The sequence below is a fragment of the Photinus pyralis genome, unplaced genomic scaffold (genome assembly GCF_008802855.1).
Source record: "Photinus pyralis isolate 1611_PpyrPB1 unplaced genomic scaffold, Ppyr1.3 Ppyr1.4_LG5, whole genome shotgun sequence".
Classification (NCBI taxonomy): domain Eukaryota; kingdom Metazoa; phylum Arthropoda; class Insecta; order Coleoptera; family Lampyridae; genus Photinus; species Photinus pyralis.
In genome coordinates this window covers 39680805-39752893 of record NW_022170596.1, presented here as the reverse complement: position 1 = coordinate 39752893, position 72089 = coordinate 39680805, and the positions used below count along the sequence as shown (strand labels likewise).

General features: G+C 35.1%; 1 protein-coding gene and 1 long non-coding RNA gene across 2 annotated transcripts; one reads left to right on the top strand and one right to left on the bottom strand.

Annotated features, from left to right (window-relative positions):
- The first annotated feature begins 31506 nt into the window (after positions 1 to 31506).
- On the top strand, positions 31507 to 33247 carry LOC116171609 (POU domain protein CF1A). The gene has a single exon (XM_031488553.1). It carries the CDS (start codon positions 31552 to 31554, stop codon positions 32875 to 32877), a length of 1326 nt encoding a protein of 441 aa, XP_031344413.1. The 5' UTR covers positions 31507 to 31551; the 3' UTR covers positions 32878 to 33247.
- A 5619-nt stretch (positions 33248 to 38866) lies between these two features.
- LOC116171610 lies at positions 38867 to 56858 on the bottom strand. The gene is made up of 3 exons (XR_004145477.1): positions 56697 to 56858; positions 53952 to 54007; positions 38867 to 39157 (listed from the first exon to the last, which is right to left on the bottom strand). It is a non-coding gene; the product is annotated as an uncharacterized LOC116171610 (long non-coding RNA).
- Between the last annotated feature and the right edge of the window lie 15231 nt (positions 56859 to 72089).

Here is a 72089-nt window from a genome sequence, read left to right as displayed (position 1 = left end):
GTTTCACATTCTATGATACGTACTTGAGACGGTTTATAATTTTGGAGTGGTACCTACGCGTTTCGAGACTTTTTTTATTATTAAGTGTATGAGCACTATTGACTTGGATATTATTCAGCTCAGGATTCAGCTTTACAAAGAAGTTAACTAATTATTATTTTCGCTGTCAAATAAATAGCAGTATTGTTACAGTTATAGCAAACTACTATTGATCTACAATTTGATCAAAAGTTTTTTATAATTTCGGCAACAACTGAAACAAGAACATTATAGAAAATCGCATTTAAACTTGACTAAAAACTTTCAATTACTGAACAAGTTATTTTTCTATTTTTTTTTACATTTTTAGTACTACAAAAACAGATAAAAAATGGACTCATTAAACAAAACATCACGGACAAATCGGGAAAACACACAACATATTGTAACAAATTAATTTAACAGTGTAAAATGAATTGAGTTTAACAGTGCAATACATTTTCTATTTTATTTAAATTATTTGAAGTCAACAAATCCTTGAAGAGACTCAAAATTTCCGAACGATAAGAGGACACTTCCTTGATAGCTTTGAACGTGTCAAGATGACGTTAAGAAGTAATTACGTTCTAGAAATTACTATTAATTTAAACGCAAATATAATTGCCATTGAAAGAAGCACGTATAATTGCTTACCGAAATTTCGTTGAAATTTGAATCCGACGAGGATTATTGAAAAAGGGATTTGTTACCAAATCGTAAGTTTTTTGTTGAGCGTTCGTTTTGTTCATGCATACAATTTTAGCCTTTTATTTTTTACTCGATTTATTTTCTGGTAAAATTGGTGTTGGATTCAGAATTACGAATTGACGTTGCGGGGAGTTCGATAAAAACAGCACGTTTGATGTTCTACGTTTTTTTCGTTTGGTGTTAGCGAGCGCCAGATTCATTTGGATTTGGAAAAACCTTCCGAAAATTTCAACTTCTGTGGGTGTTCTACCAACTCACCTATCAATACTAGTGTGCGAAGAAAACCTACCTTTAATGAAAAACCAATCAAATCAGTCCCCTTGGTATGTAGTTTTGGAATTGGTTTCATTTCAGACAAGTTTGTAATTTCTTTTCAAACCATGGACAAGAACAACTAGTTGTATAGAAGTTGGCAGCTATATTGATTTTTTCTAATGTTCTAGAAGTAATTATTAATTGAGGTTAAATTAGGCTACTTGTCCATTGGTACCAATTGTATTCAAACCAAGTACTTATTTTTATATACGACGCTATCTGTACGAATATGGCCATATTGATTTTATAGCGGTTGTTCTAATTTTTAATCTTTTAATCACATTCCAATTTAATTATTTATTTACATGTAGGTACACTAGGTACGTGCCAAGGAAAACCATTTTCAATTCTGAATAAAAACTGATTTTACTAAGGAAGTTAATTCTTTGTCGGAATGTTATTGTTTATTACAGATAAATTATCCTTGCCTACGACCATTGCGCACCGACCTGAGTAGCTGGATATCAGAATTTGATCGTAAACGTTGTTTTCACGTTATAATGTTCCTTGCTAATCATTTATTATTACAAATCAAAATACAAACTACTCCTGTGTACTTTTTTTAATCCTGTAGTACAAATGTTCAAAGGCATGGCTGGCCGGTTATTTTGACATAATTAGTGCACAATTAATGTTAGTACGAAATCTAGAAACGTCGGGTGGGGATAACTTCATGTTAATGTCATTAGACAATAGACATTCAACATTAGACAATAGACATTGGACAATAGACAATGGACCTGACATTGGACAATAGACATTAGGACATCGGACACCGGACACTGGACAATACACACTAGACACTATACTTTCGTCAATCGACACTCGCTCGATACTTGACACTCTAAATAATTTTGAATATTTAGGAAGTATTTTGTATTTGTGGGGATACGTTATTCAATTCTGGAAACAAATTTGTTTTGGAGATTAATTGATTAAACCAGAATTTCTTTTGGTAATTTGATTTCATTGTTTTCTTTTTTTTTTTTAATTAAATCGTGTATTGTCAGATCAACATACAAGTGTGATACATGACATTTATGACAGTAAAGACAGAAAATGACGAGAATAATGACAAGACTTATTCTAATGTCTCTGACGGATCATGCGAATTTATAAAAATTGAATGTATAACATTTAAAGGATTGGCTTAATCACTATCGTCTTCGGAAGCTATAAGATCTTGCGGAATTTTTCGTTTTAATCTAATGAATAAATTTTTTTTGGGCAAAGATTGAAAAACACTGCACCGTCGCACGCACTTGCATTTTTAACGAACTTCTTTGCACATTTTAACGTGAAGTCTTGAATAGACGAAACGCCTAATTTGTACTGGAGCTAATTGTTGCGAATGTACCAAGGGGCGTTTACAGCAGTTCTAAGGATTTTGTTTTGAAATCGCTGCAATTTCTGAATCTTGGTTTTGGAGGTGTTGAGCCAAATGGGACTAGCGTAGAGTATTAATGGTCGTAATAAGGTCTTGTATAGCAACGTAGTGCATTCGGGTTTGAGTGAGGATTTTCGATTTATTAACGGATAAAGCTGTCTTTCGATTGTTGCCTTGGGAGAGTTTTTGGTTTATATGGTAACTCCAGGTGAGACGTGTATCTAAATGAACTCCAAGATATTTGACGGCACTATGTCTTTTGGGTTCCATGGTATGATAACTCCGCTTATTTCGATTCGATGTTGGGTGGGACAATAATTCATCTCAGAACGAATATCTTACCTTGACATTTTGCTGGGTTGATTCTGATGATCCAGTTGTATCACTTAATAATTTTGTTTACGGCATCCTGTAATTCGTGAACTGCTTCTTCCAATATTGGTCTCTGTGTAATGATGGCAGTATCGTCGGCAAATATGGCTAGGGATGCTGTTACTGTTGGTATGTCTGCTGTAAAGATATTAAAGAGAAGTGGCCCCAAGATGCTTCCTTGTGGAACGCCAGCGTGAATTGCTTTGATTTGTGATGTGTAAGAATTTACTTTAACTGCAAATGTTCGATGTTCAAGAAAGGAGAAGATTATTGTGTGCAGGTAGCTAGGAATGCTCAGATCCAAGATCTTTTTCTTCAGACCTTCGATCCAAACCTTATCAAAGGCCTGTGCTACGTCGAGAAGGACCATTGTGGTGTAACACTTATTTTCAAATCCAGTTGAGATTGAGATAATTCCGCTGACGCGTTGGAGCTGGTGAAATGTTGAGTGCCCTCTCCTAAAACCAAATTGAGAAGGTGGCAGGGTATGTAGTGTTTCAATGTCTTTCAATAATCGAGTGTAAATAATTTTTTCAAGGACCTTGGAGAGAGTGTTTAGTAGGCTTACAGGTCTGTAGTGTTTGTTTTTGCCCGGCTTGGCGAACATGAGGATATGTTCGTGCTTCCATTTACTGGGGAAGTGGCCTTTTCGCAGACATCCATTGAAAAGGGAGGCTAGATATGCTAGGCATTTCTTCGTTAAGTGCTGAAGTACAATGTTGGGTATAAGGTCATATCCAGGTGCTTTTCGTTTGGGTAAAGCTGCTATCAGTTGGGCTATTTCTTTGGGTTGTTATTACTACCCTCGTATTTTCTCAGTTTCGTACGATAAGAGTTAAGTTAGAAATTGAGTGGCCCTCAATCCTATTGATAAGTTGTGACGAAGTACAGAGGATTGAATACCCAGAACGAATTACCGCTGTGGAAGATCTCAAGCATTTATTTTATTTTATAACCCTGATAGCACGTTATAATAGGTCCGAAAATGGAAATACCGCGAACATGCCTCAAGGGTACACGGGTTTTACTTACTCTTTAGAATGCTGTTGATAAGAGTTTTCTAAACATTCTGCAGGGGGTTGACTTCCGACCACCGAATCCAATCTGCAGCTCTACGTTTCGCCCTGTATTGTAAGATGGGAGGGGTATACAACTTTCTCGATTCATTCATTTTTTTAAATATTCAATACTATGCTTGTATTGATAATTTTTCCTAACCAGAAGTATAGGTTTTTGTCCGTTTTATTATAAAAAAAAACTAAATGAAACTTTATATTCTTCAATTAAAGATATAGGTACGTTAAGTAGAAAAATTTAAAGCACTTGGGGCACAACTAATCTGCGTTGTACAATCATCAATATCTGATCATAAACGTGACATTTATTAAGAGTTCCCACTACGAGTTGGGTCCGGTCTTTTTCTAGGAAAATATTGCGAAGGCGGGTCTTTTAGTCCTATTTGATATATTTTAACAACAATATTGTATGCAAACCGATAACTCGTGTGTCAAGTCAGCGGTCTGGTCATGTAGTGACACTTTACCGAAAGTGCGTTCATTCAAAACCTAGTAGAGTATCCCTTGCAGGGTGCAACAGTTAAGTATATATGTCAGCAGGAATTGGGTAGTGCGAAAGCTTTTTTAAATACTACGTTTCTTTTGTTTACACTGCTGTCAAAATTTTGCGTAAGGTGGTTTGCATAACTGTCAGGCATTTCGATTCTAACTTGTATATTTAAGAATTAAGCATTGGAGTTAAAATTTACGTACTGTATAATATTCTCAAGATGATCTATCCTGAAACAGAGATGCGTTTTTTAATACATATGAATTTTTATTCAAGAAAATAAGAATTAGCCCCTTCCGTATTTACATCATATTTAGGAACACCTTGTTTAAACAATATAACTGTAACGAACGATTCTACATCTTTATTTGTTAAATCCAAGGTTAAATCAGATCAATGTTGGGCTATCCCATCATGACTAGAAAATTCCTTCTACTGGATGGAGGTAACATTTTTTGGAAGAGAATACTCCGTGAACAGGGGGGGGGGATTTTGGAGGGTAAATATACTAGCAATTTCCTGGAAGAAGGCATTCTGAGAGAAAATTTACCTGCTGGCGAGGAGAATTTATGGGGTCGAAAGATCCGAGGCCATTTTCACACCTTCAAGTAGGTATATCTAATTTGAAATGAAGTCTCGACTTATAAATGTTGAATTAATAGAAAGGGAAAAAAACTTACGCTTAATCTAATTCAATTCGAATTCAATTACATATTTACACCTTCGTATAACTGTGTCATATTGCAACAATATAAGGTAGTCGGCCATTAGCATCACTTACGTATCGTAATCGCATGTAGTTTAACAAGATCTTTAAGCTTAAAATGAGGGTTTTCTGGTCCTAAAATGTTCTACATCGCCACATTCGACATGATGCGGTTATCCGCAAGAAGTTCCGTGCGCTCGGTAGCCGCATCTTCACCGAGACCCCCATCTGCATCGCAAATCAACTGCTACATTAAACATCAGTTCACGCCACGGACCAGCTCCGTGTTACGCGGATATTTATTTACATATCCCGATATCATTAGTTCTTGTCGAAATTACCATGCGTTTCTGTCACCGAGATGGAGTGATTTTTGTGGATGTCTCCGCGTTTTAAATGTACTCTGTCTGGGACGCTGGAATTTTCTGAATAATTATTAGATTGCGGATTTATGAAGCTATTCGCATTACTAACTCTTGCAATTACGAAGCACAAACACGAATTTGTCCACTGTTTGGGGGCGATTTAACTTTTCTTTATTCAATAAGATTACGAAATGAGTGAATGAAAGTAAAAGCTTATAATTATTGTGTATTGTTTATCATTATCAAAGATATTGAAAGAAGGATAAGTATGAAAAGAATTTATCATGTTCAAAAACAAAAAAACTCTTGTTGTTGAATTATAGCCCAGTCAAATGGTGATTTTTCCAAAACAAAATTGCGGAAGTTTTTTTCTCAACGGTTTTATATGTTTTCGAGGGTGCTGAATCTAAATTTTTGGTTTGCTGCCTTATAGGAGATCGGCTTCATAGCCAAAACCGCAAAAAATCGGAATTTTTCAGCACTTTTTTTAGTTGTTTGCTTATATCTTAAAAACTACACGTTTTTTGAAGATGCGCGTTCTACACAAAATTAAAGCAAACAAAATTTCCTACAAAATGCACTAGTGCATTTTGATTTTGTGTTAAGCGGTCTTCGCGTTAGAGCTCAGTGAAACACAATATATTTTTTTTCACAAAAACGTCTAAAACGCCCACTTTCATCTCTTGCAACATAAAAAATATCTGGCATATTTAATCTTCTCACAAAGTTTTGTATGAAAAACATTAATATATTTACAAATGATTAGGTAGTTACATTAAACTCAAAATAAAGCTATCGAAATGATTGAAATATGTGCCCAGGATCATCATTCCTTTGAGTGACCTGACGTCATAGCCGTAGTTAATTTGTACGTTTCCGTTTTGTTTTACGTCGTCCACTAGAAGGCCCAGGTAAAGGGTCTTGGGCAATCAAAAGTCCAGACAAAGAGTCAGAAGCTGTGGAAGGTCCAGGCTGAATAGTAAATTGTGACTGTTCTTCCACTGAAAAAAACATTACATTGAAAAGTGTGACGCTAGAAAAACTAAGTAAAAATGCATAATAATGATGCAAAATCTTATATAAATTGATACCTTCTATCTCTCCAGCCGCTTTAGGCGGTAAGACTGGAATTGGCTCATCCAGATTCTGCATCGTATCTATCGTCCATGTTGGAGCACGACCCTTCACACTGCTGGCACAGTTTTTTGCAAAACAGTCCTGCCCGCTTACACTCACACCTCGACTCACATCGACCTAGGCAACCTCTCTTGCATTTGCAAGATATGAGCTGGAGAATCCTCTCCGGAGCCTGAGATCTAGATGTGGTAATGGGAATAAACCATTTCTTGTCAACTTCCAACCCCGCTTTTCTGGATCCAAGTAGTTTCCTATCCACTGCTGCACCTGATGAAAAACCCTAAAGGCGTCTTGTTGGGCATACCGCATACCGCAAAACAAAAGCAAGCGGTCGCCATAGGAATGAAGTGTTGGGAGTGATAGACGCGCCTTAGGTCCTCTTCTACGTTGAATTAAGTTTTTTGTTGATTACTTGTTTATTCCTCGATTTGAAAGAGGTGGTACTGGGCGCTTTTGTAAAAATTAAAAAAATCGTGTTTTTTTTAGCGAACTCCAACGCGGGTACCGCTTATCGCAAAATAAAAGCTAAATAATGTATTTTGTAGGAAATTTTATTTGCTTTAATTTTGTATAGGGCGCCCATCTTCAAAAAAACGTATGTTTTTGAGATATGAGCAAAAAACTGAAAAAAGTACTGAAAAATTCCAATTTTTTGCGTATTTCGGTATGAAGCCGACTTCCTACAAGGCAGCAAACAATAAATTCGGATGCAGCACATTCGATAACATATAAAACCGTTGATAAAAACACTTCCGCAATTTTGTTCCGAAAACGGCAGTTTTAAACACGCATTTACTGGACTAAATAGGATTATTTATCAATCTGGTGTTATTTCATGTATTGCTTAGATTTTCAGTTATCATTATGAATTACTTGTACTTGACCCTATACGTGCGAATTTTTGTCCGGAACATATTTTAAGATATAAATCATTAGATTCCTAACCGATTATTCTTGATTGGGGGTTCGTTAAAACTGGGGAATTTCAATTGTATAGTGACGATACAAGATTTGTGAGTAACGTATGTAATAAGTAGGTAAATATTTGGGGGAGTAATTAATTAATTAATCTGAATTACATTTGATGGTTTCTGAAATTAAATTGGTAATCTGAATTCCATGTGCTGGTTGAAATACACCTTAAAAATACCTATGTAGATGATCTTATGGTCGATCTTCCTATCCTAAAAACCGGCTGATACGGTAAAATGTGATCATTTTTTTTCAAGATAGTTCCTCTTTCAGCCATTTGTACACCATTCTTCATGAGCCTTGATATCCACTCAAGTAGCACAACTTGAAAATCAAGTCAAGTCAATATTGTCTTTTAGAAACAATTGATTGTCAAGTCAAGTAATATGGTAAGTCATCAAACTGCTTGATTTGATTACTAATTTCTTTAGAAAACAAGCTAAACGTATGACCTATAGTTCCATCGCACACACAATCTATAGTCCCACAATTCACCACGTTGGTCGTGCTTTAGAACGGTTACTGCTCAGATATTAAAAGTTACTTAGCAAAGATAAAACTTCCTCCAGATATTTTAAAATGTAAGCTTTACCACCTATATAAACAAGATCACCTAAAAACACGCAATGACGCAACGTGGTGTACCAGAACCAACTCTAAATTTGACTTATAAATTTGGACATTATTTTAATTCAACATCCTTAGTCCTTCGAAATAAACTGCTGCAGAAGTGGAGCTTTGATTCGCTGTATGCATTTCTTCAGCGTGTTAATAATCGTATGACGTATCATTGATTGTGGAGCTTTCGCAAGCGACGCTAAAGAAACGACACTAAACAAACATTGAGGTTATATAGAAAAATAAGGTACGTCGAGTAAAAATAGGACCATAAACAATTGAATATTGTGTCTAAACATGGGGACAAACACGAAAAACACTTCACACCTTCCGATTAGCATGTATTTAAATATGAAGTGGATATGAAGCGCCTAGGGTGTCAGGGTTTTATGGTAATTTAGTCTGCTCGCTCTGTACAATGGGACAATAGCGATTATTTGTGTCTTACCTCGTGTGTTGTGATAGCTGGCCACTAAATCGTACGCTTATGCTAATTAATTACCCCGCAACTGCAAATATTTCACTATCTGCTTATCGCCTTGCTTTTCAAGTAACGCGTGGGAAAATTACCGTATTACCTTTTTATTCGGCAAAAATCCCTTAGAAAATTATATGTCGATATACGAGCTATCTAGTGAGAGATTATTTTATGATAGTGGGGTTTTCTTCTTAAATTGCCCGTTGATTATAATCAATTACATTTTAATGAATTTGTTGCATGACGTTTTAAATTACATCTAGTTGAGGCGGCCTCTTATTTAGGGGTCCGGTGAGATTTAGTAAGCGTTTTACCTAAAAAACCTGTTTCAGTGTAACTTACAATAGTTCATCACTTTAGCAGCTTTAACCCCAACTTAGAAGATCCCTTTTTACGTTGAAACAAATTTTCGCAATTTTTAAGTTCTGCACTAATATTTATTAGCAATGCAACATCCAAGAAATCGGAAAATCACCTTCCTCGGAAAAATTAAAAAATGTCTAGGTACTTATTTCAAAAATGCGTTCGTTAAATTAAAGACGAAACATTTCCATATGGATTTGCGTTACGTATGGGATATATTTCACATTCGCGGCACTGAAGGCCCCTGGAATGTATTTGGTAAATTTGTGTTACAAATCAATTACCAAAGATGGACGGAAACTGTGGATTTGGCACTAATGAATCTCTTCAAATTTCTTCTAGGATAGTACCAATGACCAAATGAAAATGGCTGCGTCTCAGAAAATACTCGTAGTAAAGATATAGCTTTGACGGAAATTTATAGCCGCTAGATGGTGCTCTAAGATTGCATAATAGGATTTCTTCAAAAATTAAAATGTATCGGTATGTAGCTATGTATTTGGTATAGAATGAAAAGGCAAAAAATTCCTACTCTTAAAAACTCGGAGCTGTTAACGACCACTAAGGACTTTAAAGACCCTAAAAAAACAAGTTATCTACACCATCTTTCTTTTCAAATTCCCTGAAGGTTTATAAAACATTTTAAAGCTCTGAAGCTAAATTAACATTTTAATACGTTCGAATGAGTCGCTCTTTAACCGTAAGGGTAGATAAAGGATCACTTTAACCGCAAGGGTAGATAAAGGGGAACATGATTATGCATTTTTATTTCAAATGGGACGCGAAGTACGATATACAATGACGTTCAGAACATATATGGCAATGCTGTTTCTATGGAACCTAGACGGCATAATCTAAGCTTATTATTTTTGACGTCTAAATTAAAATTCAGGATTGTCAGAAGGTTTAGAATGATTTGTATGGCTTCTGCAATAAAATAAAGACGATACAGAAAAACGAACCATCTCGTGAAAGTTAATTCACCACATGGCTGCACTTCTCAATGGTAAAAATATCTCTTTACCGTTTTATACAGGGTGTAAACTGTTTACGCACCATAGGGAGTTCAATGCCAATTCTTTATATTGAAATATTTTCTCCCCCAATTAATTTAGAGTAAAGTTGTAAATACGTTTCTTGTAGCTTGAAAAATTCTGCGTCTGCTCATGTCCTCATTTATTACTTGCAAGTCAGGAAACCAGAAAAAATAAATAAATGTAGTATTTGCGTAAAAATTGAATTTTTGTTTCAATAATTTCATGGCACCACTGATTTTTTTCTAAAATCACTCGTGTCGTGACATTCTACACCCTGTATAACTATTTACTTTATCAAACAACATTATTCCACTTATTTGAACTTTATTTCCATGTAATGCTTTAATTGTAGTTTTATAAGTTTTGAGAATAAAAGCTAGTTTCGCCCCTAAAATAAGTGCCCATTGCCCATTGGAATAAATAGTTATTTATTATACAAGGAAAAAAAGTATTAGATTTTAGTTCGAGGTTGTGTTGTCTCCCTCGGCTTCGCTTCAGGAGCTAAAATATAACGTTTTTTATGGTGAATTAGGAAAGAGCATGTAATTCTAAAGTATGATACTGTGTTTTGAAATATTTTAAAGTTTTAAAACTGTAATAATTAATAATTATAATTATCGCTTAGGTCATATGTCAAATACAAAAGACCATTAGAGAAAAATATGTCCCATTTAAGATAAAAATTGTTGCGTTCGAGGATTTTTTTCAAAAGCGTTTACCAAAATACTTATTGTAATAGTTCCAGACTTTACACTCGCACTGTATATTATGCAAGTATTGATATTGACATAATATTGTAAGGATCCGATATTTTTTTTGCTATCAACCGTTCATCTAATTGTTACTGTTTTACAAATTTTGTACAATCAAAGAAGATTAGTCATCAAGTCATCCAAACATTCCGCAATGCTTACACGCGCTATTTTGTAAAAATTTTCGGTGCTCCCCTTCGGCTCATATACCTAGTATAAAGATGATTATTTTGTTTTACATTTCTATTCTAAATTTAGGGTAACCTGAAATTTTAAAGATTTGGTATGTGGTTCCATGAAAGTAAAGCCTTAACGTTCGAAATTTAATATTATACAGGATGTCTATAAATGTGATGTACGCGGCATTGATAAAAGTAATATTCGCGGAATAGGTAAATCCTACCTGCAGTATACGCAACCAACATTTGAATTTATTGTGCAACTTGGGAATACGAACCAACATATCAAGGTACCGCCTCCCTGAATAAACCAAAAAGTTGCGAAAAAGCGGGGGAAAATTATTTTCTTATTTTATAATTTATAACCAGCGATGCACAGGGGAAAAGTGCTCAGGAGTAGAAAATGGAACATGAACCTGGAAAAAACATCACCCTGTTACCCTGTAGATTCTTACTGTCACTGCCATTACCAATGATATAAGTAGCTTATATTCCAAATTTGAACTAAATATCGCAAAAACTGCTGGAGAATAAAGAAAAAACTCGTAAAACACCCTGTAGATTGGTAATTCCGAATCGTTATTATTTAACAACCAATCAAAACTGTTTTTCATATTTTGGCGGTGAAATGTACAATTACTATCTAGTATCTACTATAGAAGTGGAATATACAAAACACTTAAACACCCCTAAATTTCGTATGTAAAAGCCGAAGGTTCCTTATTGAATGAGGTTAGCCTTCGATCTTTCAATTGAACCGTTGCAAGAGACTTCGAAAAGTTTTTGTTTATATTTAAACTGCTCTAATTATAGTTACAAAATGTTATCAGCCAAGGATTTTGGAAAATAAGGAATATAGCTCACTATTCCTATACATTCAAAAGTACGGCGACATAAAAGGTCATTTAATTAATCACATTGATAGTAGGTTTCATTAATTGTCTTTAAAATACTCATTTACCTATTGTTTAAATACCTCTTTTATATGACAAATCTCAGTCATCGCATTAAAATGTAATTTAGCTAAATAGTTGCTATTTTCTTACCTTGTCGTGAATGAAACAATCTTATTTAAGATAAACTTTAAATTAGTAAATCAAATTAGGCAGCTATTAAGCTAATTTGCTTTTTTATTAATAGTGAAGGCATTTTAATGTGTTTCTAACGTGATCATTTGAAAATTGAATCCTAAAGAAAAAGTTCTCGCGAATTAATAAAGGAAAACTGTACGAGAACTAGGGATAGGTATTGAACGTAAGCGAATAGGTGGTGAATGTATCAAACAGATGGCGGTAAGTGTATTTCGATGTTTGACCAATTTCAATTTTAAATAATTATGCAAATTTCCAACGAATAGAATTGTACATTGTTTTAACTATAATGTGAGAGAAGTTCTTGAATACATTTAAAAGTAAATCGCATTATTATAATGAATAGTAAGTACGTAATTTAGAAAAGTTAAGTACAATATAAAAAAAATCCCAAATAAGTATAATCGTATATTGTCCAAAATCACACCATTTTATTTAAAACTGCCATTTTTATTGACGATACAGACAATAAGCAACAGGAAGTCGAAAAATTTGCATTTAAGGTGAGTTATTTTTAGTAAATCTGTCCCTGAACAGAAAAAAAAGAAAACATTTTATTATTTAGGAGTGAATACCAAATTTGGCGATTTACCTTTGCAGACCTTCCCGATCTAAGTGATTATTCTTTGTTTGCGCACGTTTGGTATGCCCGCAATAGAACAAATTGTGAAACTGTGTTCCTTGTTCGCCGAGGTCTAAGCTACATCAGATAACCCTGAAAATCCGCCTCTAATATAAGTCAGATGGAAGATAAAATCAAACTTTGATCGATTTACTAAATTTCGTAAATAGTAGTTCAGTGCATGAAAGAGAAAGCGCTTTTGGTTTTACGGTACATATCGATATAAGATAAATTAGACGATTAATTTCAATGACCTTTTATTCGCATGTCGGTTTTTAAGAACAAAAAAAAATTATTGACTGCGAGAGGGAGTTATTTTAAAGCGACCTAAAGAAACTAAACTGACAGATATCAGGTAAATGTCATATTTTAAAGATGTTTATTTTCAAAATTTCTCAGATCACGGATTATCCTCGTACAATAAAGTAGTAGTAAATTTTGTGAAATCCATAAATTCCCAAAGACGGCTCCTTTGTATTGACCGAACACTTGCCAGTTAACTTTTAGGTCACTGACTTTTGTTATAGGTATAATGTGAGTAGGTAAATAGAACTTTTAAGGTTCTGTTAGATACTTTCGTCTTTCTTCTAGTTCATTGGTAATCTTATTACACCACATCAGTATCAAACGGACGCGACCATGTGCAGTGCGAGTGGTATTTCCTTGACACTTAAACTAAGTTTTATGAGCTTAAGATTTAATATTCGAAAATCTCTTTAGAATGGACGGTTTTAAGTTTACCTCAAGCAGGTAAAGCTCTACCCCAAATCCCTTCCCGCAAACGTATAATAAGATTAAGTTTTACTTTTTAATGATTCATTGTAAGCATTTTCCTACCTGTTTGAAAATTTCGAATTAGCGCTTTGAAGTTTATTTGAATGACCCTAGATGCACACTGACTAAGGGAGCACTTTCTCCTACGAAATGTATGCGGAAAAGGTTGCGGCACTTAACGTAGGTAGGTATAATTGATCATTACCTATAAGTACCTACTCATACTCGTAGTTGCTATAAACCTGCGAAATTAAGTGATCCATCTCAACTGCACCTATATCTTAGCATATTGCGCCAAGAAAAAGTTCCATTCTTTGACATTTATTGGTGACAATTCATCGGAATTTGGTGTATAATGGGCGATGGTGGTTGTAGGTAAGAGGAAGAGGATGCATTTACAACCCCTCCTTCCCATGGCATTGGGAATAGGTACTATGGTTCATGCTATAAAAGATCCATTGTAAGTTATCATTTTCTATGACTCTGAAACTGTACCAAATCTAATTTTTAGTCACTTAGGTTTTGTCATTTGAGGAGAAGACGCTTTGACATTGAGTTAACTATCCGCATGTTACACGAAATAGAATTAATCTTCCTTATTGTATTTCGTTAAGTAGGTACCTACAACCATACATAGGTACATAGGTACGTACAAATTTTTCATTTTCATTTCATTTTCCAGGGAATTTGTCCGATAGGTATTTTTCACGATCCTATTGAAACCAACAGTTTCCAAATTTGGTTTTTTTTGTGCCGTACATCGTTGTATTCGTAATAAAAAATGCTATACTTAATACAGTATGTACTTTCTTTAAGGGCCAGATACAAAAATAAAGTTGATATCTGAAATGAAACGTTGTATTCTGGCATATCTTCGAATGTAATCAAAATTTTCCTTACAGCACGAACTCTTTAATTGCGCAATTTTTCCCTAATTTGGCCATCTTCTATGGTTTCCGAGTCAAGATAGCGGAGAAAGAAATTAATCTCGCCGAAATTTTTTTCGAGACAAAAGTAACCAATCCGCGCTGCCATCTTGAAGGAAAGGTACAAAAAATCGTTTTCTTCAAAATAACTCCACACCGGTTAATGATCGATACAATTTTGCACGCCACAGTTGTTCAGCAACGATACAAAAAATCAAGAGAAAAAAATATTTTACTCAAAAATTGTAGTCTCTCACTTTCCTCTTAATGACATAATAATTTTCGGAACGAAAAATATACGCAGGTACCATAATATGCTACAACTATAATAATGGAACATTAAAACGACCACTAATAATTACCTATTGTTCTGCAACTGTATAGAGTTAGCCTGCTAAGTGCATATAGCTAGTGGAACATGTCCAGGAACATGTCTTTCCACTACCAAAACTAAGGGATGTAGATATATATTTTGAATTATTAGGGTAAAGATTAATACATACCTAATCAGTTCCTTATTACTGAATACTGATATCATTACATTTAATTACTTTTTGTTTGATCACCATTTAAAGTGTTGGTCTACTAACTACATAATTTATGAAAATTGTATAATTCTATCATTTATTTACTTTTTAAAAATTTCATAAATTTCCAAAAAGTTACAAAATGAAAAATTTCAAGCTAAGCACAGGCATATGAAAAAGTGATGTCCAGAACAGTATTTTTTCGAATAATTGGGGTATATTGGAGAGTAATAATAGTTTATTTTCCTCCGTGGATTAGAGAGTAAAATTGACTCATTCTCTGTTCTGGAGATCGTAGAAGGCAATGGACAAGTGACGTAATCTTAAATTAAACGAAAACCATAACAAATAGGTCCTAATGGAATGTAATAATTGATGATGTAAAATTTTTTTTACATATTGATGAAATTATCGGACTTTTTTTAACGAAAAATCGTATGGAAAGTGGTTCTTTTTTTCACGATTTTTACTATGCGTTTCCATGGAGTTTAGTCCTGTCTATGAACAATAGCATCCATTTTGGGTGACAGTAAATTGCGAATGTCAATGAAATTATTCAATTGTGGGTTATTATGGATCACTATGCAAAAAAATTTCGTGTACAACACGAGTTGAAAGTGTCTTTTTTCCATGAATTTGCTTGATTAACTCGGGCTTCGCCCTCATTAATCAAACTGCGAATTCATGAAAAAAAGTATCACTTTCAAAACTAGTTGTACAAATAACTATTTCCACATTTGAAAGTTCAAAAAAATAAAGCAGGTTTTATTTGAAAAAATCAACTTTTTAAGGTTCGGAGGTATTAAACCATTCATTTTAAAACACCCTGTAAAAGGGCGATCAAAATTTAAATCATTCATTCATTCATTCATATCTTAAGTATTGTTGAATTTGGAAGCCTTTTTTTAAATTCAAGTCAACGAAGCCATAGGTACAGGGTATACGTACAGAAAAGCAGTCAAACGTCAAAAATTTTGAAAAATCTTGAATAACTTGAAAACCTTTGATACTAGGTATAGGGAAATGTGGTATCAAACGACGTAAATTTTTATGTAGATTTCGAAAATGCAATAAAATATAGGATATTCCATTTAAAATAAGAAAGTTGCTATCCATTTCCGGCACAACCGGAACGGTAATCTTTTCCTTCGATAGAGCATAAAAACCTGTTGGTATGCAAATTTGCAGATTTAAATTATTAATAGGAGTCTGAATACTTTTAGGTATCTTTGGCGTGAAACGGCCTGAGCCTGTATAAGTATATAGCAAGTTTCATGAACCTAAGACCGAGAGTTGTTATGCGCACAGACGAACACACCACATGATTTCAAGAGAGTTCTAAAAAAATACTCACATCTTCTTAATGGAGTCCATGATGCTGAAAACAAGCTCAACTTATAAAACCTTTTTTCCGCGTGAGTAGTAAAAAAGAAACGTGTAAATTGAAAGTTAAACATATTAATAGCCAATCTTGATTACCTAATATAATTGGTAGTACTGGTCCCTCAAAAAATGATATGTAACATTAATGGTTTACAAACAAATCACACATGTTGAGTCCTTCCCTAACAAGTATGTGCGTTTTGCGGTTTTCCTCACAAAAACTCATAAGATGAATTAGTCATTGTCCATCTTGGAAATGTAACTCTTCTGTTTCTGCTTGTCTACCGAAATTTATACAAAAAAAATGTTCGACATTTATTTTTGGGAGGGATTACTACAACTTTTCCAAAAATCAGGAAACGACAGACAGAATAAGGCGATCGTGTGTTTGACAAGCATCATCGAACCACCTTACTGTTGTCATTGTGTTTCGCTTTTCAAGTTTATACCTACACTCATATCGCTCAAAATGATGGTCGAGTCCACTGTTAACACTATTTGAGGATCTTGACTTTAATTTTGAGATGAAAATAGCACGTATTTCGAAAAAAAAAGTATTTGACCAGGTCGTAATCGCAAGCAAATTCAATATACCTACCCTTTCGTCTTCTGCGATGGTTTTCAAACAAACCTTCAGTTGATATTATCAAGCTGGAATGCAATAGGCGTCCAGAAGATATACCGGGCGATTCTTTAGAAGAGATGATCGTTTGAACTACGCGCTTAATATTCTAGTATCTTTTTGCAGTGTTAAATTGGCGGCATAAATTTCGTTTTTGACACAGCTCACATTCGGAAACGATTTTTAATCCGACTCATATTCAAAAGCACGGATCCTTGAACTCGTAGAAATCTATTGGCGAAGGTTTCTCGAGTTAGACGGGGAACAGGCGGACAGCCGGACGGACGAAACCCCCCAGTAATTATGCTAGTATCTGTCTGGAATAGCTTTGAATTTTTCTAAAGAAATTCCCCTTACGTTATGGTTTTGTCGTCCATCTGTTCCTCGTATAATTCGAAAACGAAGAGACTCCGATGTCAAACATTCACCAATGGATCTCTACGAGTCGAAGGATCAGTGCTATTGAATATGAGCCAAATCAAAGGTCGCGTTTTCGAATGCGAGTTGAGTGTTAAAAAATTTCCACTGAAAATCATATGCGATTCTTCGTATCTTGTTATATTCAATTCGAGGTGAATAATTCAACCAATTCTCACGAAAACATTGTTCAAAAGTAGAATTTTTCGCGCTTCAATTACTTACTTCCAAAGAAAAATCCTATAAGTTCTGCCTAAAATAAAGGATTTTGTTTTATTGATTTTATGTAGAATTTCTTGCAAAGGTAATGAAATGACTTAGTAACGGTTTAATTAGTTGTGCCTTACTACGCTTCAGTGTAATATTCGAATAAGTAAGTATACTAAAAAAAACTATTAGATGTGATGTATTTTATGGGTTTTTATTTGAATGAAAAAGTTGATTGATTTATCTTATGGGTAACAATCAACTGTGGGTACTTCTGAAACTTTCTCCATTTTAGATAATTGCATAATTACATATAATTCTAAATAATCATTATGGTTTATAGAATTTTGCCTAGACAATAGGTGTAGGTAATTAGCATTAATGCTTAACGGGATTATCAGAATTAAATTTCTTGTCGAATTGGTTATCTTATAATTGCGTTTAAATAGAGATAAGAAAACAAAACTTGGAGGAATGGATAAATCTTTAGCCATGGATTACAAAAGAAAAGGTTTATAAGGCCCTGTTCCTCATATAAAAACCAATGGGGATGTGTAATTTTGTTACGAATCTTCAATCCACCGAAATAAATTTAGTGTGGCTGTTTCCGCAAATCCTGCTCGTGTTGCGCCCCCACAACTGAATGTGGCGTTTGCAATTATAATGGACGAAGGGAAATTTTTAGGAAAAATGAATGTTCACGAGAAGAAAATGATTGTTCTCCCAAAATCATGCTCGTATTGTGTCCCCTCCATTGCGAGAAGCCGTATGTAATCAAATGTGGGATAGGCAATTATAACAAAGTTAATTGCAATTTTGAGAAAAATGTTACAAAATAAATCACGAAAAATGGATGAAACAGATCTTATTGCCTTTGCACCACCACAAGAAGAAGTCTAGTTGTCTCCCACAAATCCTGGTTGTATTGTGGCCCTCCCTTCTCTAGTGCGGGAACCACCATGGTAATAATTATGGGATCTGCTATTATAAAGAATGAACTAAATTACGAAAATGGATGAAATAGACTAGCATTTGCATCACCATCCGAAGTATGGCTACTACCCGCAAAATCCGTTCATGTTGCGCCCCCCTACCCTCGAGAACTACCCTGCAAATAAATGTGGGGCCTGAAATTATAGAGACTAAACTAGAATATTTAGGAAAATGTTACAAAGTAGACCACGAAAAAAGGTTGGGGCCAAATGGACTTGCCTTTGAATCACCACGAGAAGCAGTATTTGCCCCCCGCCCCGTTGCCAACCCGCCCCCCTCCCCTGAAAATTCAGTATCACAAAACTACGGATCGCTGTGAATATACAGGGTGTAGCACCTATAAGACCCCTCGGATCATAATTCCTTCACCATAAAAGATACCAAAAAAGTCCTAGAGCAAAATTGTACACGATAACCGTCGCCATATTTCTAAAATATTTTTGATCACCAGGGGCGTGCTGTAATTCTAATGGCGTATCAAAGTTGCGAATTTTTAAATGGAACACCCCATATTTTATTACTGATTTGGAACGTACTTGAAAAATAGATAAGTTTTGGGCTGAGGCTCAGGTTAAGACCTCTTCCACAGGCACATAATTTTGTTTAGATACTTTATAAAAAAAATCAAACATTTTTTAAAAATTTTAAATGTCGCCTCCTCCCCCTCGCCCCCCTCTAAATACCTTATAACTCTGGGTAGGCAAAACTACAAATTTTACGCTGATATAAAGAAAACCACTCATTCTATAAGAAAATTTCAGAGAAAAACCAAGACGAAACGCCAATTTGTAAAAAAACGTTCTTTTCTGAACCCACGTGTGTTATGATTAAGCAAAAGACCTCTATCTTTACTGTTAATTGTGAGAATTGAACATCTTTTGCTTCATCATGGGTTTATTTTACAAATTGGCGTTTCGACTTATCTCTGAAATTTTCTTATGGAATGTATGGTTTTGTTTATATCAATGGAAAGTTTATAGCTTTGACTACCTAGAGGTATGATGTGTTCAGGGGGGTGCCATTTGAAGTTTTTTAAAAATATGACATTTGGCGAAGATCAATCATTTCATCATTTTATGTTTTCGATCATGTTCCTAAAAAAATTATGTAACTGTGGAAGAGGCCTGGGAAGAGGTTTTAATCTGTGCCTCAGTCCAAAAATTAGCCGACTGAGCAATTTAGTTTCTCTAAAAAAAAAACTCCAAAAACTGTCAAATTTTGACGAAAAATGGTTATAATAAGAGCGAAATCGTTCAAATTAGGGGTATGTATATACTCTCAAAAATCTCTCCAAATCAATAAGTAAAAAAATAAGCGGTGTACCATTTAAAAAAAATGCAAGGTTGGTACGCCACTGGAATTCAGCCCCTTAGAAATATGCCGGTGGTAATTGCGTATAATTATGCTCTAGGACTTTTTTCGGTATCTTGTATGGTAAAGGAATTATGATCCGAGGGGTCTTAGGTGCTACACTCTGTATATTCACAGCGATCCGTAGTCAGGAAACTCTTTTTTGTGATACTGAATTTTCAGGGGGGGGGGGTCATCGACGGGGCGAGAACAATTATACTGCTTCTTATTTTTAAAGTGCACACCTTGACCATGTAGAAGTGGGTTGACCACAAATTTAAAATACGTCGATGGGTAGCAAAATTTTTATAATTTTAGATGCTATAAAAATCATTTTAAGAAAAAAATGTTATTTTGAAGATATATTCAGTATACTTCAGACAAAACTTCTATCCTGTATATTTAGGGATAGAAGTTATAGATCCTCGTATCTTTAAAAAGCCTTATTGTATGAAAGTTAACCATTTTTAAGCATATGTGGCTAACATTAGGTACGGTTTAGTGCTGTTAAGCAGTTTACAAGCATTTTACAAGAGTTCATTTGAAAACTGAAAATTAATTGAACTTTCCGCCAGCTTGTTACACATTACAGGACGAAACCTTGTGTAGTGGCATTCCATTTGTCATAAGTATAACAATTACCAAAGCTGCCTCATTGCAAAAAAGTATCAGTTTTATCCCTGGTTTTATCTGAAGAGGTTTTAAAGCTAAACGCATTGAATAAGTTGAAATTATACATATTATTTCACTCAGTTTCTTGTTTACTTAGGTACCCGTACCTACCAATTGTCATATGACAATCGGGAATATTTCAACAAATTTGTTAAACTATTGTCAAGGAACAGTAATTTACTCTGATTTATTATAAAGTTTTGTCTGTTGCGGGGCTAGTGTTAGCTCAAATTCATATAGCCCATGTGATACCCATTTACGAAAAATGTATGAAACAAGGACATAGATAGAAACTGCAAAGAATTGGCATTAAGTACAGAAATGAACGAATGATGACTGCAGACGCGAAAGGAAATCCACCGCAATTTATCTCGTTGAATAGTAAGTATACGACTCGCGAATTTAAACGCGAAACTGGGCAAATACTTGACATGACATAATTAGTTTTACCCAAAAGGGGTGAAAGTCGTTTGCATAGAAAGGATTGATAAAAGATAATAAAAATGAAGCACTCCGCGCGGGGGGCATATTTAAAGAAACGCGAGATAATAAGTTAAAAAACGTTTTCCTTTAACAAAGTCATACAGAACAAGTTCGGGTGTTAGATAATCGTAGCTATACTACAAAAGAAGTTTGAGAGAATGAGCTCAACCGTATGTTACATGAAAAAAATCACAAAAAACGGGACAATAACTGGAGACCCCATTCAAAGAGACAAATCAGTTTACAGAATATAGAGAAAGGTTATCTGTCTATTCTTCGAAGTTCAGTTGAGAGGTTGCAAAGGAACTCGGCGGGTAGATGAGAGAAGATAGGGTAAGGGTAAGGGTCACAGACTCGCTCTTGCTTAGGACTACCAAACGTCGGGGGGAGTCGTTCACGGTAGGGGTGTGTAGTCACATTGTAAAGAGCGACACGTTAGAACTGTCGGATGAGCAACGGTGATAAAAATCTTTCGATGCTCCCTCTCTTATTAATTAAATTAACTCTTATGCCGTGTACTGCTTGTAACTAATTAACGCTAGAAATAATCAGCCTTCAATCAACGAAACGGAACGAAATATTCCACTACCCTATTTATGCAGCTGCGGTGTTACTCAGGTGTTGATCCGCCGCTCTTTTTAAAGCACTTCTCCAGGATACGGTGTCTTATGTCAGAATCCTTGTCACCTTAGTTTGAAATGCGTGCGTAACGCCTACGACACCTCTTGTCGGGGCAATTCGCCCAGGTAGATATTAAAGTTTTCCAATAAATTTAATAACAAAATTACACACTTAATTCATGTGGCAAAATTTAGTTGATATAATTAATCCGAAATTAGTAGTTTACACTTACCTGCCTCCGCAGATAATTAAGGCGTATAGAAATGCAGGAAACAATAAATAATTATTTCATTCCCATAAGCAACTAATTACGGGCCACGTTTATGAAAAATCTCTGCACTATCCAGGTGTGGATCATCGAATTTATAAGGGAAGTCAATTGTGGTTTCGCTTTAGGCGCATCTAAAAGCACCTGACTGTGAAGAAGTGCCTATCGGTATTCAAAAACCACACGGCTATTATTTAAATGGTTTTTGGGTGGTGTGTACCATTTTATGCGTTGTTGAGTTGATATATACATATAGTATCCTAAATTAATTACTTTAGGGGTACTGCAACTAATTCAACTTTTCTTTTTACTAAATCTATAAATAACACCCAGAACAACGTGGGGCCGTATTTTCGTAAAGATCCTTACCAATAATATCAAGATGAGATTTCTACCTATAAGGTATAAGTATTAACAAATCGCGTAGTATTTCAGCTCTGCAGCAGTTGACGTCATGGAATTGTAACATAATATGCAAATCTTGTGCATGTGCATGTTTATAAACAAACATGTTTATTTTCCAACGTATAAGAACTACCCGACTTTGATTTACTTAAAAAAAGCGTTTTTAGTTTACAATGATAAGGGCAATCGATTAGTTTACCTATTGCAAAGGTGGTATGGCATGTTTATAAACAAACATGTTTATTTTCCAACGTATAAGAACTACCCGACTTTGATTTACTTAAAAAAAGCGTTTTTAGTTTACAATGATAAGGGCAATCGATTAGTTTACCTATTGCAAAAGGTGGTATGGCATACAAGCTGATTCAAATTCGAGGGTCATCATTTCTGGGGTTAAACTGTAACTTTGTTGGAGGATAGCAAACTTTTTTTGTTAACTGCATTGATGCCAACACATGAATTTTGAAACATAAAAATGCCTTTTAATGCTGATAAACCTAAAACCACTGTATTTGTGACAACATACTAAATTCCTTAACTTGAAGGACGAAAATAATATAAAATTTTATTTATAATACTGCAATCATGCAATTCCCAAGTAGTTGACAGGATGTGCTTATCTCACCTTGCCTTGCATGTCCCAGAGTGCCAGCCAGATGTGAGAGGACATCATTACAAAGTACTCTGTGACCCTGTCCTTACATAATTACTAGCTCATTTTTTCACGGTAAGTCGCCAATCTTGTACCTACTGAATTTCGGTTATTTACATTACGAACTTTTAGTATTTTAATGTTTTTTCAATGGCTGAACAAAGTGTAGGTGATATATTGGAACAATGGGGATTCCCGGAACTACTTTTGGTGTTTGAAGGTAAGTGTAACTTTAATCCATAAATTGTTTTGAACTATCTTTTGTTTTCCGGCATTTTCATTTTTAGATTTTTCGAACAACGACAACTCGAAAAGTGCCGGTCTGATCAGAAACTGGTCGAGGAACTTTTTATTCAGTTTTCTTTGTATAACACCATCCCATAGTCCGTGTGCGCGAATTTCGAAACACGCTGTATATGTAAAAGCTGTTTACATGTAGTGTAGGTAAGTTTTAATCTCGGTTTTAATTTAAGTGTTTTATATTTTGTCTTTGGAGATGTTAATGATAAAAAAGTTTTTCTTTTGTAGTTAGGTAAACAGTAAGTGATTTAATAAATGTGTATTTTAAAAAAAAAGTGATTTGTTTTAATTGACATCACCAAAACGCGTGGACGATGCAGAGAGAGCGGAAAATTTATTGTTCCAACCAGGATTCATAGTTAATCCAACTAATCATTTGAGACAATTTATGAGTTTCCAGCATAAATGGTATGCTACTACAACAAAGATAAAAAAGGACAAATTAGGAGGTCCAGCAAATACTCGTTAGTTTATATAACAATACCGCTCTGCTGCTGCGACTAAGCATTACTTGTTACAGGGACAAATTTTTTTGCAAGCTTATTTAGTTCCTCAAACAAAAATGGTATGCTTTCTTAACTAACTTGTATAATTTGTCACAAGTAATTGTTTTAGCTACTGGAACAAATTTACTTCCAACAAGTTATGTTGATTTCCTACAGCAAATAATTTTGTTGAGGCTATAGCTACTAAAAAAATTAGTTGGAGTAACTAATTGTTAGTTGCGACAACATTTCTTTTTTTTTCAGTGTGGGCAGGTAGTTTAAATTTGGCAAAGTTTCCTACTTTGATGCTCAACACAATGCAGTTTTGAAACTGAAAAAATTCCGGCTACTTTCGAAGATATCCGGAAAAAAAAACGAAATTCTGCAAAATTGTTTTTATTTTTTACTGAAGTTATATTTAAAGAGATATTTTGAAATAAATGACACATTATTCCGGTCACTATTTCCCTTTATAAGATGCTATTTTCAATTTTAAGTTTGACGTTGCGTCTCCAGTCAACCATCATCAACTTTGTTTTTTCTCATCGAAGTCATTTTTACTTATTGTGTCATTTGATAGAGAATTTTTTTCTGATTTCAAAAATGTAAACATGACTATCTTTTAATAAGAAGCGCAAGAAACTACCTACGTACACCACCCAAGACAAAGTTTTCTAGGCAAAAAGACGATATTTTAACAATATTAAAAAAATTGTGATCTTTACATTTTTGAAATCAGAAAACAATTCCCTATCAAATGACACAAACAGTAAAAATTACTTCCATAAGAAAAACAAAGTTGATGATGTTTAACCGGAGACGAAACGTTGGATTAAAAATTAAAAACTATCTTGTAGAAGGAAAAAAGTGGCCATAATAATGTGTTATTTATTTAAAAAAATGTTTAAATAACTTTATTAAAAAATAAAAACGATTTTGCAAAATTTCGTTTTTTCCGGATATCTCAGAAAGTAGGGGGAATTTTTTCAGTTTCAAAAATGAATTTTGCTAAGCATCAAAATACCTAACTTTACCTAATTTAAACTACCTACCTACTTTTTGCAGTTCCCGAGATCCCCATGGTGGCCTCCGAATTTAAATCAGCCTGTATACGTAAATGATGAATATGTTTCCATTAAAATTGTCTAAATTATAACTTTATACCGCACTTTCAGTTCTTCTGTGACTAGTGTCAGCAATAAGCTAGATTACTCCCTCTGATGCATGACTTGCTAAAGACTCTTAGGTCAGAAACGAGAGCCAGTTTGTACGTGCATAAATTTTTCGCAGTGTGGTCATAGCGGACCATACCTTCTGTGACTCGATTTGCATTTTTACCTGATGGCTAATGGGATGCAAAGAACTACACATCAAAAATGATCAAATTGGCAAAATTAATCGTAAAGAATTTTCGATAAAATAACGCGGCTATTTTCATAACATAATTCTTGTTTTTTCATTGTAAAATGTGAGAATTTTTATCTGCTTAGTGGGCTTGTCCCATTCACTAGTTTAGGTAAGGTGTTACGTGATATTGGTAATAATTTTTAACGGTTTTCCCAATGGTCGTGACAATCGTGGATAACGGTTCGACCTAAGCATTTTTTTAAAATTTATATTTTATAATCCCTTGTGTATTGGTATTACAAAGATGGTTATTTTGGTAGTCTCAGTTTATTCATTCATTTTTGATAAATACTTCTTACTGAAGGAATTTATTAACTTGAAATTTGGTAAAAAATAGTTTGTGACAATGACAAAGAAATTTTCGTAAAGATTTTTGATAAGTAGTCGGAAGTGTCACACAATTAAATTCTTTATCCCAATAGGTATTATTGAAGAATGATATGGGATTTTTTGAAAATATAAAATATTTTGGATTGTTTACATATACTGACAATTCCTTGAAAAGGAAACAATATTTTATTTTTGTCTGTAAATGGTATATTGTTTACCTTTTCTATGTGCCTAACAATATTTATGCATTGTGGTAACTTTCCGGATGCATGGTCCCTAATACAAAAGGTCAAATATATACCTAGATAGGTATTTTTTTACAAAAGTTGAAATAAAAGCAAAAAAATATAATGAGCATGTTATATGTATCTATAAATATAATAACTGACAGACAACAATAAACAAGGGTTACCTACCAGTAGGTATATAGTACCTATAATTAATTAATATAAGTACATATACATCATGTAAGCGCCACTGGTGTATTATACCTCTACTGTAGGTGAGTAAACGATCTCGGGGTTAATTGCTTAGTTAAAGTAAACAAACAACGTACCTATTAGTATACTTAATTAGGTACCTACCATTGTTGAATTTCAAAATGTACCATGGTGCTACAATAATATTTATTACTGTTAACATGCCATAATACGTACATCCCCCGGTGAAGTCGCTAATGTGAAACAGGAAGATCGACTTCTTGACCTTTTATGCTACAATATCAAAGGAAAGTACTGTTCAATAATATTTAATGGAAAATTTTTTTTAGTAGTTTAGCCATTAAAACAAAAATGTTACCTCCTTGACCATGCAGAAGTACGCCACTGGGCAAAAATTTCAAGTACGTGCTTCGTAGCCAGCTTGTTATAATTTAACTTAGTACCCTAAAAAACTTCTTTAAAAAAATATTGTTTTGAAGATGAATTCCGTTCCGTGTTCTAGACAAAATGTTCATCGGGGAACACAAGGCGACATTTTTCTTTTAAATTCATACTATAAGATTAAAATAAAATAAAATATGTTATTAACCTTCATTGTGACGAGGGTCCTGGGAGATCGCAATTTTTTCAATTCTCCAAATGCAAATGTTAAAGACGCGGGAACGTTGCCCATGGTAAATAAACTGGACGGGAGACGAGGCGATGATCCGTTAAGTGTATTGGAAATGTACTCAAATCCCCAAGAAGATGTCAAAGAGATATTTAAATTGCGAAGTTCAATGTTTTGTATGGCAATCTACAATTTTTCAGATGACACTTAAAATTCGTTCTTCGTTCTTGAAAATCAAAAGCACACCCAATGTTGCACTGTCGAAAAGGATATGTATATGATTGTTATAAGTTGTCGTAAAACTAATGCCGAATCAAAAAATTTGTTTTGTGCATAGAGGAGACCGGGGCTAATTGTCACAGTTTTGAATTCAGTCGTTCTAACTCAGACGCCTTTTAATATTTTTGAACGAAAATTACTCTAAATACTCAGTTGGTATGTAGATACCAACGACTAAACCTTCAGTAGAATTCTTGTGACAACAGAGGCATGTTGTCACAGTACCTGAGGCAAATTGTCACAGTATCACAAAAATAAAGAAAATAAGAAATCAAAGGGTTGCATTCAGAAAACGAAGTTACAGTTACGAAGAAGTACTATACATACCGTGTTCTGAGTCACAGTATTGTTACATACATAAAACGGATTTCTATCAGCACAGTTTTCATGTGCCCATTGTTTGCAAGTTGTACATCTAAGACCTATAGCTTTCAATTGAAAATCTGTAGGGTTTTCCGCAAATAAAACACATACAGTCTTCCTCGTCTGATGAAATTTCTTTTTTCTTAGACTTTGGGTAGGAGGCAGATTTTTTAAGCGGTTTTGATTATTTTACTAGTGACAACTTGCCCCGTTTTATTTGTGACAACCTTCCCCACTTGACCTGTCGAAACTTAATCTTACTCGTCGAATCGAGAGACGGCAAAATACATTTAAGATCATAAAAGAAATAATTACTTACCGGCCGATGTCAGAATTATTTTGTATGGTATTGGTGATAAGTAAGTCCTCTCGACTGTATGGTGGTGGAGCGTGTTGCTATCGCAAATAAGGGAGAAATAGGAATTGTAACAACTTGCCCCTGTGACAACTAGCCCCGATCTCCCCTACGCAGTCGGTTATTTAAATTTAATTTGATAACTATGCAAAAAATTACGCGTTAAGATGTTCGGAAAATATAAAATAGCATTTAGAGAAAATATCTATGGTATGTACGGACATTAAAATTAAAAAAAAGTAATGATCTCCTAATAGGTAAACTCTGTAGCATAAGCAACCAATATGCCTATATCACATCGGAGAGGAGATACCTTAATTTGTTGGTTCGCATTTCTAAGTTGCACAATATATTCAAATGTTGGTTACGTATGCTGCAGGATTTACTTATCCGGTGATCATTACTTTTGTCAATGATTGTACCCATAGGCAAGTTGGGTTTGCAAATTAAAGGTACCGTACAAATTCACAAAATTTATGGGTTTGAATTTAAGACCAAATTGCCATTAATCCAATGTTTAACATTTTTTTAATACCTATAAGTAGAGTAGGTATTTGACTTTTTGCAATTCTATCGTAAACTTGATTATGCAGTCTATTTACCAGGCTACTTACTCTATTATGGTATTTAAAATATTTGGCGTTGTCGTCACAGAATTAATAGATGAAATAAGTTCTTCCTATTTTGAAAGGTGCTCCTCTGCGAACATTATAAAATCGACGTTTCAATGGGCCACCCTTTATTATTCCTAGGTGAGTAAGTATACTTAGGTAGATATAAAAATTAAACACAACACAACTAATAAGATGCGTGCGCATTCGTCATGAGGGTTTTAGATCTCAGCACTGCAAACTAGACCCTAATATACCTCGCCATGTCCACCAGACTGCGACACAGCTGTAGGTAGATTCATCTACTTATAGGGAATGCAATACCGAAATTGCGGGATCTCGAAATACCGAGATCCTGCTTCCTGCAGCATTTTTTGCACGATTAATCCGGTACGGAAATGGAGCGGGATTCCGCGGGATTGCGAAATTTATCGACCAACCTTACCACGGGCAGCGGGCACGGCGTTGTTTAAAATTTATTAATAAAACGCGTAAGTGTGCGTTTACAATGAACGTAGGTATACGTAAATATTTCATAAACCGTAACTCGTACATATTCGTATCGTTTCCGTAAATTTACTGGGTCCGTTAACTTGGCCCTCCCACTGAGAGATTTGATAGTCGTATTATTTTGAAATGAATGCGCTCGTTATGCGCTCATATGCGCTACCGATAATAACTCTTGCGCCATTATCGTTTTTTAGAAATCCGAAAAAACATTTGGGGGGGGGGGCCAAGTGAACGTAGCGTACGTATTTTATCCCTTGTAACTAGGTCACCTGATACATTTGGTTATGCGCTCAATTGCGCCACTTGAATTAAAGCTAGCGCCATTACGGTTAAGCCGTGACAAATTTTCAGAAAGTGGGGGGGGCCAACTTAACGTTTTTAAAAGTTACTTTTTTTTTACATCTTTTCATACGAAATTGTACTCTCAGGTATGCGCTGAAATGCGCCGTAAAAAGATATCTTTGCGCCATTATTGTTTTTTGGATATCCTTAAATATATTTGACCGTACGTAACTTTGAAACATTTTCAACCTTTGCGACTATGCGCAAGACTTAGTGTGCGTTTACAATGAACGTATACGTAAGAAATGCATAAAACGTAAAAATTTTGCAAAGTTGAACTGTATAGAAACATACGAAGGTGTTTACAATGAACGTAATTTTTACGTAGGTACGTATAGGTATATGTATCTAAGTCTTGCGCATAGTCGCAAAGGTTGAAAATGTTGCAAAGTTACGTACGGTCAAATATCATACTACTTGTAATATGATCTTTGGTTTATTGTAAAAAGCAAAGTAAAACACTAACGGAGAAGTGCATTGGCTTTCCGTTTATGCGTTGCGTTTAAAGCAATAATACCGCGCTAACTTTTATGAGTTATTAACTTTGATAAACAGCTAGTGAGTGACTCCGCAACTGTTCCAAACGTATAGGTACCGTTAATCCAATATACAACATTCGAACTCATCGATTATTTATAAAGACTATAGTAGTAAAAAGTGGCTGTATGGAAATAAATATTGTAGCGAATATTATAGAAATCCAGATAAGCATGGAGGCGCCATAAACGATTAGTCACCGACGATAAGAAACGAAGGCGGATGTGACGCATTCTTTCTGGCAAATACGACGTGTGTTGTTCGAGAATATTCGCTGAACCGGACAAAATTGCTTACGTTCCGATACATTTCAAATTTTGCGGGATCCAGCGAACATCGATATACCGCGGGATTAATACTTATATAACGATCCCGCAAATACCGGAAATAAATTTTGCTGCGGGATAGCATTCCCTAGATGCATCACTTGTTTGATTTGGTTTATATAGATAGTAAATCTATTTTGAATATAGTGTAAAAATAATTTTTCTTGTAAGTATATCTCTATAGAGGCTATGAAATATGTCTTGTGAGCGGTCCAAATTTTAGCCTATGGGCGGCAACAGTTACATCCATCTTTATGAACGGCAAACTACGCCTATATATTATATATTATATAAATATAAATTATATATAAATTATATATAGGTAAAAGAAAGTTTATCGAGTATTTTAATTAGGGATATTAGCTTCTTTTAGAATGAAATAAAATACTTCGTCTAAGGAAGGCATAATCTAACACGTGCCCGTGTAGGAATAAAGAACCGCGCTAAAGGTTTCTTTAAATTTATACTACCCAATCAATCAAAATGTTTTTATACTTGGGGGGGGGGGGGGGGGGGGGGGGGGGAGAAAACATTCTTACATGAATCATGGTTTTATTCATGAAATAATTTAGAATTTATGAAATTGTTGATAAGTAGTATTGCATTTTCATGCAATTACCCTCGCAATTACCTAAATAGAAATAAATTAATTACCTAGGTACATATTTTGATTTTGAGTAGCTACCGTTATCTAGTTGCAAATAGCTGCATTGAAGTGAAAACTTGATGTATCAAATTCCCAAAGAAAACCTTCTCTTTTATTATGCGCAAAGTGCGTCTGTATTAGGGGTGAAAACGTGACGGTCTGTTGTAGGTAGGTAATGGTTTATTTAAGGTATAAAAATCGTACGAAAACAATAATAAAATTATGAAACTGTTTGTATAATTATGAATAATTTGGGGCGTCAATAAGAAATGTTTGAATAAAATAAGTTTAAACCACGACCCTGACTGAGCGCAATAAATCCACACCGCAAGTTTTGGTCTACATACATATGTATAAGCTGCAAGTGCTAAGGCCCTATTGTATTGCAAATTCAATGTTAATTTCCCCGGCACCGACCGACCGTATGATTTGTCCGCCGCTTCAACAGGTGACTAGATTTAATGGATTTTAAAACTGGGCTTTAAATATGTCTTTTTAGCGAATCCAGTTTGTGTTTAATATCGATCGCGCTGAATGTATAATTTATGTGTCAAGTGCGGTGATTATATCTCTGTAGGTAAAAATTGCGGTTTATCTCGTAATGGGGAGGTGGCGTCAGGCGTCAAATTGAATATACTTAAAAACAGAAGCTTGTAATTTGATAGGATGGATTTTTTTTGGTGTGTGTATGTGTTGAACTTCTGATATTCCCGCTTCGGTAGGCTACGTCGTCACCGGAGTGTGCGACTCCAACACTCGGGCACGCTCTGTTGCTTAGCTACCGTGTCCCGCCAAGTGTAAACACTTCCCCGCCGTGGTGGGGAATCTTCCTGCAGGCGGAACTGCTACGAATTCAACCAGTGGTGGTTGTAGTACTTGCGACGTCATGCCCTGTAAAGAACTGAATTGTGTCCAATGGCGCGCGCACGGCGTTGGTGGGGTGTTTTAGTGGGGGTACGCGATCCTGTCAGGGAACGTTTAGTGTTCAGTGGAGTAGTGTATACTGAGACGTCATGTGTACCGAATGATATGCATAACGCATGAAAGCGTGCTAAAGAAGTGTGCAAGTTTTGTGACGGCAAGTAAAAACAGTGTCGACACGACGGCTTGGCGCCCCCACCAGGGCATGGCGGCCACCACGTATCTGCCGGCCAGTAGTGCAGTTACTTCTGATTTAGACGGAAGTAGTGTAGTCGGCATGAATATCGTTGGTGGTTACCATTCTAGTGCATCTCCGAGATCAGCAGCAGACGCGAGCGAAATGAAGTACCTGCCACAACATCACCATCACCACCACCACCAAATGGCGAGTTCGCCGTCGCCGAACGGTCACCCCGTCTCGTTATCCGCCGCTAACCCGTGGGTTAGCTTACAACCGGGAGCGGATCCGTGGGCCGCCTCGATGGCAGGAATGCATCATCCGCACCACCATCACCACCCGCACCAGGACGTCAAACCCTTATCTCAACAGGCGGACATGATGCACAGGCAGCAGCAGCAAAGTATGGGATCTCCGCATGCATGGCATGCACCAGTATCGTCGGCACATTATAATCCCGGAGGCGCGGGCTCGCCGTTACAACAATACCACGCGGCTATGAACGGTATGCTTGCCCACCACCAAGCCGCGCCACAATTACACCACCCCTTACATCGTGATATGCAAAGCCCACACCATCCGCAACATCCGGATAGAGACGTGGGCGGCGGAGACGAAGAAACGCCAACTAGTGACGATTTGGAAGCCTTCGCCAAACAGTTTAAACAACGACGTATAAAATTAGGCTTTACGCAGGCGGATGTAGGATTAGCATTAGGGACTCTTTACGGCAATGTGTTTTCTCAAACAACAATATGTAGGTTCGAAGCGCTTCAACTTAGTTTTAAAAATATGTGCAAACTTAAACCGTTACTACAAAAATGGCTAGAGGAAGCGGACTCGACGACGGGATCTCCAACATCGATAGATAAAATAGCGGCACAAGGCAGAAAGCGAAAAAAACGTACGAGTATAGAAGTTTCGGTTAAGGGCGCGCTCGAGCAGCACTTCCACAAACAGCCGAAACCATCGGCACAAGAAATAACAAATTTAGCAGACAGCTTACAGTTAGAAAAAGAAGTAGTGCGAGTGTGGTTTTGTAATAGGAGGCAAAAGGAGAAAAGGATGACACCGCCGAATACTTTAACAAACGAGATGATGGACGGCATGCCGCCAGGTGGTCACATGCACCCCGGCTACGGCCATCATCCCGACGTTCACGGTTCTTCTCCCATGGGACAACATTCACATTCGCACAGTCCTCCGATGCTATCTCCGCAGGGTATGGGCCACCAGCTTGCGGCGCACTAGCATCCAGCCCGTTGGGCCTCCCTATTACATCACAGCGACAATGGCTAGCGCGTTTCACCGCTCATTCATCTCTCCGTTCGGGTGCATCTTTAAGTGGCTAGGACTTTTTTTCTGCACAAGTTTGAAAGTGATATATACAATGTGACCCAGTGGATTGTACTTTAAAGACACACCGACGAACGGTCCGAAGTTATCGGTTTTAAAAGTAACGAATTAATAATAGATCAAAATTATATTTTTAAAAATACTACCTCACTGTATAATTAAACCGATCATCGGCTAGCCGGAGGCCCAATTGTTGACTTTTTTGCGCAAGTGTCTGTACCTAAACGAACTTCTTCATTTGTATATTAACTGTAAATAACAAAAAGTGATAAATGACGCTGTTTGTAAGAAGCATGTGTAATATAAACTTAGACGAATGTTCATCATAAATACGTTGTAAATACAGAAAAATAATTATGGTGTAGAAATGTCGTGATTTATACTAAAATTAAAGAAAGTTACACCCGGGATGGTTTAATGAATACAGCTACAGAGTAAGTTTGTATTATATAGTATGTCGTACATAATTAATATAAATGAAGTTTAAATTGCTCTTCCGTTGTTAAATTTGGTTAACGTATCGTGCACTTGAACTGATTTTTAATAATTTTGAACGATCCGTGATGTCCCCCACGTTTTTTTTAAAACAAGAAATATGTTTGGTCATAGATTGATGATATGTGTATATATTTATTATTATATTAATTATATATCGTTGTACGGTGTGACAAAAATTAAATCGAAATGTTTTTAAAATAACACGTCTATTATTTAAATCCTTCTTGATTCCCGTGCAAAAAACTAAAGTAACGTACCTCCGTGTCTAAAATGAAGAGGATGAGTTGGTGAGTCTTCATTGTTTATTCTTATACTTAGGTACAGCAAATTTGAGAGAAAAGCTAACGATATTAATGATAAGATAAATAAACCGCATGTTGACATTCCGGCTTCCAAAATGCTTATGCAGCACCTGTTCTGTGCCTCCGTCAAACCGTGTAAATACCGAGACCAATTTTATGTTTAAACATACCTATCAACTTATTTCTTTCGAAATCATTGCTTTCAAGAAGTATAGACACATATTTCAATCGACCTTATATTACGGCCAACCGGTTTTTTGACGTGAATATTTTCGGAGATTTTTTTAACACGTTTTTAGACTAAAAGTCAGTCGCATTTTTTCTGATCGAACGATCCTCTTCAAAATTTTAAGCTCAACGCGATACGTTAGGTTTAACGAAAACTGTCAGGGTAGATTAATATTACAGCGTCCAGTGAATATAAGTAATGCCGCCAAAATTTGTTTAGTAATTTACATGCGGGGGCAAACTGTTATATACCTAGTTGTTTGGCAAATATAAATAAACGCGTAATGTTAAATTTGAGAAACAACTCCCGGCTATAAGTCGTAAGTCAGGGTTGGAAAGAAGTAATAATAAAGGCCAATCATTTTAAAACTGTAGGTTAAAAAAACAAACGAAACATCACACGTTTAACCTTCTAGGAAATGCTTTTGGTGTTTTTTTTTTGTAGTCTCCAGTATTACCGAGGTGTGTTCGCAGCCCGACGCTGTATGGGCCCCGGGCAGCCTTAACTGGCTCTGCTCGATCGAACGCAATCTGTTCACCTACGTCGAATTCTTTTAAAATCTAGAAATATAAGAAACCTACCTGCTCGTTTACAGCCGTAGAGGTAAAAACTGTTAGGGAAATGTTTATGGGGGTTTATGTTTACGTTAAATCACATCGTGTTAATTAAAAAAGAGAGAAAAGTATCAATTATCGTAACCCATAATCAATGCTGCATATATTGAACGAATTAGTCTACCCATATGGTCGTTTATTGAGCTGTAACTAAGTAAAAAAATTTGTTCACGTACCCTTATAATGAATAAAATGCCCTCATAAGATTTAATAACTGTATTAAAGCGACAAATCAAAGCATGTCGCTTCAATAATCATAACAATATGTGATTATGCGAAAAGTTTGTAGTAGCACAAAATTAAAGTTTATTATACCAATATTTAATATTAATGAGGTAATTTTAAGGTGTTGCCAGACCGGATTTGAACCAGTTATAGTAAAGGACTTCCTGATAAACAGGTGCGTAGTCCTCCGTGTGCCTAAAATTGAAATAATTCCTAAAAAAATTGATTAGTTCAAATTGAAAACGTTAGATGGCAATCGACCCACGTGCCTGTTCGAGCGTAACGTTACCCTAACCATAATTGTAAATAGAGCGAAATTTATTATTCATTAAGATAGATCAAGTGTAAAACCAATTTTCATATAAATTCAAAAGCTCTTAACTTACCTAAGCCCTGAAGCGGAGACTGGTGTTCATAGATTTGAAAATTGAGACCTCCAGCAAAGCTTTACGGTTCGAGTTCGATTAGCAAAATAAACATAGCTTTCTGACTGCTTGTGATATTTCTAATCAAAAATTGACTCAGGATAATTTAAACTAAAGAAATTGTCCACCACGCGTTATCTTCAGATTGTGGCATTCACACGTGTGATGTACCTATCACTAACGTTAAACTTAACGTGAATGTCATCTGTAGAAAACGTTATTTTGTCCATAGGTACCCACTAAATAACGTTTTTTAAGGTTGCACGTTTGACGTTTCTGATACCTATAGTATCACAGAGCTGAATATATCCATTACAAAAAAGAAATTAAATCGACAACTCAAACTGAAGGGACATATTTCTAAGATAAAAATAAATTGTTTTGGCCGCTATGATCCTAATTACCAGTTATCCTCTTTCGCTAAAAATGCTTAACTAGCCAATTAACATTTCAATTAGCTTAATTAGATGTGTTTATTATAGGTATATTTGTTAAAGGTTCTAATAAAATTATACAATTTAATTCTCTCCATATAGATTTAAGAAAAAAGCCGTTAAGTTTACAATTAAAAATGGAAATTAGTATTAGAAAAAAATTTGAGTTCTGTGGGTTTTGAAAAATATATAAAATTAATTAATTAAATAAAAAATAAAAATAAAAAACCGGCTCTGGATTTTTCCAAACAAAAAAGTAAAAAAAATTTGGTTTAGATGAAACATACCGTTATAGATACCTACAATCACATTTATGCTGAAGGGCCGAAATTTGATTTATTATGTCTGTTGAACTGAAAAACTGAAGAATTAACCCTGTGGGAAAAGTAGGGAAAATAAACCCAGTGCGTTATCCCCATGATTCCTGTTGTAATTTTCAAATTTCATACCTGGCTTCCGATCTTGGCATAATTCTATGGAATTTATGGAAAACAATAATTATTGTACCTAATATTCAGATGTGTTTCTAAGAAACTTTTTAAAGACAACATACCAAGCAACCGCTCCCATTTTGAAATCATTTACATTTTTGAAGGCTCGTGTATGCTGACAATATAACCAAGATAATAAATCACGCAAGTTTTCCCTGAGACTGACAGTCCCAAAATATATTGAGAATGATTTTTGTAAATTAAAACTAAATGCCATTTTTTGTGTGCGGAACGTTTTTCTTGATCCATGGATGTGCTGTGGATGTAAGTATTGTACCTAGGTACATTGAATTTCTGCTGTCATCATGAAATGTAAAAAAAGTAAGAGTTGCCCAGCAAAAATGCTAATGCATATCATGATTTAAATACAACAGCTTATAAATAAATAATTCATTAGCGTATTGGTAATTAGTATATTTGTCGCAGGTATTTAGTTCTATACGACTAGGATTGATATTTTATTTTAATTTTGAACTAAAAAATGAAATCAAGGCTACCTTATATTTTCGTTTGTTGATATCCTCGATTACCACCTACGAAGCCGACCTTAAATAATTTCCGTTATAGGTACAGTGCATAATATTCACAGGTTGAAATACTTACCTATCCCTAGGTATACAAAAGAAATGTACGGATTGACTTAAATGTGGTTTCCCAAAGAAATTGATTTAGATATCTATCGAAAATTGTATAAGAATTTCAAGATTAAAGTAACCAATAAACCATCATAATGTTGTGAATTTTAATGTATGTTAATGGCAAATTTTAAGTTGACATATCAATAAAACCTCGCTGGAAGGTATAGAAATTAAATTACCAACTTAACTTTGATAATAATAAATTTTTTGTAATTTCATCGAAAATTGAAATTTTTCTTTTTCGAAGAGGTAAAATCTGAATAGGAACTTTGCCTATAAACATGTTAGAAAGCATAAAAAAAGTAATAGCGCGCCGAGATTTCTAATAGAAAACGCGAACTTGAGATTTATCGAATGTATGGCCAATTTTTTTAATTAAATAACTCAAACTTTCAAAAATGCGCGTTCCCCTTTTATTGTCAAAGCATTCACTAAATAAAAATGTTAAATTTAAAGGTATAACGGGCGCGTATCACTGCGGCGACTTCGTTTACATATGCATATAATGTAAATATTAAAACCGAATTAGCATTACAGATATTAAACCTACATGCGACTGCTTTGTGTGTAGAATCAAACGCGGGCGTTATTTGACGTTTGTTACATCTGAATATGAAAATAAAATGAAATGGAAAACGACCTATTTAACCCCTTAATGTAGAAGAAGCTTGAATAGAACACATTTCACAATGGCCGCTACTGTATTGTGGATATTTAGCAATATTTATATTGGACGTGAATGATAATAATATGCCTGCGCGAGTTGTTGATTCATTCAACAGTCAACAAAGAAGAACCAGCCTACTATTCAATGTTTCTTCACATTCAATCTCTAAACAAGCGATTTTTCGTTCCCATTGTTGGTATCTTGCGGTAGACGTTGAATTACTAAAAGCATTCTGCAATATAACATTAATGGAAATTTAAAGTTAAAAGTTAAGACGCTTTTATATAGAACCGTTATTTACCTACAAAAAAAAAACATTCTATTCAAATTTTTTCTTGTTTGTGCTAGAAAATTGTGCGGAACCTATTGTTATTTTCGATTTTTTTCACCGTAAATTGTTTTAGGCCGTGTCACTTTTGTAAATTTGTGTGGGACTTGGCAAAGAAATATTGGGGCCAAAAATATGAGAAACCTACAGAAAACAGTTGGAATATAAAATTTTATAGCAATGAAAAGAAAAATATTTCTATAAGAATTTAAAAATAATAGGCGATTGTCAAGTAGCTATAGAATACTTACCTATACCTACCTATCTGTTTGATATTGAGAAAATTTGCATAGTGCATACTTACCAAATACTTGCACTACCTATACCTACTCCTACGCTCTATAATCGCCCATTTTTTTGCTGTAAGAGCTAGTGTTTTAGATTTCACTATTATTTGTGATTGTGATATGTGATTATAACATAATTGCAAGCAAAAGATAATAGAAACAAACAACAAAATAAAAAACGGTTTACGATCAGTAGATTAGTAAATACCATTATACAATGGGTGACTAACAATGGCACATATTTGTTTAGTATAAAAAAGCGACGCAAGGATGTAAACGTTATTTTTTGATTTTTGCAAAAATAACATCATATCTACCTATACTTTATATTGCTATAGGTATAGCTACAATAATTCGCTTGTGTCTTTTAAATTTGTTTTTTAAACAATTTTCAAACTTGAGTATATATATGAAGATTTAACGTCAGTAGCATTATTTGATGCCTACAGTAGGTATACAAACACCCCTAATTCGGTTTGAAATTTATTTCTAAAAAATAAAGCCTAGGTATAAATTTTATTGGCGTTAGTTAAGGGATGATATTGTTTAGGTAGAATGTTTGATATAATTGCTGTCTAAAAACCTCTAATTTGGATTTGTTCGATCCTACAACGTTATCTTAAGAAAAAAGTCAAGCTTTAAGATTATTTCTCCAAAAAATAAAGGTTGGGTGCATAAATTTTATTGGCGTTATTTAGTGCAGATTTAATATCAATCGCAACGTATGATATAATACGTATCCAAAGTTCATCCAGCTTATCTCCACTGACTATACGAACCCCGAGTCCCTTTGTTTGTTGCCTTTGCAGAAGGACTTCACAAGTGATTGTTCGTCGTTCCATGTCTCTCTTATAGTTCAACGTGTAGGAAACCAATTTTCCAAGCTTGCGGATCTGTCCCAAGACTATTGAAAATGGTTGGTACAGTAACTTTTAACCTGCTTGCGAATTGTTCGTTCGTTTGGTTCGAATCTTCATCAAGCAATACCTGCAGTTCGGAGTCTTCAAACTTTCTCGGTGCTCCCTCACGCTCAGTGTCTGCAACATCAAAATTTCATTCTTTAAACAGACGAAGCCAATGTATGAGATAGAGCAGAATCGTGTCACAAGCCTCTGCAAGAATTCGGTGAGCTGCAGCAGCAATTTTCTTCAGAAAGAAGTAGTGTAATAAGACTGTTCGCAAATGCTCCCTTTCAAAAATATTTTCTCGCACAAAAATAAATTTTTCATTGAATACTGTTGACAGATAAATAAACTTTAAATTAAAAAAATAAGATGTCAAAGTCAACGCATCTGAAAATTACAGCCATCTAGCGAAAATTAACCGAATTTATTTATAATAATACTTAAATATTTTCTTGCACCATAGGTATTGTTTAGTCCATTTTTTTTTCGAAAACCCATGTTATTGCAACAAGCACTTCTGAAAGATGTACCTACCTATAGAAATTATTGCAGCATCTACTATGAATCCTGAGAATTAAAAAAAAAGAGGTAAAAGCATAATATAAATTTCCAAACCAAATAGAATTAAAATAAAATTTAAATATATAACTATTCAAAATCTGTTATTTACAAAACGCTTTCAAAATTTAACATAACATCTTTTACTGTTTTACTAGATAATTATTACATACAAAATTATAAATTATGTACCTACATTAAAACAAGAATATGATATTTGGCGAATTCCTTGTAAAAATTATAATTTAACACACGGTATATTGACATCTTTGTAACGCAATTCAATAATTTAGAACATAATTTTGGTTTTAAAACTGGAGATAAAAATACATTTTTGTACAGGGAAAAGACCTTAGATAGTTTTAAAATGTGCGAAATTTCCAAACTTAGTTATACAGGCTGATTCACGCAAACTGTTACCCTCGCTGTTACCTAAAAGTATTCCAGCTCTCATTGAAAGTTTAAATCTGAAAATTAGCATGTCAACATACTTTTTCACGATCTATAGAAAGAAAATGTTTTTATGATCGTTTAGCAACTTATTTATTTTAAATAGAACACCCTATGTTTAATTGAGTTTTAGAAATCTACATAAAAATCTACGTCGTTTGGTAACACATTTCGCTATATACAACATCAACGGTTTTCAAGTTATTCAACATTTTTCACAATTTTTGACGTTTTACTGCTTTTCTTTTCAGCTCTGTACATATGACTCCGTTGATTTAAATTTCAAAACGTCTTCCAAAATCAACAATATTGGCTTGATGCTAGACGATAATGACTTAGATTTTGATTATTCTTCTACAAGGTGTTTTAAAACTGATGGTCAATTTTAATAACTTCTTTGGCAAAATAAACATGCTTCATTTTGTTGCACTGTCAAATGTCCGACAAAATTCTATACATCGATCAATTGTCACATTCCCTATGCCTGTTGTTTTCCGTTTTTTTAATTATTATTATAAGAGATTATTTCATTGTACCGTTCATGGAGACTGATGCAACTGAGGAAAACTACTGATTTCAACTTATTCTCTAAGATTTATCTTTAGCGAACATTTTTGCCTTCTGAATAATAAGCCTTGTAACATGCTCGTAATACTGTCAAAGGAGATGTGCGAGAATTTTAGATTGGAATTAACAAAATAATTGAGTACTCTTTAAGTAAGTACTGTATCGATAGTATTTTTCGTCATCTACCGATCACGGTAGAGTACGGTATAATCGTCACATGATGTGACACCGTTGCCTTTTCTGCTTGAAAGTTGAAAGAAAACCTGTGACTTTGTACCCATATACCACATACTCGTACCTATACGAAACCATAAACATTTCCAATGTTAAAAAATGGAATTCTCATACAGGTATAAAGTTACCAAGTTTTCAGTTGGTGTCGTAGATTTGAAATGTATTGCCATTGTTTCTATTGAGTTAAAAGGTACCCTTTTTACGCTTTCTGACCGCAAGGGTGTGGTATTATATAGTCACAATTATATGTAGTAGTACTTTTTGACTCCTAAATAATTAAAAAAATTGGTTTGGTCCCAAAGACAAGACCACTGATACAGCAAATAGTCTGTATAATTTAGGTTGTTGGTTAAAAGAGAAAACTCTCCAATCGGCGAACTCCAATATGTAATTTTATAGCAGGTTACTTAGTTTACTTTGTTTAATTCAATTTTGATAGTTCGTGTCGCAATTTTTACTGTATTAATTAGATTTTAATACGTTGTTCTCGGTTTATTTGACTGTTCTACAAGCGACTGCGCATAAATTATTGTTGTCTACACTTTCGTTGGCTGATTACGGTTTTTTTTATGGAAGGAGTCTTTATTTGCGAGTGTAAATTTCCACTTGTGCGATTTCCAACTTTCAGTTATTTCGCGTAACCGGCGTAAACCTTTTTTCCCTAAAGTTTTTTTATTTCACATCAATAACTTGCCGTAAAGATCTGCTTGTAACAATGGTATTAATTTTTTTATGCTTACAACATTGTTTATTTAAACAACTGCGAAATCCACACCAGAATACTGCACAATTTTTTGTTCTTCGGGAAAAAGCTCAAATTAACTCGAATGAGGACAAATTGTCCGCTGTGGCTAACGAACTCGCAAATTTATTTTTTATTTTGGGACCGAATTGTCCGCTTTTAATTTAACGCTAAAATCAAGAATATTTTTCTAAGGACCTTGCTTCTCAGAACATGCAAACGTGAATTAATCTAAACTCTCGAAAAGTAATCCCCCCTTCTAGTAACTACTTAGTAATTTTTATGCCTAGATGGCAAATTGTTAATGACGGGTATTAATCATTTTCATTGGTTATTAACTTTCTTTCCACCAAAAGCAAACGACATTTGGGGTCCAAGCTTGTGTTGTCTCACAGTCTGATACCCATATTACTGAGTTGCAAAAGTAACTAAAGAAGGCTAACTAACAGAGTATAATTTAAATTGTAAATTACCCTTAATTAGATGGACATTTCACATTAGTCGATTAAGGCGGATAGCACCGGGTTCTGTAAAAGCATGATTATTTTTTGAACGCGAACGCGAACCGAACACTTGTTTTAGTGTTTATCGCAAATTCGATAAGTTTGCAACTAGCAGAAAGCAAATTTATCTTCAGATCTATTGCTATAGCTTCCATTTTTGCACAAATAGTTATCTTAAATATACGAAATATGATTTTCTTGCATTATACCTACCTCTTGACAAATTGCACTATTCCAGGTAAAGTAAAAGTTAATTAGCAAAGGTATTCAAATCAATATGTTTTTAACTGCTGAGTACCTACATATTGCGAAATCGTAATGTAGAAGTAACTAGCTGCAAGGAAAACGTATGAAGATTTATGACGTTTCCCATATACTTAGGTACCTGTATTATGTGCAATCTGCGTTTTGAAATATGTACCTAAACCTTTTGAACTGGGCAGAAAGTAGAAAATTTGGTTTTATTAATGCATGTACTGAGCTTGAAATGATTACAAATTTCATCATGGCCATAATCATCAAAGATCTTATGCAAGAAGATGATAGTATCAGCATTACATTTAACGGTTATAAACGAATAAACTGTCCGGTATAAAAACTAACAGCCTCACAATTGGTATTGATACATTGTAAACATTAGATACCTACATAAAACAGCTGGTTTGAATAAAATTTATTTCTTCGCGTAAATTCCACACTTTAATGTTAGTAAATTAGATAACTGCATTATAAGAAAACAAGTTAAATCCGCCGCTGTTGTGTTAGTTGAAGGATTCTTAACGAGTCGACTGAAAAATCACCTATTAAACATATAATATATTTCTAATGGCCTATTACAGTTAAACGCATGGAAGGATTGGTAAATGATGCCGCCCTTGTTTAACACGATGTAATTTCAGCGTCACTCACGCATGGGTAATAGCAATCAATTAGAATACCTCATCGCGTTTACCAGTTACAGATACAGACTTTATATATTGGTAGAACGCAGCATGCTACCGCTATTATATTGTTATAAAGTTAAGGGTGACTTAGTTAGTTTCATAATTTATTATTTGTATGTAGAATAATAAGAGGGTGGTAGTGGTGGTGCTTTAATTGTGTTTTGAACAAACGAGAGGGAAATCTCAATCTATAATGCTGTAACTGTTTCATCCTTCTGTTGATTAGGCGCATGAGACGTGTCGGTGACATTCAACAATTTACTAATTACGATCCAAGGATTTAACCAGAATGATTTGTTTTTTGAGATAATTTAAATCTAGGCACGGATTTTCAATATAAACCTATATACAATTCCAATCGTTTTCGCTATAAGTGCAGTTTTTTTTCTAATTAACGAAAGGAAATTCGTAATAGATTTATTACCAATAAATTAGCAATTTCGCATTCCAAGTGACAGTTTTGAAATTTGTCCTTATGTAAGATATTTTTAAGTTTTATTATCTTATCTTAAATATCACATTTTTTCCGAAAAAAAACTTGTGGGTATTGGAAAGTAGGGAATTTTTATGTCACGGAAATGAAGCAAGAGGACGCATCGCATCACATTTTGAAAGCAATTTGTTAGCGACTTTCCTTCTACTGTAGAATATTTTATTTTGCAATTAATTCTCTATCATATAAAAGTTGTTCTTTCAAAAAACTACAATGTCTCGTTTCCGTTATTGACGGTGGACACCGAATACGGTGCACACCCATTGACCCAACATTTCATGTAAACGGAAAGTGTTGCAAAAGGTAAATTAAATTTAGGTTATAAAAAAAATCGAACGTGGGTTCTACGCAAATCCGAATGTGTGCAGTGTTTCAAAATATCTAAATGGTAAATCATACTAGGAAAATACAAAATTTGAAACAAACGCGTTTTAATCATCCAGATGTGCCGGTCGGAATGCCGTTTGCCGTTTTTAGGGCGGAAAGGGAAAATCAGCAATGGTCTGGTCTGTGCTCTACATGTCTACCTGCGCGTGCTATGAGTAGGTAGGTACCTATATACCTACCTATTTTTTTTACTTTGGTTACACAATGTGTAAGTAATGGCGGCCAAAAACTTTCTTTTAGGTCTCTAGGTGGTTTCAAAATCTTCATTTAGGAGCCAATTTCGTTGAGGAACTCCTTACTATACTTTCTTTAACTTCAGTTAACGTATAAGTGCCCAATTTAAAGTTTTTTTTACGGCATCCATCTAAATTTTTCCGCGGTCTATCTAGAAACCGAACACAAAACCAACTTCCTCATACTTACCTATTAGTGAGACCTGCAACGTCATGGTATTTTTTTTCAAAATTTATATATAGTTATTCTAAAGACCTTATTTTTCTGTGTACAACCTACAAAAATTGCGCCAGGTTTTAATATAACAAACAAAAAAATATGGCAAAATTTAAGAAATGCAAATGCACATTAGGCATATAAGATGGTCAAAAACAATTTTTTTATCTGACGTGACGTGACGTCATACAATCTTATTTCAAGTATTTATATTTTTATGGGCTTTTGCGCACTGACGTCATGCAACTGTTTTTTTTCAATAGTAATCCACATTTTTTATTAAGAAGTTTTCGAGTTGTTATCCATTCAAATACGAGTTCAACCCGGAGCAAACTTTAGACTATAAATGAATTATTAGTAGGTAATAGTATTAGTAATAAACACAAAATATATTGTTTTATTTGTCCGGCGACTTATGAAAATATGCAAACAAAAAATTTGTTTGAGATCGGTAATTTTAGTCGTTTCTCGACAAATCTAGAGATTTATTTAAATTTAGTAAAAGCAAATAGAGTGAGTGTGAAACATATCCATTTCAGTTTTTTTATAAAATATTGACCATAAACCTTCTATACGGGGTGTGTTTTTAAATTTTTACTATGTATATGGGAATGTTGTAAACCATGAGAGATATAAGGTTTTGTATTAGGTATAATAAAATAAATAAGGAGAAAATAGGATATAAAGTTGCCCAAATTGGAAAAATTACGCAGAATTTTATGCTGATTAATTTTTCCTTTCAAAGGTTCTAATCAAGCAAAGTTATGCAGAATTTTATGTTGATTTAATCTAATAAAATCTAATAATAAATAGACAAATAGCCAAGTTATGACCAAAAAACCGGAAAATTTACTTTTAGAGAATGCGCAATTGATTTATATTCAAAGATTTAAAAAATTATGATTTTAACAAACACTTTTTTCTCGGCTTTCTGATGGTGCTCAAATAAAGGTTTTATGACTTGTGTATGTCGAGATTACATCAACTTTCATACGGAGGCCATATTGGATTTTTACTTCATTCGATAGAGAAAACAATTATAAAACCATTGATACTAAACACTTTGTATTGGGAATTAACTTTGAACTTTTGCGTTGAAGTTTACATTGTGTTTCTTATGGCAATAATTCCATAGCTTGCTTGAAATTATTTAACATTTTTTGTTTATTGTCTTGCATAGGAACCATCAACACGAACATGGAAGCATTGCCATGAGAAATACATTGTAAACTTCAACGCAAAAATTCAAGTTTAATTTACAAATAAAATACTAAGTATATTTGGTATCGCCGATTTCGTAATGTTTGTCTCTGTTGACGGAAAATCCAATATGGCGACCATAAAAAATCAGAAAATTGATGTGATTTACTCGAAACCACTAGTCATAAAAATTTTAGTACCATCAGAAAGCTGATAAAATTCACTAAAAGTTTGTTAAAACAATTTTTTTAATAGATGAACGCTAAAACACTAAAATGACATTTTTCGGTTTTTTGGTCATAACTTGGCCACGTTTGTGTAGAGCTACGAGAAACTTTGAAAGGGGAAATTAATCAGCATAGAATACAAAGAAATAGCACCTAGAAAAAGAAGTCCGCGCAACATTAAAAAAACTTCCAATAAAAATATATCTGGAAATCATTTTATAGAATATTATACAGTATGTGTACTATATTATAATCGATCATTTTTTTTTCATTTTTCGCGAAAAAGTCCTGCATTTTCCAAAGCCCTGCTTTTTCCAAATAAATTGAAAAAACCGGTTTGGCGACATAGAAGTTTTAATTTAGTCCCAATATTTAGGGATGAAATTGGCTCGAAATTATAGATGTCCAGCTTGGTTCTAAGAAAATAAATTCAGCTCGCGAAACTCGGTTTGCTTTCAAGCCGAGCCGAGTTAAGTCGGATTTAAAATAATGGAATTTATAATTGAAGATTGAAAATGGACAAACTTTAATCAGCAACTAATTTTAATAAGTTGACTAAATATAAACAAAACATTATACAGCGCATAGAATTGGTTTACATACCATACGGATTTCAATGGTAATTTCTTTATATTGAAGCATTTTCTCTCCTAATTATTTTACATGTAAAATGCTGCAGCAATGTTGTAAATAAATTTTTCGTAGATTGTAAAGTTCTGAGTTTGTTAATGTGCCCATTTGTAATTTTTTGTTGTAGGAAATCGGAGAAAATTAAGGAAATTGTAAATCTAATTATTGAAACAAAAATTAAATTCTTACACAGATACTGAATTCTAATTCATTTATTTTTCGGATGAAAAATAATAAATGGGGACATGAGCAGACGCAGAATTTTTCAAGCTACAAAAAACCTAGAATACAGGAGTAGGTACAAGGAATTTTTCGACGTGATACTTCCACGAGTACTATCCCCACTTCTTGGCCGTTGCATCGTGCTGCTGTAATACTATCGGCCGCCGACTCGGCATCGCTCTAAAGTCTAAACAACCCACCGTTTGAGAAACATAAGTAGAGACTTAATCACATTTTATACGGTAAATATATGAAATTGCACACATAGGCATCACTAATATTTAAATTCAGAATAAATTCGGTCAGCGGCTCAATAAGCGAGAAAACTCGAAACGAAAAAGACACAGATTTCGTCGGATCGAATGAAATAAATTGAGTTCGGCTCCTTTTCGAGTCAATCTTTCGTGCCGAGTCGAATTTAGTTCGAGTTCGTGTCTATCCATACAAATATTGACAGCAACTGCCGGCCACGTAGCACTTCTCTGCTTTAAGCTCAACATTCATACAAATGCATACACTTGCTAACAGTATACAAGATCTGCATGAGCCTACCCACAATGTTGTACAATTTATCAATAATTATAGTTTACTTGATTTTTATTGTTGTTTTGATGTTTTTTTTTCATTTATTCGAGAACCCAGCACATTAAGTGATGACGTAATAGAGATGTTTCCCTCAATTTTAATTTAATTCTTTCACTTTGGCCAACGATAGTAAATAGGAGGTTGGGTGTTCGAAGTTAGAAGGTTAGAATTTTTCATCTGTGGCAGAGATGGGAATTTCCTTAGATCAGTTTCGAGCATTCTGCCGGCTACTCCGAATTAGGTTTTCCTGTAGTTTTCCTAATTCGTAAGGTAAATACCGGAGTAGTATAGAACAACTTAAGACCTTCTGCAGGGACACCTCTAAAGAGCATTATGCGGGTCACTCTGTAATTGGGCGCAAACCTGTTGAGGGCCCAGAACAAGATAGATAAAACCCTACTATTCCACTTTGTCCGTCAGAGCCTTGCTTTAAGCTTGTCTATAGACAATCGACCACAAAGACGTGAATCCAAAATATGATACAAAATATCATGTTCGTAGCAGATGTAACTCACAAGGAGCCGCAGAGCGCAGTAAATTATTTTGAAGAGGATTCGAGCCAGAGTCACCAAGTAAGTATTATAGTCATGGAGCAGATTAGTGATAGTACAGGTAAGCAACGTACTGATGCAATCGTTCGCCTTTTTTTTATTATTGTGTAAAAATTACTACACTTTGTCACGTCATAATCTCTGTTTCACTATTTGTCTCTAAACCTCACATTACATTGACACGTCCAAGAAAATTAGAGAGAAAGAGGAAGTAATTTCCGAAAAACCTAAAATTTTTATTAAGTGTTGCCCCTTCAGACGGCGAGGTATAATTTTTGGTAGCCGAAAAACCTTTACGTATTCTGACGTTTTTCAGATTTTCACTTGTAATTTAGAAACCGCTATATTTTAACTGCAACAATTAATGAGCATTAAATTCTGCCTCAATTAACCCCCCCCCCCATCCAGTTCCAAAATCGAATCAATTCATAATTGGATGATTGAAGAATGGCAATTATTTCTTCATTGAGGAAGCAACAGATTGCTTTATGTGAACGAAACACAAGATGGCGTGACCATTCTTGAAGAGCACTTGTTAGTAGCTGTGTACTCCAAAGGTGCCTACCCATCCGTGATGTGAACCTGATCTTTCTCTCTCCAATCACCTTTGCAACATGGAAATACTCGGTGAGGAGTATACACCACCTGGCGCAAGCGTGGTAGTGGAGAGACCTCAACCTTATCAGTTAGCATTGGAAAAGTTAAGTACTTCCTTCTTCCAGTAACGAAGGAACCCTTTACCAGCGAACTTGTGAAAAGGGAGATGTGGAGACGGAATTGGATCATCAGACTATACCACTTCCTCGTCTGATGCAAGAAAATTGCGATGATTGTGCTACGATCGGCTTTAATTGTTAAGGATCAGTCGTGCCAATGGCCAATTTTCATTACTGCTAAAAGTTGTCCCTACTCAAAATCTGTACACCAAACTAAATATGCTTCAAGACGATTTTCTACTTTCTGGAAATCACTTCCAGCTCCGATCCTGCTTTTACTGGAGATTTATTACTGAGACGTTTAGGAAGACGAATGAAACTGACATTGATTTTATGAATTAATTTATCCTTTTTATCTTCAGTACAGTTAAGATAAGTGCAAAGACCCTCTTCTTCCTCATTTTGGGCTAAATCATATTCTTAATTTCGTAATCGAACCACAATAATACCATCCATCGCACATGCTTCAAAGATTAAGTGCTGGACAGAATTAGCGAAGTTAATGTATTGACAATGACGTAATTCTACACGATAATAGCTTTCTTCTATTTACATTGGGTACATCTCAAACGATCCTTTTATTTGTCTTACACAACTTGAGGTCAGAAATATATTTTGTACAGAATGACATCAAATTGATGTACGAATTGAAACTTTCGGGCCCAAGTATTCAAATGGAATGTTTTGAATCTTCCGAGAGAAGAATTAGAGAAATTTGTTGGTTTCGATGTATGCTTTTCGGTATTTTAATTCCAAAAATTCTTTCTGGTTAATGACTTGTGATTTTCACCCAGACCAACTTTCACTAACGAATTGGAAGCGCATTAGTAGTAATTGTCAACGAAGTTGACGATGTGGTAGGTGTTGGAAAGCTACATGCAGCTTCCGGTCATAATATTAAGTAACCTTTTTGCTAAAAGCTAAATCAAGCGTAACAGGCATCGAATTTAAAAATTTTGGCGCTCCTTACAATTTATAAAGGATAACGCGATAGGTGTTCCGATCAACAAGGCGATTTTGTTAGTTTGTAATCTGTATTTGGTATGGAGGCTGTGTATATACAATATACGTCCTGCACAATGACCGTACGAAACTAGTCGGTAGCCAGAGATTGTTTATTCCATTGTAAGATATGTAAGAAACACAATGCAGTAGCGGCACTGCCGGTGGTGGCTATCGCAACTTCAATCGCGGCTACCGATCTCAATTCCATCTCGACCCAACCTCCGTATAGTATTCAATACACCAACAATATTGTGTTCTTATATACGATGAGTTATGTGTTTCTAAAACCAGTCGATTTAAATCTTGCGTCTTTCAAAATGGTAACGAAATATACAGGTACTGTTCCAATTTTTTGCACGGGAAAGCGCGCCATGCATCAGGTTTTAGCAGTTTTTCAATACAGAATTATCGCGATTGAACATTTTTTTGTAATTACTTCATTTATAACGGAATTTATAGCTGACAAAAACATGGTAATTCAATTACGGTATTAGAAGTTGTTGTAAAACTGTCTTGTTTAATCTTTCCTCAAACGACATGTCATGGGCTTGCGGTAAATCCTCAATATCCTTGACTGGTTTGCACTCACAATATAAAAAATAATTACATTTTAGAAGTGCATAAATGCTCATCTGCCCACTTCTTCTCAGTGCGTTACAGAAATTAACAACTTGAAACCCCAACCTGGTGATTTTAGGTCAAAACCTTTTAAAATCACAATTTTTGGCTTATAGAAACGTAGGCACCAGGCGGTCGTGCCAATAAACTTAAAAAAATACCTACTATGCAGACTCTCATGATTGTTAACAAATATGATTAAGTGAGCACTTAACTCAATTTTTTTAATTTAATGTTAATGCAATCGCTATACGCTGTTAATTATTTCTACAAATTAAGATAAAAGGGAATTTACATTTTTATCACAATCACATAAAATTTTAGTCACAAAAAGAATCCATCATTACTTCACACGCAAAAAAATGGTATACACGTCACATACATTTTTTGGAATACCAAATGCTAATAAATCGTAAACATACTTCAGGAAAAAAAACTGCAACAAAAATAAAGCTAAATGCATGGTAGGTATAATAAAAAAAAAAATAAAAAGCTAAATGGAATTGCACTCTTATGTATGAATTCTCTAGTCAGAAGTAACAGGAGTAGGCAGTCGCACAATTTGTACGGGCATGGATTGCAGGAGTTCCATAATTTTTCCATCAAGCTTCGTTTTAAGACACATTGATTCCTTAATTTAATTTTTGATTGTTAATTATTTCAGAGAAATTTCCGATTATTTTATCTCATTGTCGATAAAGCATATTGAACGACGGTTTTTTCTATACCCATTGAGACAATCTTTCATTTTCGAGTTTTCTATTTGATACTGAAGGTGGGTTTTCTACTTCAAATACATTTTTACAAGCTGCCCCATAAGTATTACTTTCAACTCTAGAACAGCAACACGCGACTTGTTATATCAACATTCTTAGTAGCTTTTAAACCTGTTAGGTATGCTTTCAGCCCTCCGCTATTCAATCTGGAAGTGTTGATTCCAGAGCACACTGAAAATGTAACTATGGTGTATACCAGCGTTTCTCAAACTTTATTAAACAGGGGAGCCCTTAGAAAGTGGAATCTAAGATGGTGGAGCCCACAGGGCCCCTACAAGGGTGTCCTTGCTGGGCGAAGCGTATTCGACAAGGGAGTATGGGGGGGTCACGTAACCCCAATGACTAGGGGGGGGGGATCCTCCCCCGGAGACATTTTTGAAAAAATGGAATATCCACTTTTAGCACCCACAAGTGCGGATGTTTTTAAAGGAAATACCTGCGTTAGAAGGCCCAGGCGTTACCTCAGAAATACGTTGTTGTTTTCATGCTTCAATTTGTAGCCATCTGTCCATTTCAGGTAATTTTTTGAGAAAACAAGCAGAGACTTGCTGGGACCGGTTAAATTTTAGACGGTGCGATTGGCTGTGCGGCGTGATGTACGTGTGAAGGTTGCTAGCTTGCACCAATGGCGGAGGAGCTCTTCCGGAACTTTCGCGGAACACTGGGGCTCCGCGGAGCTCACTTTGAGGAACGCTGGACTGTATACCTACCACTCAAGTTCCGTTGAACGTTAACATTTTCAATGACTGAGATGATATGCAACAGTGGCAAATCTAATTTTGAGTCATTTGGTAGATTTGGTGATGCATAATATCTACCAAACAAGTTTTGGTAAGAGGTTTTTTTATGGTATGAACAATTATGGTTGGTTGGTTAACTTTGCGACCAATCTACGTACTTTACATTTGCGGTCGGTGCGGCATGATCAAGGAGGGCATACATTTTTAATGGTACCTAACTACTAGTTTTCATTACGTATTATTAAAGGGTACACTTGTTTTGATATAGCAGTATAAAATGTGTGCACTTCAAAAATATGTAATAAAAGCCTGGAAGCCGACCCCTCTCATTACAGGTCTCTTTTATTGTAGAAATAATTCTATATTGATGATGTCAAAACTTGAAGAGCGAATATCTCGACGATTGGTCGGAGGAACATACCCACAAGGGTAAGATGAATTGTCTGGATGAGACATAGGTATCTATTGATGGAGTCAAAGTGAATTCCTTGAAAACGAAGTGTCGGAAGAGGGTACTCATAAAGGGCAAGTGGAACGTCAGGACGAGACACATCTCTTGTATGTCAAAACACTCAAAACTCAAAGAGCAGAACGAACGTCTAAACGAGACCCATCTACCGACGATGTAAAAATTTAATTATGGGTATCTCGAAAATGTAATTGATTACAATCGATTACGATTACATTTAATGAAAATATAACAAATTAACCTCCTAAAAACAGATCCCTATACTTACTATAATATAATCTAACAAAATATCAACTACTAAAATGCTCAATTTGACTTTTAAACTTCATTCCTTTTGTCACAAGAAAAACCTTCAGAATGTTCGCATTTTGCATTTCTTTGTTTATGAGGGAAAAAACTCGTCAATCTCCCAGAGCATTTTCATTGCTTTAATTCTGAGAACGCTATAGCAGTGGGTTAACCTGGAGCTGCTTTGACTCAAATCCGTCGCAGAAACGGCCAGCTAGCTCAAGGTTGTAAACAGTGGCGTACCGTCGGTCATTGGTGCCGGGCCCGTGTTGCGCAGTTCAGTTAAAGCTGAACTGTGATGCTAAGGGTCCCTGGTTCGAATCCGTTTTCGGGCATGGACATTTGTAAATGTATGGTGGGTTGGGTTGGTAGAGCAGTCTTGGCTGAAACCCCGCCCACTCAAAAATAAAGGCAAGCTAAAATAAATACAAACTTGCCGCCCCAATAAATAGGCAAGGCACGTAAAGGTTAAGTCTTAATGTTAGTTTTTTATTTGAAATAAATCTACTAGAGATAATCGAAATTTTACTATTATTATGTTTAAACTAAAATAATGAAAACTGAAATATCACTAAAAGTTTATTTTAATAGTACTAAGTATATTATGTATCAAGTTTTATAAACGACACTTTAGACACGAGTCTAAAGAAGTTTATATAAAACGCGTTACATACTATACTTTTTCTATACGAGAATTGTTGAAAGGACACAAGCATAATGTCCTCAGAAAAGGATCCTACACGGTTGTGTTTTCGCCATTCATCGAAAATATTCTCGAAAAAATTATAAGCTCCCTTGTATACTAATACTTTGATTTCTCGGGTAAGAAGAAATTTCTGATGACTTCTGTTGCCGCTTGCATTATTTCAGAAGGACCAGTAATAACATTTTTCTCTTCATTATCATTCTCTTTGTCCATTTTTGAAAAGTAGGAGTTCCCCTTACGATGAATGTCAAAATGACAAACGCCAAAGGAACCTTATTTCAAGAATTATATTTAGCAGCACGAATATAGACGAAATCCATTGTTAATTGCTGGTATAAAAAAAAGTACGACGCACTGTGTGAAATTACAACTTATATAAGGTAACTTACCTTCCAACTCGTCTCCCAATCGGTACGCCACTGGTTGTAAAGTAAAAAGGTTTGTGAACTTTTACAGCGGTTGATTTGTTCGGGCATAAAATCTTCGAAACCTCTTTGCATAAGATTGAGGGCCATCCAGTTTATTTAAAATAACGAGCCCTGTATAAAACTGGGAAGATACCAACGAAGTAATAATGAAATCCAATACGAAGAGACTGATATAGAGTTCTTCAACGATAATCAAAATAAATCTAATAGGTAAATGTAAATTAAGTTTCCCCTCACAATACAAAATATGAATTCAATACGATTACGTTAAACCTTCAAATAAAACTCGCCATTAATTCCCCAAATGAATAAATCTCCTGATTCAATAATGATCGAAAAAATTGATTTACTGAATCTCAACAAGATAAATGCTATTTCGAGCAAAAATTCGCACGGAAATCGCCATGTACAAGTAACAATATAAGAACAGGTCTTACCTTGAGTTATGCAGGACGTTGATGTGAGCTCAATTCCAACCTTCTGTCGATAAAACCTAGAACAAATCGAAGAACTCAGAAATCTCAAACCACATGGCTCGGGATCTAATTAGGTAATTGATTAATGCCTGAAGGACTTTGATCTATTTGTAACCCGCGTCAGTATCATTTACGATTCTCAATCCTGTAACGTAACGTACAGTCGTACACGATCACGACACTAGGCTTAATATAACATTCGTGCTAACTACTGTAGGCTGTCTAAAACACAGGATGGTGTAGTGCACCAATTTCAACTACTCTACAACAGCTTTCCTAATAGTATAAGATCCTTGCCCCTTGCTGTGCTAAACTCTGGCCTCAAAAAATTTCTCCCAAGTAATGCTCTATTATTTTCTTTTCTTAGTTAGTCTTTAAATGTACCTTTGTATTTTGTTTGTAATATTTTTCTAATGGCGACCGTAAGTGTCAGTTCAACCGGCTTTATGGCTCAGTGGTAAGAGCGTTGGGTTATAAATCCGGAGGTCGGGTGTTCGAACCTGGGTTGAGGTGAATTTTTCTCTGTGGCGGAGATGTAAATTACCTTAGACCAGTTCCGAGCATTCTACCGGCTACTCCGAATTAGGTTTTCCTGCAGTTTTCCTAATTCGTAAGGTAAATACCGGAGTAGTATAGACCAACTTAAGACCTTCTGCAGAGCACCTCTAAATAACGGGCGATCAAAAATGAGTTGCTGTCGAGTCGCCTTTGGAAGTTCAAGAATACGATTTTCCATGTAAACAAAAATTTCAAAGGCGACTCGACAGCAACTCATTTTTGATCGCACAGTAGCATTATGCGGGTCACTCTGTAATTGGGCGCATGCCTGTTGAGGTCCCAAAACTAAGAGAGGGATAATAAATAAATAATAATAATAAATAATAAAGTGTACTCACACAAATAACGGTATAATAAATATTATTATTACTATTAATTGTGCGCTACTTCGGAGGTAAAGGTGAATATAAAGTTCGTATGGCAATTTACTACTTGTACCTACTTTTGGACGTAAAACTTGAATGGTATGGTACCTACCTCAAGAAAGAAAAAAACCCTAAAGGAAATAACATATAATCCCTCCAATAAGGTAAAATTTAACTTACCTCTTAAAAAACAGAGGAACTAAATGAAGTCGTTATATATAACAACGATTGTCGATGGTTCGAAGTTACAGTAGACACTTGAAGAAGGTACAGGATAACCTAGTATTCAAAATGGTTGTAGGCAGTGCCGGACTTAAAGACCCAGGGCCCCTAGGCACTTGAAATTTGGGGGCCCCCTGGCCCTTATCCCGCAGTCATTTTAGAAATTCAGGGAATTAAAGGCACAGTACAAAATGTATATTTTAAAAAAGAATTTAATTACTCTAATAATCATCATAGCTAGTTCCTTAAAATCTATACAATCATACGGCGAACTTTCTTCTCTGCGAAAGAGCGGATGACGTCGTCATAGTCAGTGAATTTAATCTGTGTTTTTCTATATTAGATCTTAAAAAGTCTATTCTTTTTAGCGCGGAAAACGATCGTTCTGCTGAGCAGTTTGACGCGGATGTGCACAACAGCATTCGGAGCGCAATTCCTACGTTTGGATAAATGTCCAAAAAGCCTTTTTCCAACAAGTATTTGTATAGATTCAAAAAAGAAAACTCTATAACTTCATTCATCGACAATGTTTCGCTTTAAACCTCTAGGATTGGATAATATTGGCGACTGTTTTGATGAGACAAGCCCAGCCGTTTGCTGGTTTATTTATATCAAGGTCCGTTACACACTGGGGCCCCTTCACACACTGGGGCCCCTTCACACACTGTGGCCCCTAGGCCCAGGCCTTGTGGGCCTAGCCGTAAATCCGGCATTGGTTGTAGGTACTCACGTAGGTAAGTGTAAAACTATATAATCGTCGCTCTCGGAGAGGACGCAGAACCCGTCCAAATAACTAACGTCGAGATCCACAAAGTAACTTCAATCGCCAGAATAATTACCTATAGCCAGATGGCAATTAGAACCACATGAGTTTTTCACTCTACACCCTCAGCTCTTTAACTACGGCATTCAATAAAATCTAATTTGATTGTATTTGTGTGCATAAACAAATGAAAATTACCCAAAAACCGAAACCTTGAGGTACCTATTTGAAAAATACACAGATTTATTTAAAACATTGTTCTATAGGTAATGTTTACCATTTATATTGTATATTATTCCCAATTCAATTTTATTTATTATCTCATTCGAGTCGGCATACATACCTACCGCAGTACCTGGAGGCATCAATAGGTTGCGATAAACAGCGTAAAACAGATAATAAGGCAGGCGCAATCCTTCAACTTCAGATGTATCTTATCTCAAATTAAAACTAATTTATTTTAATAAAAAATTCCTTTACTTATTTAGGGAAGTACCTATTCCTAGAGCCCAAAGCTCTACGTTTAGCAAATAATTCACGTTGGTACCACATTTTATTAAGCATTGCAGGTACCTAATCATACACTGATCCTATAATAATAGGTAGCTACATCGCAAAGGATCAAACTAAGCAAAATTTTGAATGAATCTGTTTTGCTTTCATATTTCTGAATTTCAATTTGCAAATAAAAAATGAAACTATCTGCACCTGCTAAAATTAGCTAAAAGTAGTCTTACCTGCCCACACGCCCACATAAACGTAGGTAATTTATACAAAGTTTTAAATAATTTGACTTACCCACAGCAAATAGCAACAGCTACTGCCGCTCCACTCGTCAAACAGCAAACAATGCCCAGGTAAATTTCATCTAATATATTTGGGATTTAAAAAACCACTAATCATGCAGTGGACACATCACTCACAAAGCAAACGAACATCAGCTGCTTATTACGTAGAGAAGAATACACCAAAGTGAAGCTGTCAATTTATCAATGGAACCATCACATCATTTAAGTAGTTTCCATTTGTCTTGGCATTCTTATGCAAGAAGGCGGGTTTCGTATTTATTTTTTCAGTCTAATCAATAAATGCATCTATAATACTGTTGTTTTTTTTACTTGCAATCATTATAAATGATAAAGTTTTATATACCTACTTATTTAAGCATTTAATTAAAAAGTAAAATTAATTTTATTAACTACTGTAGACAACATTTTGAATATATTTGTATAGTTGATACTGCTTTGAAGTATAATTTTAATGCTCAATTAACATTTTATAACGTCCCGGTATTTATTAATCAAACATAATGAAGTTTTTACTGGAGCTATTTTATACAAATAAGCCTTTTACAAACTACAAATGTAAATTTATCAGTTGGAATTCAATGTATGTATATCATCGTCACCTACCACATGGAAACTGTATCAGTCCAGAGATTCTCAATGCAAGTATTTTTTACTGGCATTTATTTGGTCGTACGGTAAACGTGCAGGTAAGTGTAGTTTTTGTGTGAAAGTGAATACCTACCACCTTTCAGTGTCAGGGGTGTACACTCTGCTGTAATGTTGGTATGCAATAGTCGCGCACATTTAGCGCACGTGTATAAATAATAACTGGTAGTTTCGTAAACGTAACCGCAAATTGTCAAGTACGTGGTAAATAGAAAATTGCATTTTATTATGAAACTGGCTTCGTATACCTACCTACATGTACAATGTACATTGTGCGCCCTATTATTATAAATGAGTAAAATGCACGGCATAATATCAAGCATATATTGTTCACATGCCATGATTTTTCTATCCCAGACATATTAAAACAGCGAAAAGTTGATAAAACAAGTGGAACTGTGCTTACGGCAAATTGAATGAAAACCTTCCTATTCAGGAATCAGCCTATATCCCGTCTTTGCTTTCTAATCTAATTGCGCTTATATAGCAATGCTGACGGTGTCAGCATCAGCCTTGTCTAAAATTCTTATTTCCCCTAGACCTTCATTGACTCGTTACCTAGACTTCGTTGTCCGTCCCTGATCTAATTTCTTCTCTAAAATACTTCGTAATTTAAAACAACAGCTAAATGTCGTGTTGTTTTTCAGTATTCAACTGGTACAGGTAGGTAAATGATATCTGTTTTCTATTGCGTTTGCAATATAATTGTCTGATTTGTAATTATTTGTAGAATATTACCTACCGATTTAGTGGCCAAAGTATTGTTTCCATCTTGTCATAATCAGGCTGTCTTCTGATATTAGTTGGGTTTCTGCCTTTCCTTAATGCTTTGAACACAGTATAAAATGATTTTTGGTTTTCCTTGCCAAATTCCTCCCATGTTTATTTCTTTGCCTGGATTACTAACTTTACATGTCTTTACTCTTTATATATTTTACATATCTCATTTGTGGCTGGTGTATCGTGTAATCATCTTTGGTTTCTCTGCTTAGATCATTCTCCTTTTCCTCATGCCACCATTACAGTGGCATCTCTAATTTGTTTTTTTGTTATGGTTCCACAGATCCATTTGGCGCTGTTCATTAAAGTATATTATTATCTCTATTATCTCTACAATTGTCTGTCTGGTATATAAAAGAGCAAAGTCTCTTTTGTGTCGCCAATTTTTGAACGTCTGGTATGGTAAAAACCTTTATTTCTTATGTAGTTGGTTCCACAAAAAAACATTTGGGTTGAACACTCCGCTCCGGCTATCATAAGCGCGAGTAAATCCATATCCATTGCACGGCAACTTCTCTTGGTCTAAAGTGGCCGCTTCAATTGCGCCTGCCACAATCAAGGTGTCGTCGGCGTCACTTACTTTACCTGCAAGATGGTGATGTAGTTTCGTTGGAACGGTACGGTTCTCTCGGGCGCCACCAGGAGGTTTCAACCCTCGCTCCTAGTCAAGGGGCGATTTGAGGAACGGTCAGGGGTACTGAAACAGAGAAGCGTAAAACTCCAGGGATCTTGCGGGCAGTTGCCGGCGGCCACTGGCGAAAATCTAAAACAGAATGAGCACACGGAAATGGTAGCGATTTTACAAAACGGATGCACAAATTAGCTAACGGTATCTACTAGGTTAAGAAAACGTAACACGGAAAATAAACCTCCTTCATAATAACGCAAAGAAAATAATAAAATTTTACCTTGAAATTCAACGGTACCGTGTAGTAGGATTAAAAAAAAATATGCCTTAAACTCACGCGGCCAAAGTGAAAAATGCAAAAGATCCCCATAAATCACGCTTATACATATAGAATTCCTAAAAGATGTGAAAATGTAACCAGGATATCCTAGCCAGTAACCGTATTGGGTTGATAACATCCAAAAATTAAAACTACTATATTTAGTTACGAGGTTCACGTTAATTAAGTGCTCTTCTAATGAGACTAAGGCCAATATTTGCTTCAACACAATTAATTAATTACGGTTAATTATACTCACTTAACTGGCCGGATTAAAAATTTAAAATTTGGTAGCCCAGTAATGCGCATTGTTACCTGGAATTTTGGGTCAATCGCAAAAAGTCTGCGATAAAAAATAAGCTGCACGGGCCTGCAGCTAAAATACCTGCTTTCGCTTAACATTGGAAAACAAAAATCTGTTAATAATTAATTAAAGAAGCTGAAATTCTAAAATGTTAATTTTTTCAAGTGTCAACATGGAAATTTCTTTGGAATATCGAGCTTTTGGGAACTTGAAACTTCCTTGGATCACGTTTCTAGTAACTGATGGAAACACATCTTATCCTGAAGCAAAAATTCTGGGGGTCAAACTTTCGGGTGTCAATATTCCAATGTCCAGTTAGCTAAATTTGCACCCCGCTTCTAATTTTAACTGAAACGCATATTAGGCTGAGTGCAAACCGAGGACCAAAAACGTTTCATCCCGGCACTAGGTACTCTAAAAGAGTTAAAATTTATACCAATTTATCTACTAACAGAAAGAAATTATGCAAGTAATATCGATAATAAAATCCTTTTTGGATTAGGCGTCTTGAATCTTATGAGTAAACCTTGTAGTATTCCGATTGTGAAAAAAAATTAGATTTCAATCCCAATAAAAAATTATAGAGACTGAATTTGAAACATCCGGCGAACCGGAAGAATCTGAAAGATCCGAAAAAGCGAATAATGCCAAAAATCTGAAGCGTTCATGATATTCGAGACTAGAAACTACACACAATCTCAAGAGTTTGGAGAATCCTATTAATGTGCAGAATGTGGTGCATTCTAAGAAACTCGGAACCTGAAGACACTTAAGGATCAGAAAAATTCAATGTAAGTAAAACAGTAGTACTGAAAATCCGGGAACTTAAAAGGTAAGGCATACAAATTTCATAAAAGAGTAATCTGAGGAATCCGACGCAACCGAAGTTTTAGAAGGAAATGAAGAATGCAAAGCATCTGCAATACATTTATATAAAACATTAAACCATATTCAGCCATGATTAAACCTCATGGGGTTCTACGATATTTCAATCCTCTTGGTAAAAATAAGCAAAATCCACCAACATGGTTAAATCGATTTAATTATAGTAAAGTCCCCCATGTGTTTATTCCGTAAAATTACCTTAACGCGCATACCATATTTTATAATTGGTTTTATATAACCGGCATGTAATTCCATTTATTGTAAACTAATAGCACCATTTAGTTCCATCACAACAGGTGTAGATTTTATTACATAATACTTAATTTGACACCTGTGTTAGGCAAGGGTGTGCTTGTGGTAATGTATACTTTATATACTTATACCTACTAACTTTTTTTTGTTAGCTTTATTAAGCTTTCGATGCCGCTTTATGATTTTTGAATATAAACTGGTAATATCTTTGGTTCAAAGCTTAACTATAAGGCCCTTGGGACAAGTACTTTCTCAATTACGTAATTCATAACTGAAAAGGTGTTGTGCCACCATGTAAGTGAATTAAACAAGACTGTAATATGATCCAAGCGTGTGCAGATGCGTAGTTTTTACACCGCCTGCAGAATTTTGCCCAATAGATTTTTAATGAATAATACTGTGTCTAATAGTAAAGTTATCGTATAACATTACACAACACCAGCCTCTATACAGCACGTGGAAATGAAAAATGCATTTTCTGTTATAATTTTGGTATACCTATCTGTATTGTAACGCCTAATTTAACATTCTCTTATATGATCTTTGTCACCTTTTTGGTGAATCGGTACTATCACCCCTTCGTTCACTTTTCTGGTAGTCTTTCCCTTTTTTTCGTATATTATTTAACAGTTTTCTGAACTTCGTAAATTTCTCATTTTTCAGGTCACCCGTCTCTGCCCCTTTTCTCTTCTTCTTCCTCCTCACCTTTCCCCATTGTTCCATAATTTTCTCTCTTCCTTGTTTTCAGTTCTTCCCATCTTCTTATAATTTTCCACCTTTCTCTGTTTATCAACCTACCCTTCATATTCTTGTACAGTCTTACTTATTAGATTTATACAATTAATACGTATTTTTTCAAATTTTACAGTCATTTATATTTTGAGATAGTTTTCTCATTATTAATTTACTTCTGAGAGCTCCTAATGAATTTAGATGGCACTCCCGTTGTTAAAAATGGCGGCACTGTCTCCGAGGAGAACGATTCTCCATACACCGCATTTATATAGCTTTCGGTTCGAACTTTGAATTAACAATATTATTTTACGAGATCTATAACTCTTTTAATTTACACCGAAAATTCGGCTAAAACATATACGCGATCGTTCTATCGGCATAGATTCTCTTCGAAAAAGAATTCCGCTCTCCCACCAGATTTTTACTAAGTATGCGGCGAATGAAAGTTCTGAAACGGAACCACCGCAACCAAAGTGCTCACGCGGATTTTTATACATAAGTAGATATAACGGAAATTTCCGCTGTCATGCTTTGTCGCGAAGGTTTCTAGAGCCAGCCCACTGTAACGTTTCGACTTGAACACTTGTTCCTTATCTTAAGACACTTCGTTTTCTTGAATGTAACCCTTGTGCTTCTAATTTTTCATTATAAGAGTTTACACACAACTTTTTTAATTTTTAAATTAAACTCCAAGTAAGTAAGGTAAACAGGATCTGTTCTTGTCGATTAGTCATGGTACCGATAAGAGCTTTTCAATGGTTTCACACTTTCAATAATGGACTTTTGTGTTGAAACGTCCTGTCCCTTCAGCTATCCAAACCTCCTTGTTTCATAAAGATTTTGGGAGGCGTATTTGACTAGTTTCTAGATTTGTTTGGTCGTTTTTAGTTTGTCCAAATAAATGGAAATCGAAAGCGAAACTAAGATGAGTTAGGACATAGGGAGATGAAGGGTGCTTCAATAATGTATTACTCTTTTAAACAATTGTGCCAAAACCCTAATGGTGCAGAAAAGTAAAATTCTAGAATGCGCTTAAAATGCTTTGGAAAGCCTTTAAATGCTCTGAAATGCATCAATAATATTCAATAAAGCGTTTAGAAGACTTCCCTACAAAGCGCTAGTAGTGCCTTAAAAAAGTCTGGACTGCTCTGGCAAAGCTTGGGAGCATCTATTAAGACGCCACTCGCGCTTTTCACGGTTTCAAGGCTTCCTGGACACTTTATAAATTAAGAAAGCTAAGAGAAGGATCCAAAGATGCTATTGAAATGTTTGGACATTAGTTGATCATATATTGCTATTGATATTAACTATACAGGTTGTAGAAACGGTTACAGGATTTCAATGTTAATTTCTTTATGTGGAAATATTTTCTCCCCTAGTTAATTTAGAGCAAAGTTGTAAATAGTTTTCTTGTAGCTTGAAAAATTCTGCGTGTGCAGGCTAATGTCATGATTTCTACTAAAATCACCACAAAAAGTTACCACAAAAAGTTTCTTTAAAAAATGTTGTTTTGAAGTATATCTACCTATATGCAGTGTTCCGGCAAAAATGTGTCTGGAGAATTTTTTGAAGAGGCAGTGGGATTGTACAAATGCATTTAATCATGAGAAGCATTTTATGCGCATTCGAATTTAATTGTTTTTCATAAAACTTACGCCAATAAGAGACACTGGTGCGTTTTTCCTCACTTACCATAAAATCACACACTCATTTTCGTCTCTCCTTGAACATAAACCAAGTTCCCATCGTTTGTCATTTTTATGTCTCATTGTTCTTTCCTCATTTGCGCACGCGGTCAGTTACCAACGCAACTACATAAAAACTGCCGAAAATCGTAGTCAGTAGGCGAAATTTCGAAAATTGTCCCGAGTGACTCACGTGAAAGGAATTTGGCGTTTAGCTCATCGGACCTCACTTTTATAGAATAGAAAAAATTAACACGTACAATTATTCCGCGACGTACACGTGTAACAGCGGATTTCTCAATACACTCCTTCGTTTTTTTTGTAAATATGCAAATAGCCCTTGAGCTCAATAAAATCTAACATGACTTGGTGATATTAATTTTGGTTGCGTTTCAATGGCGCATTTATTTTATAATGACAAATCTGGAATGTACGCGTTTCCTAGTATTATAAAATATGTCATAGACAATAAAGGCAAGGAAATTCAAAGAATAAAAGATGCTAAAGGTTGATACTATTGTTTTAGTCGTATACCAAACTTTTAACTATCTATAAAAGGCAGCTAGTATCAGAACACCTGTATTCTTTTAGAGAGGAATATGGCACTAAAATGTTTAAGGTAGGTGTTGTTGCATAGTGTGCGTGGAATTAGAAACTAACTGCTAATACCCGTATCCTTGACTTGATACAATACAATGCCTGCGTGTCGTTTAGTGCACAGTCTTCTACCAGCCATTGTTATTCAAAAGCAAGCGTAACATTTCACGCTTTGTGACACTAGCGGCCATTTTACCGTAGCCCGATACCTTATCACATGCGAGTGGTAGAATCATTGTTGGCACTCGGCCTTATCAAAACCCACTTGTAATGCGGTGTAGGTAGTGATACTTTAATCACCCAGCAACATTAGAAATTGCCCCATTTTTTTTTAAATTGCGCGCACTTAATTTATGCGGCTTCCGAACCACGAAACTATTCGAGATATTGGATGCATTTACCTATTGATGCTCCAACCCTTCAATCAAATACGTATTCTAATAGTAGGCTATGTGTTACATTTTGACAGTTATAATGATCCCGTAATTATAAGCTGCCAATAACAAGGAATGCTCTGGTACCTTTGTTCCAAAAATTTGCATCAATTGTCTGCGCGGTAACTACATTTGAATTGTGCAACATTTTTGTAATGTAGACATTGCACTTGAGGGTATAAAAATATATCTTAAAAAATTGAAATAATTTGATCTTTTGTGTTAGTTGCACGAGATATTTAAATTTTTTGGACATTTTTGCACGAATGGCTGCAGTTTTAATTGAAAGTTTCTTAGAAATACTTGGCGGTCCTTGAGTTATACTATCTACCTATATAATAGTTGTCTAATTTTCGCATATTTTAAATTTCATTGTTATTTGAATTCGGCTTTCATGTAAAGTTTAGGTACAACTTCAAACGTGTAAAAAGCATAGATCGACGCATGTTACATATACACAATTTGCATTGCAAATGAAATTTATTTCCGATCTTCATACTTATGAATCATTAATAAATGCTAGGCATTATACGTTTTGTTTTTTATATCTACGTTCACGTTGCGATGAAGTTTTGTCGCATTTTCTACAAAGAGCACAAAGGATTAACCGAACATTGGATCCTAGTCTATATAGCAATTTATGTGCACCCCCCATCCAACAATGTTATGAATATCAGTTTGTACGATTTACTATCAACTCAATTTACTTTAGTAACCTCGAATCTTTATTTGCTCTGAAATGCTCTAGAGTTCCACTCAAAGCCTGCTCAAGTTCTCCAATTCCCTTCATGTACCGTCAAGATTCCCTGAATTTGCTATTATTCTTTAAAGTTCAAGTTCTTCTAAAGCTCATCCACCGCAATAGTTACTGCAGATTATGTTCCTTACAATAAATCGTAATATGGAACTACCTACTCGCATTATTGGAAAAATTCCTCGACCCATCGATCAGTTCCTGAAGCAAATAACCTCTCCAATATTTTCTGACACTTTTCTTTGTTTTGATAAAAGCAAAATAGTAACACCAAAATGCCAAATCATTGTATACTGATGAAAATCAGAAAATGTTGAGTTGTTTAAAATGCATCTCCTTTTTTACATCAATTTTTCATTTAGGTACTAATAAATCTACCTCACAATTTGAGATAATTCAAATTTACTTTGAAATTGCCATTTCTTTATTACCTCATTATAGACTCTAGAAGTTCGAAATTTGATTGCTGCTAATTTACATAAGTACTTTTAGTCTTTAACCAAACCTTAATTTTGATTTTACTTTGACAAATTATGTAATAACTAATCCTTGAACCTGGTTTCATTAACAGTGAAATTTATGGAATACCTTTGATTCCCAAAAAAATTTAATTAGCACTGACACCAAATTCCGTTGGTTCTTTTGATTGAAACACATAAAAAATACACAATTTTACACTTTTTCGACTCCTTTAAGGATCTCTCCTTTAAAATTTTACTACTAGTACAACGAATCACTATTGATCTTTGATAGTGGATCTAAGTGGATCGAGTAAATTTGCAAAATACATAAATACGACTAACCTTTATTTACAATTTTTGCTTCGACGTAGAAGACCCAGGAATTCTTACGGCTAACCTTTTTACTCTAAAGGGTTGCATGCTTAAAACTGCCCGCTTGGAAGGCGACTACTGTTGGTGTTAGATTTTGACGTTTGATTGGATGATATAGGTTTGCTCTCGATGTAAATTCTTTTGGAATTGGGTCCGACGAGTGCGTTTTGCATACACACTCAGATCAACTGAATTTTATTACGGTTTGATTCAACTTTGAGAAAATCTCTTATCGAAGCTTTTACATCAAAGTCGTGCTCTGTTGGGTTAGCACGGATAGAAGGTAAAGTTTCCCAAGGAATTTGGTCACGAACGCGTTTGTTTATAATAGCGGATACTGAATGGAATCTGCACGATTACGAGCTTTTTGAGCTCCCACAATGGAATAAACAAATATCTCTTGGCGTCATTTTTCCGTTACACCTTTTAATTTTTTGTGAACTGGCACTCTTTAGCTAACTGACGATTACGCTGTGTATTGAACGCTTTCTAACTACTCCAAAGAGGTGACACTTGGATTTTTCACGCTCACGTTAGATGCTTTTTCACTCCGTACTGTTTTTCCACTTGGGCAACCAATTATGATTTTTCAGAAAACATGCTAACTGGTCCACGAGGTCGCCCTTGAAACGATTTCTTAAACTCGGCTACGTGATCGATAATCTATCTGGACCCTACTTTGACCAGGTCGACCAACAAAACGCTAATTTGTTTATCAGCTCACGGGCGCTATTAGAATGCCTTAATTTGGTGCAGAGTAATCCTCTCTCTGAATACTACGTCATTTTTTAACGCATACTAAAAGGCAGAACAGTAATGGCACCGATATTTTTATTAATTTTCATTGGCTCACTGATCATTCAGGGATGTATACTGACATTCGAATTCTGCGTTGTCAGCTCATTTTTACTAAGCTGTGCTTATTTTGCAAAGTTGCAGAAGTAACTTAATGCGACTTAATTTCCAGCGTGTAATCGAAAACCAAAGCGACAGACACAAGAAGAAGTGAGAAGATTATTAAAGTTCGCTGTTACTACAATCGCCAAAATAAAAAGTTGATCTTACCACAAGTAATATTTGTTTGGTGGAATGTTTTCGAAACCTTAACTCTTTTAAACCTGGTAATTTTTCTTCCGCATAGTACAAAAATTCGGAGAAATTTTACGCAAACCTGTCCACTCCTCTATTGAGGTGCACCAAACGTCGAACGCCATTTAGAATGAACGTGCGACAGCCTTGCAAGTCGCGTTTTAAATATCTGTCGGCTGTCATGGGTATCTAGAAGACGCGCACAATTCCGGCGACACAAATTAAGGCGCGTTCGGGCTTAAGGGCTACCATTTGATTGAATAGAAATTGGAGCTCGGCGACAAAAATCGCGCTGCATAAAAACGGCCTTAAAAGAGATACACAGTCAGCATTTTAGTTCAGTCCAATGAAATTGGCTGCGCTATTGCAGCCACTTTCTCTGTCCGTCCGTCTGTCCGTTTGTCCGAGGCCTTACTACTCCTACAGTGTTCAAGATATTAAGTTCGTTCTTTTCTTCACAGATGCTTCTGTTAAAAGGCAAACTTAACTGACAATGCAAAAATTCAGATGCAGTCTATTGCATATACGTGCATCTGTATCTTTAAACTGTAAAAATATGTAGGTACTACCTAATCGTATTTGTCAACTGCTGCATCACCCAATAAAGCTATATTATTATTTTATTATATATTATTATAAGTTCTTTATTTATCAAGATATTTCTTTCAAATTTAACCATAGATGCTTCTAGTAAAGAAAAACATATCACATGTAGTAAAAATCGAAAACTACAATGTCATTAGCAAACATATCGCACATAGTAAAAATCAAATCCACGCATGCGTAGACTGCAAAATGCCAACTTTTTTACTCATGAAAATCTCTTTCTAAAGTTTAACCATAAACGCTTCTAGTAAAAACAAACATCGCATATCTATAGCATAAATTAAATGTGCTCATGCGCGTACTACGCAACGCCAACCTTTTTGTTTATGGAGATATTTCTTTGAAATTTTAACCATATATGCCTCTAGTAAAGAAAATCACAGCGCACATATAGCTATGGACTTTTGGGAAGTATTAATCATTCATGGAACATGCGCTGAAGTTACTCGCGAAAACCTTTTTATTTGTTTATAGCAGAAGCCATATAAATCAAAAGCTTCTAACAATTCTGAATTTAATTTAGAGGGGGTTTTGTCTTCGCGATCGTTTCCATAGAAACAGAATTGTCATATGTACTGAACGCCATTTTATATCGCGCGTTTGAAATAAGAATGACAGATGTCATTAGAATGCACAATCCTTTGTTTCACTTTATCTACCCTTACGGTTAAAGTGATCACTTTATCTATCCTTACGGTTAAAGAACGGCTGGAAAACCTATTAAACAGTCAATTTAACATATGCTATAAAATAAAGTATCATATTGTGGGATACATAATTTTACTCGTAATAAAAAATGCTATCTAATACAATATGTACTGTTTCCAGTCCATGTAAAAATACAAAGTTGATGATGGTTTCTCAAAGACAAAACGTCGCAGTGAAAATCTGTAGAGCTTAAAAAATTCCTATGAGGAAGTGTTATTTGTTTTTTTTTTATTTATTTTTAAACGTTACGGAAACACGTCCGATTGATAATAGTTATTATTATTTCTCGTTTATTACAGAAACGATTTTTATTTTGTGATCGCGTGATGAAATTACCCTTTTAGGGAAATTGGCCAAGGGGTGAATCCCTACACCCCGATGGCAACTCCGAAAATTATGCTTACCTAGGAATTATCAAATTACCTTATTTATATTACCCTATTTACAGGAGGCAGGAGGTATACCTAGTGGTAAGGATACTAGCTTACAACATGATGGTGCCGGGTTCGTTCCCCTACGCTATATGTATAGTAACAGCGATCATCAGATATAACTAAGGTGCGTCCTGTTACAGTAGAAAGACTTTTCCTAAATTAGTAATCGCCTTCTCAAAGTGTCAAATGCAAACCGAAATAAAAAAATTAAAGAACCTTTCGCCAACCAAACTTTTTCAAGCAAAGATGTATTTCTGGCTTATTCTAATTTGTAGACGAAAAGCTTTTTTTTTTAATTTTTGCACTTGTACTTAACGATTGCAGGTTTTCTGTTGTCTTTCCTTGTGGCGGTGAAATTATACGGAAAGTGATATGTACTTCCGAGTGTACTTCCATTGTATACAGTAATTAATGAATTGTTGCACTAAAAGAGTGATGGATAATGAAGCATTTTCACTAAAACCTGAAAGATCGGCCCTAAATCAATTAAAAATGTTGAGGGGCAATATTAACTTAATATACAAGGAAATTTATTTGCAATTAATTAGGTTTTGGATAACATAATCGGAATCCGTATTAAAATCAATGAGGTAGTGTAGTGTACCTAATTATTTCTTTACTCGTACCTATATCAGATGATGCGACTACATTAATTGTCATGGACCTCAACGTCACCTCTTAAACCCAATTAAACCGGTCCTGCTTTGCAGGAAGTATATTTAAACATATGTATCAATAAAAGTTACCCGCGTTAAAAATATTCCAGGTTTGTGTATTTATTGTAAGTTAATTTAATCCGCCGATAGGAATCCTGTAGAAGCTTCAGATTTAATATTGTATGTATTCGTTGTAGTTCTGTTCTGAGGGTAGTGTACCTATACCTACACATTGGGCTCTAAAAGTGCACTAAAGCCATTGTTCATAACGTTCTACAAATGGCAATAATTCACAAATTTATAATGATTTACTGTTGGTGTAAATTTCGTTCAATTACGAATAGGTATTTAGTGTATGCAATAGATGCAATTACAGTAAAGCAAGTATTTGCGACTACGAGAATTATATTTAATATAATCATTTATTAAATTGTTCGCATTGTCGATTGATAGATAATAAGATACAAAGTTAGCAAAGGTACCATTTAAAGTGAGGTATGGGTTAGTTATAGTAATTTAAAAGAACTTGCGGTTTGCTACAAAAAATGATTTCACTAAACAAAGCGATCTAAACTGAATGTTAAAAAGACGGTCTACAAGACATGGTGCCCGAAGTTAAAGGGGGCTTAAGGTGCCACCGCATTGCATGGTTCGCGTGGGCGGATCTTGCACGATCCTGCGCCGCTCCCGGCACCAAACATATATGCACGCAACCACCGAACCAGGATTATGTTGTTCAAGATCTGGAAACCTGCACTCATTAGTTCTGCATTCGTGCACCTATCGGCGTGGGTAAGACATGGAAGCAGACGGTTTCACTGGTTTGCTACTTTTAAATTCGTGTGCCATTAACGTTGTCTAACTTCCTACTAACTTAATAAATTAATTGCACGATTTTATGTCTCCCGAACGACGCGGCCGATATTACATTTGATAAGATCCAAGGTTTCTTCATTGTTTTCGCATGCAATAAGTAATTACCGCTACCGTGTGAGATAACTGTAACTTTTTATATTTCACATCATCTAACTGAACTTCTTCTTGCAGATGCTGCGATTCAAAACAAAGTCACCTACGGACGCAATATTCTCATACGTACAACTGAATTTAACCACCTACGACAATGCATGAATTAATCCGTGACTATTGCGATAACTCCAAAAAAGTTAGTCAATTAAAAAAATTGTATTTTACGGTAGCGGCGCATTCACATAAACCTACTTTAATTTAATTGCAGTTTTTATTAGTTAATTTGGAAATTGCTTTGAAGCCAATTACTTTGTGAATGTACCTTAACGTTGTGCTTATTTAGGTAAAAGTTTTGGAGGTTTTATCTTAACACGTAATCTTATTCAGGTTAACTGTTTGGATTTAACCCATGTGGTTATGATTGGATACCATGGCAAGGAATCATTGCAGATTGATGTTATACCTACCTACGGTTATAAGAGATATCTACGCGTTGATAAAGCGTACTTTATTTCAAATTTAATTGGATCCATGTTGGTGTATAACTAAACACTATCCATTGAACTATAACTATACCTAGTCGTAACGTTGTTTATAGTCAATGGCGCTATCCCGTGATATTATGCATGGGTATGTGAACACATAAGGGAAGAAACACGTTTCTACGTCGTGCCTTGTCAATTTTGTCATACTGAAGCACAATTTTTTTTCCAGCCTCATAGTTATGGGGTGTGTATCGTAGGATAGATTCATCCCTTATAATGGTCCCCGGAGATAGGAAGATCCGCTGCTCGCTTCAAAAATTTCGACTTTTCGTCCCAAAGCAAAATTCTCGTTCTCGTTCATTACAATCTTACAACTGCACTTGTAAAATCTTGCACCAAGGGGAATTCCACATCTAATAAAACTCGATTCCAAAGACTGTTTTCAAACCTCCTCCATACACAGCAATAAACTCAATAAAGACTAGCCCTCAGAATATGCGTCCCGATTTTTAACTCGCAAAAAAAATTCCCCCAATCCCACAAAGAACTTGTGGCAACGAAAAATCACAATAAGAAAAACTCTTACCTATACTTTTACGTCAATTCTCTCCGATGAACTGACACCGGGAATGCCCTCCTCGGAAGATTCGTCTCTGAAATATTCGCTTTTAAGGAAAATATGTTCCAGAAAGTTTACCATATCGCCATCCACAGCAGTATCCTCTATGTATCGTCAGTACTCCTTACTATATTCTAAGTGTAAAATTGAAAGTGTTAAAGATGATTTTTGGTTTCTTATGCCGATACAGCGGTACAAAAATGCATTTCATTTATTCCTCAGGATGAAATTTGAAGTTATATCCGATACCTAGCGAGTTTCATTGTAGATACCAAATTAGAGGGTAAATATGGAGAGTTGGGTAGACAGAGAGACGGACGGATCTACGAGTGGGCGAATGAACATTGCGCATACCAAAATGGCCCTAAAGCTATTGCTACTGTGATCAATATGAGTTGAGCGCATTTGTATCTACTGTTATCCTAAGCGTGCAAAGGCCACCAGTGAGTAATTTTTTTTGCACAGTTGAGATTCTTGGTCATTTCTTAATGATCTAATGATAATAACTAATGATTATTGTATAAACTCACCACGCGATTGTATTATAAGCGTTTTCCTGTCTTTGATGGTCCTGGCCGGTTTCTGTTGACGTTTTGATTGTTGTCATCATCGTGACTCATGAGTGCTTCTGACAATACATTGTTCTTCCACTGCTAAGTGTTCGTCATCTCCGTCCTCAGTTTCGAGTAGAACCGCCGGTACATTTTCGCGTGACTGGCCACTGCTGCAGAAGGCACACGCAACCCAAACTTCCTGCTACCATACGTTGCGTCTCATCCCTTTCGTACATGAAATGAATTTCAGTAAGTTGTCGGGTGCTGGTTGCTCTGTCATTTCTTCCAGTGGAACGAGCCCATTTCTTCCAAGTTTCCAGCCCCAGTTTTCGGGTTATTTTTTCGATTCCACACCATTTTTGGACTCGTCCAAGGTGTCCTCTTCCATGTTACCACCATACCAAGCAACGA

What these genes read in the sequence shown, in the direction of transcription:
- LOC116171609 (XM_031488553.1), top strand. Translation starts at nt 31,552, where the DNA reads ATGATATGCATAACGCATGAAAGCGTGCTAAAGAAGTGTGCAAGTTTT.